The sequence below is a fragment of the Rutidosis leptorrhynchoides genome, chromosome 8 (assembly GCF_046630445.1).
Source record: "Rutidosis leptorrhynchoides isolate AG116_Rl617_1_P2 chromosome 8, CSIRO_AGI_Rlap_v1, whole genome shotgun sequence".
NCBI lineage: Eukaryota > Viridiplantae > Streptophyta > Magnoliopsida > Asterales > Asteraceae > Rutidosis > Rutidosis leptorrhynchoides.
The window spans coordinates 260,902,902-260,974,990 of record NC_092340.1 but is presented as its reverse complement, the minus strand read 5'-3'; the positions used below and the strand labels follow the sequence as shown (position 1 = coordinate 260,974,990).

At 34.2% G+C, this 72,089-nt stretch overlaps 2 protein-coding genes across 2 annotated transcripts in view; both read right to left on the bottom strand.

Moving 5' to 3' along the window:
* Nucleotides 1–6,971, bottom strand: part of LOC139862027 (subtilisin-like protease SBT2.2) — an 11,269-nt gene extending 4,298 nt beyond the window's left edge. The window contains exons 1-9 of the mRNA XM_071850573.1: nucleotides 6,620–6,971; nucleotides 5,851–6,010; nucleotides 4,680–5,077; nucleotides 3,742–3,837; nucleotides 3,433–3,505; nucleotides 2,553–2,835; nucleotides 2,047–2,369; nucleotides 1,186–1,456; nucleotides 293–574 (exon numbers count right to left, since the gene is read on the bottom strand). Coding sequence (XP_071706674.1) covers nucleotides 293–574; nucleotides 1,186–1,456; nucleotides 2,047–2,369; nucleotides 2,553–2,835; nucleotides 3,433–3,505; nucleotides 3,742–3,837; nucleotides 4,680–5,077; nucleotides 5,851–6,010; nucleotides 6,620–6,852 — 2,119 coding nt within the window. The 5' untranslated portion in view covers nucleotides 6,853–6,971. The remainder of the gene's footprint in view (nucleotides 1–292; nucleotides 575–1,185; nucleotides 1,457–2,046; nucleotides 2,370–2,552; nucleotides 2,836–3,432; nucleotides 3,506–3,741; nucleotides 3,838–4,679; nucleotides 5,078–5,850; nucleotides 6,011–6,619) is intronic.
* A 19,671-nt stretch (nucleotides 6,972–26,642) lies between these two features.
* On the bottom strand, nucleotides 26,643–30,084 carry LOC139864158 (probable ADP-ribosylation factor GTPase-activating protein AGD11). Its single transcript, XM_071852745.1, has 9 exons — nucleotides 29,814–30,084; nucleotides 29,224–29,313; nucleotides 28,990–29,074; nucleotides 28,769–28,844; nucleotides 28,474–28,637; nucleotides 28,153–28,378; nucleotides 27,410–27,526; nucleotides 27,196–27,291; nucleotides 26,643–26,927 (listed from the first exon to the last, which is right to left on the bottom strand). Exons 1-9 carry the CDS (start codon nucleotides 30,082–30,084, stop codon nucleotides 26,643–26,645), a joined length of 1,410 nt encoding a protein of 469 aa, XP_071708846.1.
* Between the last annotated feature and the right edge of the window lie 42,005 nt (nucleotides 30,085–72,089).

The window sequence follows — 72,089 nt, the reverse complement described above, 5'->3', positions numbered from 1 at the left end:
CATGATAATTGTTATATATTACTTCTTCGAGCGTTTTTCCGTCAAAATAAAAACATTTATCACAAAGTGTCTATACTAAATGTTCATATTTTCATCCCATCTATAATGTTCGTGAACAAGGTTTTTTCAAAAAACGAAAAAAAAAAAAAAAGTTTTTGCTTCCCCCCGATTGGTTACTTCCCTCTTGATCCTACCACTATATATATATATATATATATATATATATATATATATATATATATATATATATATATTAGATTTCTGTGTAGCAGTTTAGAGGAAGTAAACATACCCAAATCAAGAATTAGTCCTGGATCTAATGCTGCAGTTGCATTTACAAAACCACTCCCCATGTCAAAAGGTGTTGCTGGAGACTGGTTTAAATCAGGATTAGCGTAAGCCCGTTGGGCCATTATGGGCCCCCCATCTTTATCATGAAGAGAAGCAGTTGTTGACAATGCAGATCCGATTGCCGAAGGACTAAAAGACGGGAATTTTTGTTTAATTAATGCTGCAAGACCAGCAACATGAGGAGCTGCCATACTCGTTCCCGACATCATTGCAAAATCTTCACCTAAAACACATCAAGAATGTAGAATCAGATAACGTGGCAGCTTCAGGCCGTGCGTTTTAAAATGGGATCGATTTGTATGTATTTATATTTTCAACAGATCATACAGAGAATTTCAGAACTCGCTAAAAAGAAACGAGTCAGTGTTCTCAAATGTCTAAAATATCCTAAATTGCTTTATTTAACAATTACTCCTTTTAACAATGTAGTAATATAAAAGTTCTAACAATACATTATCAAACCCAGCCTGACCCATTATCAAACCCGCCCAGCCTGTCCATTTTACAACCTAAAACAAATATTCATTGCACTACAACCAAACAAGGTTGCAAAAATCGCCCTCGGTCGGGACTTTTTGGGGATCACTCGGCAACTCGAGTACTCGGATGTTGACCAATTTTGACTTTGACTAACTGTGATCTAGTTTTGACCGATTTTTCGATAAATCTCGAGTTTTGACTGATTTTTGAACGATTTTCCAGTTTTGGCAGAGTTTGACCGAGTACTCCCCGAGTTGCAAAAACCGAGTACTCGCTGAGTAATTCGAGTTCTGCAACAGTGCAACCAAAAAGACTTTAATGTGTGACACAAATTCTTAGAAACATATTTATTACCAAGAAATTCGACTGAATCTGTGCCACCAGAGCTCCAAGCTGCCCAAATAAAATTTCCAGGTGCAACAAGATTAGGTTTCATTATATCTGCATTTTGAAGATTATTGTCTTGTGGATCGGGTCCTCTCGCTGAATAATACATTATCTTAGGAGCACTGTTACTGAAGTTTGCTTCTACTCCACCTACAATGCATGCGACTGCACCAAATTTGATAATCTTGTTTGAAACTGGATCTCTCATTAACGAAGAATTGTAGTACTGAAGTAAGATCTGCAAAGATAAAATCAAGCCATCGGTGAATACCATTTTATAAATAAACTCACACATAAACACAGTGGTAAATTCTGTTCAAAAATTAAATAATTGGTTGCAGATACTAAAAGAAAGCTAACGATTATGTCATTATGTCTGTTAAAAGTAGCGTTCAACTATGTAAATCTTTATAAAGCACATACCTGGCAAACGGGTCGGGTTGGGTCGAGACCTGAACGGGTTTGGGTTGAAAAGGGCCATGGGTTGAATGGGTCAGATTAGCAGATGGGTCAAACAGGTCGGGTCTAAATGGTTCGGGTCAAGTTGGGTCGATACCCGTTTGTCAAAGTTTCTTATACTCATAACACTTCTAGATAATAAAATTTTGAAAATCTCGTAAAGACCCATTAAGGACCCGTTGGACCCTATATATATTTGTTAGGCTTCATATGGGTCTAAAGTGGACCCGTTCTTTAACTTTTTTGGACCCAATTTGTAAAAAACACCTAACCCTATGGACCCATTTATCAAGCTATGGGTCTCAATTGCCGGATAAAATAAAAAATTAATTATAAAAGGGGGTGACTCTCTCAAATAACACTACTCACCTTGGAATCATTAGAAGAAGGAATTATTATACCGGGTAAACTCATTGGTACGGGATTAAGTTGAAAGCCAATGATAAAAGGATCCATAGAAAACACAACTCCAATTGCACTCAGATTCTTAGCCGTTTGTATAGCATTACTTATAGTCGATTGCCCGAGCACAAATTTTATCGAATAGCTACAGATTAAGATGTTTCCTTGAACGATTGTCTGATTCAGACTACCAGAGTCTTGACATTCATTTATATATTCGTCATTCGGCGTTTCTGAATCATTCAATGCATCCGTTGCAGAAACCAAAGTGTAATCTTGATCTGTCCCGGCTGCAAAAAAAAAATAAAAAAATAAAAAATAAAAAATAAAAAATAAACAAGATTATATGCTACAAACCATATAAAAGGATAAGGGTATGTTATATTCTTGTTATTGTATTACATCTTTATAAATTCTAAATTTTGCTTTCTTTGAGGTATGTATCATGCATAGAATTTAATAAGATGACATACGTGCAAGTCCAACTCCTGAAATGGTGACGTTGTTTCCAAGCATAATAGAGTTGCTATACTTCCGATCGTGTGCGGCTGCACCCACCGTAAAGATCCATGGACTGAAGGAAGAAACACTCTTAGGTGATGGTCCAGTGTTACCCGCAGCTTGTACAACAAAAATACCCATTTTAAATGCCGATAATAAGGCCATGTCTATGGGATTAAAGTAAGTCGCAATTCCAGGAGGACGTCTATTAGGCGTGATTGATAAGCTTATTACATCTACTCCATCTTGAGCTGCCTGCAAAAGTCAATAACAAAATTGGATACCGCATATTTTAGAAGTGACAATACGGTTCGGACACAAATGGGTCGATTTACGTACAGGTTAAAACAGGCCAGGGCAATTTCAGTTGACCAGAAAAATCTTTTTTGGTCCATTTTAACAACTTATATATAGTGAAAGGATCCCGAGAGAACTGAACAATGTAGAGAACCGAGAGAACCAAAGACCAACTGACTAACTAACGACTAACAACAAATTTTTAAAACCCAAAAATGTGGAAAAGTAAAGAAAACCCAGAATTTTTTTCACTTAAATCGTATTTGATGGCAAAAGGTGTACGTTTGACTTAAATCGTTTTAGCCTTTAGGGTTAGGGTTAAAGGTTTAGATTTTAAGGTTTAGGTTTAGCATTAAAGATTTAAGATTTAGGGTTTAGAGTTTAGGGATCTAAAAAGTCAATCAAAGTCGGTCAAAGTCGTTCTGCATCTGTCTGAGTCGGGTCTGAGTAGGTCAAAGTCAAGTTTGGTCAAAATTAGTAAACAATGAAATAGTCAGAGGGTTATAGGGTAAATTGCAATTCATGTGTATCTAATACTCTTATCCAGCATCATACCTGGTCAATGGCAGCAACAACATCAGCAGCAAAGCCACCAAAGCTTTTGTACAACGCCTTGTAAACAGCAATGCTGAAAAGTGCACAGGCTTTTAATACACAAGGCATAAAATACAGATATTGCTAAATATTAGTATAAGATTGAACATTATTATTTAACAAATTGTATAATTCCGTGATAACGGTTTAACGTTGCTTGCAACATGACTGTAAAAAATTAGTGATAATCACGTTTGATCAAAAAACACCTTTTTTAAAATAAAAAAAGTCAGATGTAAAAAAACAGTAGAAGAAAGCAATTTTACTCACTGTGAACGAGGGGCCATTCCACTTGCGTTTCCAAAGTGATGCCCAGCTACTATAACTGGAATACCATGGTTTCCGGCAGCAATAGAAGCTGTGTGCCTGAAACATATTTATAGTATATATTTTTTAGTATTATTAGTGAAACTAAAAATTACATTTAGAAGTGGCTGGCAGATTAGCATTTTTAGTATGAGCACTTGTGTATTAATCACGTTACAAATATATAAATATTCACCTCCTACCTCCTCTATAATTGCAAGACATATGTTATATTTCATGCACATAACGATCTCATAGTATCTTAACCAGCTATACATCTAAATTTGCATACCGTACCTAATATCCACATTCCTATATAGACGACTCATTAGCATTCATGAAACGAGAACTCTTCACAATAACCAATAACCAAAAAATAATAAATGAATGACATATAGTCATAGTTGTTAACTTTGACTCGAAATCTTGATTTTTAACTCCCAACTTGTGATTCAAACTCGTAAGAGACGGTGATTTACAGTAGATATAAATATAATTAAGTATATTATAGTTTTAAGATTTTGTTCTTAAGAGAAGTAAAACATGGAGAGGCAATCAACACAAAGGGCTTATTTTAAAATAGACTATGGTTATTTTTTTTTCTCCCTATTTTGTCCTTTTCTTTTTGTATTACGTTACACCAAAATTAAGTCTGATTTTCAGACTCATAAGAGTCGCAATGGACTTGGAGCAGTCAGTAACAACTCGTAAGAGTCTAAGTCATTTGAGAGTCGAGGTTTAAGTCGCCTTTTTTCGGATTTTTGACTCGACTCGTGACTTGTAAGAATCTAACAACTATGCTTATAGTACCTAGATCCGAAGCTATATATATATAATATAAAGTATAGACCAAAACATTTACTACCAAATCTTGTGCATATAAACTCAAGAAAAATACTCACGTCCCATGGCCGTCACCATCAAACGGCGAAGCATAATCTTGAGAAGCATTGAAAATTCCCCGTGTAATAGCAGACGCTGCAAAATGACGGGCCCCCACAAGTTTTCGGTTGCAGGACCCTGACGGGAAATCTCTAGTGACCTCGCAAACGCCCGTGAAATGCTCCGGAACTGGATAACTATTTTCAGAGAGACGGTCCGCAAAGCTTATATGACCCGGGTCAATTCCGGTGTCGATTAGCCCGATTACGACACCTTCTCCGGCAGTCTCGAACCCACCCGTTTGGACCCAAGCCCCTTGAGGTAAACCCAAGAACTGCGGTGTGTGTGTAGTTGCAGTTCTAACAGAGAAATCGGCTACCACATTTGCAACCTCTTTTCGGCCCAATAACTTTTGTGCCTTCAAATTTTCCAAAAGAAATTAAAAAAGTAAGACATAAATCATAAACAAAGACACATGTACTATTAAAGCAATGAATGAACAGGTCAACAGAGTTTAATTTGAAGGTTAGATAAAACAGAAACTGGTGGAACGTGCCAAACAGACCCATTTTGACCCGAACAACCCAACCCACCAGTTGAACTTCTTTTATCATAAATGTAAATCAAATAATTTCAATGAATAATTGCCAAGGAACACGTATTTGTCTGGAAAGTAATAGGCTGCAGTGTTGTAAACGGCAGCAGTCTCGGCAAGTCAGTTTGGTGACTAGCCTGTCCCGTTTTGCCCAAAAAAGTCTAATTAGTTGGTCAACACGAAAATTCAGGTGAAGTCAGTCAAAGTCGGTAATCAAAATTTTATCTTTTTTTACTCCATATGTTGAAATATTTAAGTTAAGTATTTATTTTTGATATATTTATGTGTAATATTTATATGTTAAATATATATATAGTGCTAAAAGTCAACATTAGTCAACGCCTGACTCGACCAAACTCGACCGACTAGTCGATTCAAAGTCAAATCCCGACCGACTCATCTCCGTCTCACAACAATTCCAACCTTGCTTGGTTGGGAAAGAAAGGTACTAAAATATATTTCCATTTTCGACTAGAGAAGGTACTTCATACTTGTTTTAAAACAACTGAATCGTCAAAACGTCTACAATATTAATAGTAATATTAATACGATAGATGGAAAAAGATTATAAATAATAGTACATATAGAAAGTATACCTGTTGAGGAGTAACAAGAACAGCAAATCCATTTATTAAGTAATGATAACTGTATAGTTTCATATATTTTTCCCCTTTTAGAACCCGTCTCAGTAGTGAATCATGAACTCTAGCAATACGCGAACCATAATTGTTGTGTTTTCTCGTGATGTTACTGAAACTAAATTAGGAAAAAGAAGTTAAGCCAAAAACATTAGTGTATATTTGGAGTTAACTGAAAATTATATTTGGACGGGATAAATGCGTAAACAGTCGAACATTGTTAGAATTGTTATATCTTATGGGTATTGATTAAGTTTATCCTAATTATATTACAGAATTATTATAGCCTTCACATGAAACAAAGTTCACAATCAACAGTACTGTTGTAGTTAAAAAAAACAGTTAAAAAACAATCACTTTAATCCCAAAATCAAAGTGCATACCAATTCATCATCACCCTACTTTTATCAATTGACATAATCACTATCACAACACTAATATACTATTTACTCATCATAATTAGATGGTAGCTAAAGTAGAAAGCACCGAAAAGCTACTACCTAAAGCTGCCTAATAGAATTTGTACTGAAGAACCTAAAGATATTTTATGCTGCTGGTCACAAGGTCTAAAAGTTCTTGGAATTAAAAAAGGCATACATCTAAATTGAACTTCAACAAAACCTAATCAAGTTGAAAACTGTATACAAACTAATAACAAACATGACAAAACCCATATCAAATTCATCACAAAAATCACAAAAAAAAGTTTAAAAATGTTAAATTTCACCTTGGGTTTTCAAGTGTAGTTGCTCCACCAGAAGTAGAATGAAGAAATTCAAAAGCTTTAGAATTGTTCTTCACTCTATTTGGTTTATAATTGTGTAAAGCAAAAGCAGAAGGGGCTGTTTTCAAAGTAACCATATATACACCTGCATAAGATGTATCTATATCTTCTTGACATCCAACTAACCCAATTAAAACCCCAAACACTATCATCACCATAATGCCCTCCATTCCCATTTCTCTATTTTTCCAACTTTTGAACCCCAAAAAAATTCAATCTTTTTTACTCAAGAACTGCAAACAAGCTGCAATTTAGCTTATTTTTGAAGAATTGAGCAAACCCATTTTGAGAACACTGAAGAGGGAGTGAAATTGGGACAATGGGAATGAAAATTGCAAGGAAAGAAACAAACTTTTTTTTATGAGTAAAAGAATCTTGAAAATAAAAGTTAAAAAGAGTCTGGGGTGGTGTGCACATGAACGTTTTTAATTTGAGTTATTTATTTATTGTAAAGAATTTTGGTATGTAAAGTAGAACGGGATTAAATCATTAACGTTTTGCTTTTGTTTGTTTTTTGACTATTGGATTTGAAGCCCTACACCGCCCCTTTCTTCCCACTAGTGTTTATATTTTCAAGTGTATACAAGAATCCAATACCAATGTGTGACTTGTTTTTGTATTATTTGTGCAAAAGTTTGTTTGGATTTACTAGTAAAAGTAGTTTTAGTAATTTGAAATTGTGGATATTGACTCTATGATAAGTAGTTATGTGGATGTGGATGTGGATGTGGATGGTTTGATTGAAATTACTTCCTATGTATTTTGTATAACTTATCTAAAAAAAATAAGGTATTTTAATATTTACCACATGCCATTAGTTTTATCTCTATTGAAGTCATTTAAGTTCCGCCACGGGTCTCATAGATACCGAATAGTCTATGACATAACTAATACATAAGTTTTTAAATACAAAATGTAATAATTACATGAAAAAAGTTAGTATTAGATTATACTTATGTATTTCTAATTAACAAAGGATTGTAAACTCATTGTAGGCTGATATATATATATATATATATATATATATATATATATATATATATATATATATATATATATATATATATATATATATATATATATATATATATATATATATATATTGGTAATTTCTCACTGAATATCTGTTATATTTTTGAAAGTGTTTAGAGACTATGATTATTGAATATAATCACTATTTATAAAGAGTTTTGTTAATATGTTTTCTTATGATCATCTAAATAAGTCATCTAGATACCCAAGGTGATTCACGGAACATTGGAACAAAAAGGAGCAATTTCGAAGGAGGATTTGATAACAAGTCTTGTCTCATTTATTGTTATCTAGCCGGAAAGACTCGATAAAAGGTGATTTTGAAACATGAAAGAGCAATCTTAAGGGGCTAATTTCATATTAGTTGTACTGAACGTAAAAGATCAGTGTTTATGCGTTTCGATTGTAACACTTTTGTAATCTTTTTGCTTTGCACACTTCTTCGGTGCCTTAATAAAATTAGATTTTAAAATAAAAGTTGAGCACTACTTTTGTAATTAATACATGAATAATAAAAATACGGCGTATTTTGATAGTAACTAGTCCGGGTTAGGCCCGCGCGATGCGGCGGGGGCTTTCGACCTGCGTATTCGTATTTAAAGTAGCTTTATGTATTTACAGAAGGGAAAACGGGTCATGTGTTAAGCGCCGTTGTAGGTGTCGTCGTCTTTAGTGTTTTTTTAAAATCTGTCCGGTTCGAACGTAGTTAGTTTCGTTTTGTTGATAAAATTATTTCGAGTCTAACGGTGCTGCCGGAAAAATTTAACTCTCGGCGAGGAGGAAGATACAGGCTGTCGTTGTGTTTAGCGTTTTTTAAAAAGTGTCCGTTTCGAACGGACTTTTTTTCGTTTTGTTCATATAATTATTTCTAGTATGACGCTGATGTCGAAAAAATTTAACTCGCGGCGAGCGGGAAGATATGGGTTGTCGTTGTGTTTAGTGTTTTTTAAAAAGTGTTCGTTTCGAATGTTGTTAGTTTCGTTTTGTTCATAAAAATATTTCGAGTTTAACGGTGTGGTCAGTGAAATTTAACTCGGAGCGAGGAGGAATATACGGGCTGTCGAAGTGTTTGGGTGGAGTTTTTATTTTAGTAGAGAAAATATACGTTTTACCCCCCTGAAGTTTAGTGTATTTTTTGTAACTTGGTTATAGTTGAGGAGAAAAAAGAAAAACACAAGTGTGAAAGGGGCTGATTACTGTTGTGATTTTCCCTTTGAGGGAACGACACAAAACCCCAGGGGGTATATATATATATTTGGCTAAAATAACGATTACCATTAAAATTAGGAAACCTTCATCAATAAATGAAGGAACCTTTAAACCGATACATCCAACCTACCAAACGGCTCGCTAACAGTGACATGCTAGAACCAAAACAGAAGAAAACCTAGCTAACTCTAACCGAGCCACACCGGAAGCAAAAACGATGAAACCTAGCAACAAACAAGACCATCGAAATAAAACAAGAAAAATAAACACCAACTAACAAACAACCTATTTACAACATAAAACACCAAAGAAGTCAACTTAGCCGGCTTTGGATCTACCTTTGTGGTTCCTTTCATCCGGCCGTGAAATCATCCCATCTAACTTATCGATGCGAACACCTTTGCCTTGCCGATTTGGAAAAGAATACGTCAATACGTTGGAAGATTTGTCGCTAATAAGAGTACCCGATTGTTTTTTTTTTTTTTTTTTAACGGCAAGAAAGTATATATTATATATATCAACATGAAACTTACAATAGTGAAAATTACAAAAACGAGACTACATTTAGGAAATTCAAAACGACGGCCTTTATAAACGAGATGGTAATACTCCAGTAGTTTGCAGGAAAACGCCTTAGTCCGTTCATTATCATTAAGGCCAAGATTGGACTTGAGAAGAATTAATTAAACAAGCTGGAGTGGGGACGGAGCACAGTGTTGGCAATTCAACGACAAAGCACCCCGATCCACCCCAAATTCTCTCGACCAAAACGACTACTCCAGGAGTGGGGCAAAAACCTGCTTGGAGGATAACAAATTAACCAATCCCAGTTCTCCTAGAAGATAAAACTAACGAATCGTATACTCGTGGATTTGCTAGCCAGACATCCCATTCGATATTGATACCTTTAATCCTATTAGAGAACCATTCAAAACATTTAAGTTGGATGTCTTTGAAGACCATTACACACGTCGGTTTTGTCTTTGTGAAAATGAAAGCGTTTCTACTTTTCCAAATCATGTAACCCGTGACCCATTCCGTGGCTTGCCACAATAGTTTACCCAAGTCGGAGGTAAAGGTAAACCCGTTCCCAAGAAAGGACTCGTTTATGCTCAAGTTCGTAAAAGGGCCAAGCTTCCACCACTCATAAACACGATTCCAAATGTCAAGAGCGAACGTGCATAGGATGATAGAGTGCTCAACTGATTCTAAACCATTATCACAAACCGGACAACGTACAGTACCCAAGTCCAAGCCTCTCTTGTCAAGTTCAACCCTTGTAGGTAACCTTTTGTGTCGAGTACGCCAAATAAATAATTCAACTTTGAGGGGGACTAGATTGTTACGGATTGTATTTAAGCCAACGGATGAGATGTTTGGGCTGCTCCGAACCAGGATATCTGTAAGCTTATGAACCGAAAACGAGCAATCATTACTCCAAGACCATGACCATTTGTGATGACCCGAAAATTTCTGACCAAATTTAAACTTAATCTTTGTATGAGTAACATTTTTGACACGATAAACAAAGTCTGTAAAACTGAATCTCAAAATTTTTGAACTATTTTCATATATTCAAATACCTTTCGGTTGTTCTCGACGATTCGCGAACAATTATATATATATATATATATATATATATATATATATATATATATATATATATATATACTATAACTTGAAAACGTAACAATGTATTAATTTTTTTGATACCGTACATTAAACTTATTGGTTTAAATATTTAATTGAATATATATGATAAGTTGAAATATTAATTGTATGAATAACTTACGACGTATATTTAAAACGTGTTTATGAATGTTGAAAATATATATTAACTTGGTCATAAAACGATTTGTTATTATATATATATATATGTTAACAAATAGCGAGATAATGATTTATAGAAGTAAATGACCAAAACACTCGAAAGTTTAAGGTACACTTTGAATGATATAGTTTATTGATAATTTAAGACTATATTTTGACAAAAGTACGAGTTACAAAACGTAAATTGCGAGTTTTCTAAGCGTACGAAAATGCGTTCGAGAAACCAAAACCGGGACATAAGTCGAGTGACAACGTACGAGTCATCGGAACGAATATTACAAGTCAACTATGCACATGAATTTAATATAATATATAATTAATTATTTAAATTATATATATTATATTTAATTATGTCGACAAACAAGAAAACAAAAAATATGTGAGCTGGATCTGACGGCCATGCGATCGCATGAGAAATAGGCATAAAACCCATGCGATCGCATGGGCATCAGAATCAGGAATTATGGCAATAAATACCAGGTTTCTTGCGCATGTTTTTTTACACATATTACTCCCAAGTATTTATTTATTATTATTATTATTATTATTATTATTATTATTATATTATTATTATTAAGATTATTATTATTATTAATCTTAATATTTTTAGTAATATTATACATAAAATATTACGACGAGGTCATGAGCGTGTCACTTTCAAAACAAGCTTCAAACGGGATAGAACTAAAGAAATTATGGGTTATAGCTATGGAGGTTATGGGTAATGTTCATGGGTATTGTTCGCAAGTCAAACCTAGTATTTATCATCTCTGTTGCGTCTACGTACTTTCCTGCAATATTGAATCTCAATATTGATACGTGAGCACTCATATCATATCTTATCTTTTATATATTAATAGTGTATACATGTCTAGTGCTCGAGTATATATTTATACATGCTTGTATGCTAAATTTCGTCGTTAAATAGTTTATAATGAATCACGAATTAAATACATATATGACTGGTAAAAGGTATATGATATACATGTTTTCGGAAAGCTGGCGAAAAATCAATAACTTTTCATTTAGAAATCGCGTAATTTCGATGAACGAATCAAAAGATATGGTCAACTGAATTATAATTGACGTTAATTGGAATTGCTTTTGAATCTGCAATTAATATTTAAACAACCTGTTTATGAGATTGATAAAATACTACTAGCCAAGCAAATGAATCCTTATATAAGGCACGTCTCGTTTTGTTGAACAATTGTCAAAATTGACTTTTTGAAATGACTTTTGATAACTTTTGTATGTCGATCTCGAGCATTAGGATTGTGATACACTATAACCCAACCTAGTTTATTAGACATGTATTGACCAACATATGTTCTCTAGGTTGAGATCTACGGTTAATCTTGCATTCCGAGTTACGGTCACTTTTTGATGAATGACTTTATGTGCTGCTAAGGTGAGTTTATAGATCCCTTTTTTTTTTAATTGCTTTTGCAATCTATATTTTTTGGATGAGAATACATGCACTTTATTTTAAACGCAATGGATACAAGTACATACTAAATTCTACACTGAGTTTGAACCGAAAATCCCTTAGCTTTGGTAACTAGTAACTGCCAGTTATAAGAACTGGTGGGCGCGAGTAGTAGTATATGGATCCATAGGGCTTGATATCCCCGTCTGAGCTAGAGCACTAGCCTTTTAACGGACGTATGCTATTTGAGAAGCGTACACGTTGGTTTGCGTGTATTATTAAGATGATTATACAAAGGGTATAAATTATATATACGTTAAGTTTAGTTACCAGGGTGCTCAATTTCGTAGAATATTTTGATAAACGTTTCGGATGAAACAACTGTAATCTTGTGATCCATCTTTATATACAGATTATGCGAAACACTAAAACTATGAACTCACCAGCCTTTGTGTTGACACTTGTTAGCATGTTTATTCTCAGGTTCCCTAGAAGTCTTCCGCTGTTTGCTTATATGTTAGACAAGCTATGTGCATGGAGCCTTACATGGCATATTTATCAAGGAAACGTTGCATTCACCAAATCATCACCATGTATCTTATTTTGACTGCATTGTCAACGGAATTACTATTGTAAACTATTATTTACGGTGATTGTCTATATGTAGAAATCATCAGATGTCGAAAACCTTTGATTTAAATATTCATTTATGGTGTGCCTTTTCAAAAGAATGCAATGTTTACAAAACGTATCATATAGAGGTCAAATACCTCGCAATGAAATCGATGAATGACGTGTTCGTCCATATGGATTTGGAGCGATCGTCACAGTTGGTATCAGAGTGTTGGTCCTAGTGAACCAGGTCTTGCATAAGTGTGTCTAACTGATAGTTGTTAGGATGCATTAGTAAGTCTGGACTTCGACTGTGTCTGCATGTCAAAAGTTTTGCTTATCATTTCTTGTCAGAAATTACCTGTCTATCATCTTAAGTCTAAACGCGTCTTATTGCATTAATTGTATAGATAGTGTATAGACAAAATTCATATCTTGGCATATCTATTACAGTAAACTTTGACTGCCATCTTCCGAAAATTTCTCCGTAATTTACGGGATTTTGGTATTATATATACATATGTAAATTATGTATTGAAGAGTAGCAATCAAATTCTATAATCTATTTCATATCAAAAATTATCTCTCTAATTATACAAGATAGATCCCGTATCTAGTTCAAATTCCTTAAATTCTGACAGCTATTCCGATATGGATATTCACCTGAACTCTGAAGAAAGTGTAAATGAAATGGATCAACCAATCAGCCATCACCTATTCTGGATGAATTGGGGATGGGTTCGTAGCCTACTTAGTCATTGGAGACAAGAAGAAGGTGATCCCTTCCATCCACCACATTCACCTCTTGGCGAAGAACCTGAAGCACTTACCGGCGAACCTATTCGTAATACTATTTTCTCTCTCATTTCCAGAGTATCTCATCATGATTATATACTATCCCATATTATAAATCTTATTTATCCGATCGTTCGAACCACCGATCATCCCGGTATAATAGAAGAAGTCAACGAGCTTCGTGCTCGGGTAGTGGCTTTGAAGAATATGGTGCAAGGATTATGAACACCAGCAGCAGCACCCGCAGCATAACCGGTACCACCATCATCCACACCAACAGGATCATTACCACCACCAACAACCACATCCGCATCACACGCCTCATCATCACAATTTGTACCTCGGTTATCAACATCATACGCACCATAGGTACCAAGAAGTACCAGCAACGACAAACGATGAAGTATGGATTCATAACTTCATCGGAGAAACATTCTACGGCGATTATGTAATTTCTAAAGTTTAGAGATTATCTATTCTAGCCTTAACCCTAAATCAGATAGAGTAGAGACCCTTATCCAAATGGTGTAAGATACAAGCTAGACTTGTTTTACCAACAGCATCAACAGTACCCTTAGCCTCACCAGCACAGTCAGTGCTGTCAACATCGTCAGAATCAGCAGCACCTCTAACATCACAAGCTCCGTCAGTTCAAGAAAGCACCGTGGACATCATTACGAGTCAACAACGAGTATATTGTATCAATGAGTTATGAAGTAATAACTCAATTCATCTAAAGAATTTATATGTATATCTTATATATATAAATTTTAAAACCATCATGAATCTTTTCGTACTAAGCTATTAAGTGTGAATTTTAAGGGGTAGATACTACTCGGTTAATTCATATTACTAATATGCTATGATGTACATCCTTCGTTAACAACTTAACCATCGTTAACTACAAATATCTGTTTCAACTCAATGAATTCCATTTCATAATGAACTTAGTGTATTAATAAATTACATGTTTGATTTTACACTTTTATCTTCGATGTACTCGAAACTTTCTAGAAAACATCATTTATATCTTATGAAGTTCAAAAGAATTTCACGCGCATCAACATCCTTCACCGAGGAATAAGAATAAATAATAAAGTATTGATTTCATTAGTGAAATACTCCACGAAGATTATGTAATCCTTAATGTTTTAGAGATTATTCATTCAATTCAAAAATCAAATGAGCTTAATATGATATTAACTCATCAAATCTGTATTACATCTGAAGAAAATATACATACATATATTTTCATAAAGACGGTAATAAAAAAAAATTCTTTTGTACAAAGTATTAATTGTGAAATCTTTAACGGGTAGGTAATACTCGGGAAATATATAAGTTCACAATTAATATGTTATACTGTACATTCTTTAACTTTGATTCAAAAATTATTAACTATGCTCACAGCGATATACAATCGTTTCCAAACAAATTCAATTACATATTCTGATTTTGAAAAATCAGAATCCAAGCCAAGATTTAACAGAAAACATCACTCTTAGATTCTTACATCTTTCAAATGCTATACTTTGAATTCAAAACTGTGCTAGAACATCACTTCTATTCATAAACCCAAAAAAAAAAGAAAAAAAAATTGTATCGTTCAAAATTCTAGAACATCATATGTATCTTGACAATTACAATCTTCATGCAAACCCTTCAAACTTTTGAAAACACCTCGGATTGATAACCAACGATTCGGTTATGATAACTTTGAATGCTGATGAAGCAGTAAAAACTGTAAACGACCTTAACAGCCAAAAGTTTGATGATAAAGAATAGTGTGTTGGCAAAGCTCAGAAAAAGAGAAGGTTTGGAACTGGAAAACGGATTGAGCAAAGTATGAAGGAGGTTGTGGATAAACCACAAAGACTAAACCTGCCTTCAAAGAATCCAAATTATTCAGTATCTGCTGAAGCCATTAACGAATACCTTGCTTCCGAATCTAAACCCTTGCGGACAATATTCTTCATCATCCTCTGATATTAGAAATTCTAAGATATCATCGTATCTTTCATTATAAATATCCTCCATATTTCTGGAGATAATTCCATAACCATTCTCATCGGAAATCAATTTTCTCCTTGCGATATCTGTGTAACATCATAAAAGAAACTATTTTAGTTTCTAAATTCTGAAACCTTCGAGTTTAAAATATGAATATTTTTGAAGTGGTGTTGGGAACTGAAGCATGAGTTAGTATAATATAATGACACTTGATCAACGTGATTATATTACAGTAAGTCATGCTGAGTTTCTAATGGAATGTGATAAAGTTTCACATATCATACCCTCATTATAAACCATGTTACATAACTCTTTCATTCTATTTAACCTCTAAACTATCAAGAAAATATTTTCTTAATGATTCGGTCTTTTTCGAGGTATTCTGGTAATTTGACAAGTCAGATTGTGCTATTACCCTTTTTTTAGAATATTAATTATGTTCATTTCGAAATTCATACCTACGAATTCTGGACCATTATTCGCTTGATTTAAAGTCGGGAAGATAAAACAAAAGCATGAAGCTTCAAAATATCAATGGGAGTATATATAAATCACAGTAAATTGGAGAGAATATTAACTGTGGATGTCAATGATTATGGAAAGACAGAAGCAGAGACATCGAAATATAAGGGAAGATATAAAACCCAACAACCACCCAGAAATTACAAACCGTGTATATCAATGCGTATAGCAATATAAAGACACGGGAGAATGAAAAACACTATAATCCCAAGGTAATGGTAGAAGAAAATAACTTCCTCCGGTGGTAGATGAAAAAGAAGAATGACATATATGAAAGTTAGGAGTATATCAAGAATCAGAACTGGATGAAGCATTTTTACAATCTTTTAAAAATAGGAAATGAGGAAGAAGATGTAAGAGCGATGAAAATAATGAAACGGAAGAGGTCAATTTTCAATTTATAGCGAAATATCAAACATAGCAATCGAGGAAAATTACGCATTTAATCAAAAGAAATCTTAATTTCCTTAAATTCCGAAGAATCAAATCTTATTTAGATTATGAAGATTTTCTATTCCTTAAATTACGAAAATCAATCGTTAATACGTCAAGAGTTAAGACGAATCTCTATTCTCCATTTCACTCTTTTACGATAACTTCTCTCATACGCTTCGAATAATCAGATTGTTTTATCTATATTATTCAACGGTGATAAAACTCTATTTATCAACAAATATACGGCATGAAAACATTTTTATTGTTAGTCATGACGACCTCACTCAAATTTCGGGACGAAATTTCTTTAACGGGTAGGTACTGTGATGACCCGGAAATTTCTGACCAAATTTAAACTTAATCTTTGTATGAGTAACATTTTCAACACGATAAACAAAGTCTGTAAAACTGAATCTCAAAATTTTTGAACTATTTTCATATATTCAAATACCTTTCGGTTGTTCTCGACGATTCGCGAACAATTATATGTATATAGATACATATATATATACTATAACTTGAAAATGTAACAATGTATTAATTTTTTTGATACCGTACATTAAACTTATTGGTTTAAATATTTAATTGAATATATATGATAAGTTGGAATATTAATTGTATGAATAACTTACGACGTATATTTAAAACGTGTTTATGAATGTTGAAAATATATATTAACTTGGTCATAAAACAATTTGTTATTATATATATATATATTAAAAAATAGCGAGACAATGATTTATAGAAGTAAATGACCAAAACACTCGAAAGTTTAAGATACACTTTGAATGATATAGTTTATTGATAATTTAAGACTATATTTTGACAAAAGTACGAGTCACAAAACGTAAATTACGAGTTTTCTAAGGGTACGAAAATGCGTTCGAGAAACCGGAACCGGGACATAAGTCGAGTGACAACGTACGAGTCATCGGAACGAAAATTACAAGTCAACTATGCACATGAATTTAATATAATATATAATTAATTATTTAAATTATATATATTATATTTAATTATGTCGACAAACAAGAAAACAAAAAATATGTGAGCTGGATCTGACGGCCATGCGATCGCATGAGAAATAGGCATAAAACCCATGCGATCGCATGGGCATCAGAATCAGGAATTATGGCTATAAATACCAGGTTTCTTGCGCATGTTTTTAACACATATTACTCCTAAGTATTTATTTATTATTATTATTATTATTATTATTATTATTATTACTATTATTATTATTATTATTATTATTATTAATCTTAATATTTTTAGTAATATTATACATAAAATTTTACGACGAGGTCATGAGCGTGTCACTTTCAAAACAAGCTTCAAACGGGATAGAACTAAGGAAATTATGGGTTATAGCTATGGAGGTTATGGGTAATGTTCATGGGTATTGTTCGCAAGTCAAACCTAGTATTTATCATCTCTGTTGCGTCTACGTACTTTCCTGCAATATTGAATCTCAATATTGATACGTGAGCACTCATATATTATCTTTTATATATTAATAGTGTATACATGTCTAGTGCTCGAGTATATATTTATACATGATTGTATGCTAAATTTCGTCGTTAAACAGTTTATAATGAATCACGAATTAAATACATATATTACTGGTAAACGGTATATGATATACATGTTTTCGGAAAGCTGGCGAAAAATCAATAACTTTTCATTTAGAAATCGCGTAATTTCGATGAACGAATAAAAAGATATGGTCAACTAATTATAATTGACGTTAATTGGAATTGCTTTTGAATCTGCAATTAATATTTAAACAACCTGTTTATGAGATTGATAAAATACTACTAGTCAAGAAAATGAATCCTTATATAAGACACGTCTCGTTTTGTTGAACAATTGTCAAAATTGACTTTTTGAAATGACTTTTGATAACTTTTGTATGTCGATCTCGAGCATTAGGATTGTGATACACTATAACCCAACCTAGTTTTAGACATGTATTGACCAACATATGTTCTCTAGGTTGAGATCTACGGTTAATCTTGCATTCCGAGTTACGGTCACTTTTTGATGAATGACCTTATGTGCTGCTAAGGTGAGTTTATAGATCCTTTTTTTTTTAATTGCTTTTGCAATCTATATTTTTGGGCTGAGAATACATGCACTTTATTTTAAACGCAATGGATACAAGTACATACTAAATTCTACACTGAGTTTGAACCGAAAATCCCTTAGCTTTGGTAACTAGTAACTGCCAGTTATAAGAACTGGTGGGCGCGAGTAGTAGTATATGGATCCATAGGGCTTGATATCCCCGTCTGAGCTAGAGCACTAGCCTTTTAACGGACGTATGCTATTTGAGAAGCGTACACGTTGGTTTGCGTGTATTATTAAGATGATTATACAAAGGGTATAAATTATATATACGTTAAGTTTAGTTACCAGGGTGCTCAATTTCGTAGAATATTTTGATAAACGTTTCGGATGAAACAACTGTAATCTTGTGATCCACCTTTATATACAGATTATGCGAAACACTAAAACTATGAACTCACCAACCTTTGTGTTGACACTTGTTTGCATGTTTATTCTCAGGTTCTCTAGAAGTCTTCCGCTGTTTGCTTATATGTTAGACAAGCTATGTGCATGGAGTCTTACATGGCATATTTATCAAGGAAACGTTGCATTCACCAAATCATCACCATGTATCTTATTTTGACTGCATTGTCAACAGAATTACTATTGTAAACTATTATTTACGGTGATTGTCTATATGTAGAAATCATCAGATGTCGAAAACCTTTGATTTAAATATTCATTTATGGTGTGCCTTTTCAAAAGAATGCAATGTTTACAAAACGTATCATATAGAGGTCAAATACCTCACAATGAAATCGATGAATGACGTGTTCATCCATATGGATTTGGAGCGATCGTCACACCATTCTTCTCGACCTGAGCTACACGAGACAAAACTTGATAAAAGATTAGTGAGGGTGGTGAGGTCCCCGACCAATCTCCCCGAGATATTGCGGGACCAACGCCAAGATGTAAGAAAATCCCCACCCCCCCAACGGGCCCGATCAAGAACCAAGGCCAATTTGTTTGTCTCAAGCCTATAAAGTCTATTAAATCTGTCTTTAAAAGTCGTCTCCCCAAGCCAAATATCCTCCCAAAAACGTGTAATAGACCCGTCAACAATTCTTTTTTTGAAGGAATTAGCGAAAGCGGCGTTGTTATTTGAAATATTTTTACCCACCTTAAGGATACCCGCCCATGTGGAAGAAGCACATGAGGAAGGGGTAGAAAATGAAGCACTAAAACCCCCATCTTCGCCATAGATATTTTTAATAATTGACACCCAAAGCGAATCGCTTTCACGTTTGAAACGCCACCACCATTTTGCAAGTAGTGCACGATTTTTAAGAGCAAGAGGGGCAATATCTAACCCACCATAATCACGAGGCTTAAGGCAAGTCTCCCATTTAACCCATGCCATTTTTGAGACTTCGGAGGACTCGCCCAAAAAAAAACGACGTCTTAAACCCTCAAGTTTTTCATTTACACAAGAAGGGGATACGTATAGCGAAAAGAAATAGAGAGGTAGACTAGATAATACCGATTTAATTAATGTGAGTCTACCGCCATATGAGAGGGATCTAGCTTTCCAATCCGCCAGCCTTTTGCCAAACTTGTCGAACACCGGATCCCAAGACTTCGAAAGTTTCATCGACGACCCGAGAGGAAGCCCAAGGTAGGTAATAGGGAGTGTACCTGCTACGCACCCAAGCCAGACTGCCATATTTCCCGTTTCTACTTTTGAGACCCCAAGTCCATAAACGCAACTTTTGTGAAAGTTAATTTTTAATCCCGATGTCGCTTCAAAGCACTTAAGAATTTTAGTAAGATTTTGCACGTTACGTCTATTCCATTCACCAAAAAATAGCGTGTCATCCGCATATTGCAAGTGCGTGACCTGTAAATCCCCCGCCCGATTGGGATCCCTGAAAATCAGTTGTGAAGTGCAGCTGATTTAATTAGGTGGTTTAACCCTTCGGCGACCATGATAAATAGGTAAGGGGAAAGGGGATCCCCTTGCCGCACTCCTTTCTGAAGAGGAAATTCTTTAGTAGGGGAACCATTGACCAAAATCGAGATCTAAGCGGATGAGAGACATGCAAAAATCCATTTTCTCCATCGATGACCAAAACCCATCAACTCCATAATTTCCATAAGAAAGTCCCAACTAATGCTGTCAAAAGCCTTCTCAAAGTCGACTTTAAATAAGAAGCTTTTTCTTTTGGTAACTTTTATATCATGAAGAACTTCATTCGCAATTAGCACACTATCAAGAATGTATCGATTTTTAATGTATGCACTTTGTTCAAAGCCGATGACCGAAGAAATAACCCTTTGTAGCCTTTTGGTTAAAACTTTTGACAGAATTTTATATAGGCTCCCGATTAAGCTGATAGGACGGTAGTCACCAAAACCTTGTGGATCATTTTTTTCGGGATTAATGCAACAAAAGAAGAATTATAACCTTTAGAAATTTCGCCAACCTCCCAAAAACGAGTGAAAACCGCAAGAAGTTCATCTTTAACAACATCCCAATATTTTGAAAAAAAATTCATGTTAAAACCGTCAGGTCCCGGGGCCTTTTCACCACCACAGTCCAATATAGCATCGTGAATTTCGGGTAGAGTGAAGGGGATTTCGAGGCTCGACGCGTCATGAGTACCTAGCCGTTTGTTCAATGGACCACGTATTTTAAAGGTGCGAGAGTTGTTTTCACTAAAACGATTTTTGAAGTATGTAAAAGCTGCTGTTTTAATATCATCCGGTTCTCGATCCATAAACCATTTGAGTTAACACCCCTGATGTTGTTTTTATTTTGCCTCCTTTTAATACACGAATGAAAAAATTTACTATTTTCATCACCGTCCGTTACCCATTTGATTCTAGCTTTTTGTTTCAGTATATCAGCTTTCTCTTTATCTTTTTGAAACCACTTTTTTCGCATCTAACTAAGTGGCAATTTCAGCATCCGAAAGATCACGAGTGCCAATGATGTTTTCCCAATTAGAAATGTCTTTGTGAAGTGTGTCGATTTCGACATTTAGAGAGTTATAGTTAGGATTACATTTTTCCTTCAACACCCCTTTAACTTTCTTTAGCTTATCACGAAATAAACAGTCGACCCTAGGGTTCCGAATGGTATCTTTCCACGCTTCTTTAATCAATTCATCACTTTTTTCATCGTCGAACCAATTGTTGAAAATTCTAGTAGGTTACGGCCCGAAGTCATTATTTGAATCCTTCAAAATAATTGGGCAATGGTCAGAATAATCCCTATCAAGCGTACATGCTATAATTCCATCCCATGATGTATAGCACGCTTCTGAGACCAAAAATCTATTGAGTTTACTATACTTTAATCCGTCATCACTAATTCTAGTAAACTTCATCCCCCCCCAATGGAATTTCAATGAGATTTGCCTTGTCAATGAAATCGTTGAACATCTTTGCTCTACTTTTGATAAATTCGCAATTTTTCCTTTCCGATCTTCGCCTAACTTCATTGAAATCGCCACAAATAACCCAATTTTCAATATCCATCTGCATAATATTTTCGAGACTTTCCCAAAATTTTTGTTTCAAGTGATCATTATGTGGACCATAGACATTAATTATAATAGAGTCGGCTGTTTTGCCCACCCAACGACCGCGTATTCCCAAGAAAAATTCTCTTTCAACCGCCCCGAAAACACAAAATCTAGTAGGGTCCCATATTAAAATTAACCCGCCTGATAGCCCCACCGAAGGTTTAAAGATGTATTCAAAATTTTTATTACCCCATAACAACTCAATGATAAAGTCAGTAACACGTTTTCTTTTAGATTCTTGAATAGCAAAAATGTCCGGGTTATGAAAACGAATTAGTTTTTTAACCCAATTAAATTTTTCTTTTTCAAATTTCCCGAGCCCACGTACATTTAACGATATTATCTTCATTTAAAAAAATTATAAAATAAGAAAACAAATTAGAAAACAAATCTACTTCCCTATCGGGGCCCCGATCCACTCAAGTCCAATATCCGAGCCGAATTCTTTTAAACCCGAGCTACAATTTGATAGCGATTGCTCGTTGCTAGAAGTAGGATTGCTTGGAGCCTTGATTTTTGCAGCTTTACGTTCCGTCTTTTAAATCTTTAAATCGGTTTTAATTGAGCACACATTCGCATTAACAGAATCGTTTGGCAAAGGCATAGCAGGTGGGAGAGTAGCATCAGTTGGGTGATTGGTGTCGCTAACTATATTGGTGGCGGTATCTGCGTTATTATTGTCGCCTTCTTTGTTCCTATTTACCGGGAGCCCATTGTGAATTTCATGCGTAAAACGCGGAGTTGGTAAAAAGCCCGGAGGAACATCACCTTCATCTATATTACCCGTAGAATTATGAGGGAAAGAATCTTTTTTATCACCGTAAGGCACATATGGTATATCCGGTGTGAATTTAGGGACAGGAGGAGGCCCATCATGTTGATCAGGCTCATTTGGATCATTGGGCTGGACGGTACCATTTTTGCCACTTCCATTTGGCTCAACATTTGGCTCGACAATTATTTGCTCCAGCAAAAAAAATTTATTTTCGGTATCTTTTATAGGAAACGATTTGGACAGTCCACCGTCGGGGATCTCAGCAGCCGATTGGGTCTGTCCATTGGCGCTCTTTTTTTGGTCCACTTCAAAAATTTTATCATTATCGGAATCGTTCTCTTTTGATCTAGTTTTATTAACGGAGGATGTACCTTTAAACTTTTCATTATTATGAGCATCGAATGAACTCTCAGCCACCCAACATTTTGAGGAGTTGTCTCCCGGTACATCCCTATTAGTTTCTTGATTCAGATTAAGCCCGTAGAGATCATCAGAGAATTTGTTTTTGGCTTCATCATCAATATTTGCATATTCATCGTTACCCGGTAACTCAGATTCCGATATCCCATCACTGCCATCACTATCCTCATGATCTGGTTTAACGTTAACTTCGAAAAACCCATTTGTTTCTTCCATTACATAAGCAAAGAAGAGGGAGTTATCAGATGTGACACGCACAATATCATGCACCAAGTGTGCATCTCGTAGTTTAACTAACACTTTTCTCACCACAAGATTTTGATTACCTATTAAAGAGCAGTTTGAGAAGTCGAGAGGCTCACCCCACCAATTTGCAATAGACCTAAAAGTGTCTTCATTCCAAAACTGGACAGGGATACCAGTGATGTTTAGCCATGAAATTCGACCTTGGTATGAATGTTGCTCATCTCATTTGCGGATGTTGGACATCCATTTGTGAATACAGTGATGCTTCGCATTAAGAATAGATGAAACTTGATCTTCGAAATCAAAGATGAACATGACATCCATACCACCTAGATACTTTACCTGAACATTATCCAAATTCTCCATTTAACACAAAAATAATATATGTTCAAGGTATTCAAGTTTAAGGATGGTACCAATAATAGCTTTGTTAAGAAGTTCAATGTCGTTATGTTTATCCTTAACGGAGATTTCTCTGAATTTACCATTGCAATCCCAACGATTAAACCATCCAATGCTAGTCAATTCTTTCGTGATATCGCTAGTATAACCTTCCATATTCCCGACTACTTTATTAAATAAGCGTCCATCAGTGTATCCCTGATTTGGGATGTTATGGTGTGTAGGGTATGTCGATGCAGCAGGTTTAGTAACAGCGGGTTGTTTCGGTTTTACATTCGATTCAGATGCTTTGCGATCAAAAGCCTTATAAGCCTTAAGCCACCCATTACCAAGATAAATAGAATTCAATCGTTTAAGCAAAAAGTTAAGGTCGCTAACTTCAATGAATTTAACAAAGGCGAATTTGTTACCATTTCTAAGTCTTTTCGTAAAGGGTATGAATATGTCATGAACGGTTCCGTACCTGCTAATGAAGCAGCGAAGGTCAATCTTGTTCCATGAATCTGGAAAGCCGAATACCATAATAGATGTGATAGTGGCTGACACCAGGTCTGTTTTTGGGATAAAAGGTACATGATCACGAGGTCGTTGGTTAAGAGGGATGTTGTTGGGAAAGGTGGCTGCACTTACAGTGTTTGTGGATTTGGTTGCACTTACAGTGTTCGATCGCACCCATATTTTTTTGTGAACCGGTTGATGTGCTACAGAATTACCAAAACGATGAATAATATTTCTTGCATACGATTGAAATTTAGTAGGTTTAGAATTGCCTTTTCGTCTCCTGTCGACCAGATTCCACCCATCGTCAACCCTAGGTTTAGGAAAAGTTTGTTGGGGATTATGGTTGTTGTGGTACTGGTGTTGGCGAGACGACTGCGCTGGTGGTGGATTTGGGCGACGACGGCGGCCATTGGTGGCCGGAGTGAAAGGTGAGGTTGGAAGATCAAACAGCATGGTGGAAGGATATGAATGAATTGAGGAAAAAGATTTTGATAAAAGAAAAATTATTACCGATGAGAAGAAATAACGTAGGATTGATTGAAAATTAAATAGGTTTTAGATTAATTGATAGGTGTTACCGGAGATTTAGCGGAGTCATCATTTGAATTCGCCGGAAATCGCCGTCATTGAAAACGCATGGCCGGAGGTACTCACATAGATATCATGTTAATACCACCTATTCATACTTAACACCCTGAATAAAGTTAGGAAACTACCTGATACAACAGCACCAACACCAACACCAACGGATCGATTATATTGGAATATCTTATCGATTTTTTATTTTTTTTTCAAGATCTGCAAAAGTAGCCAATCAGAATGGATTTTGAGTTACGAAGGGCGAGAGAGAAATTGGAAAAGGATTGGACACAGTTTCATATATTTTTAGAGTACCCGATTGTTGGGAATCAATCCCTGATCCGCCAAATTTTGAAAAAAAACCTCTATGATTTAAACTCGAAGAACCCACCACTGGCTCGGCTCGCATCGGCTGAACATCCTTGAATATCTTCACATTATTCTTTTCCTTTTTGGCTCTTGAATGCCTTGCTCCATTAATAACAGTAGGAACATCCACCTCAACAACAAGTGTCATAATGATGCTAAAGCCCAATTTGATCATCTACAAACACATGTGTTTAACTTTGGTAACTAAATGAGTTAACATAAAGTAAAAAAAAGTTAACATAACAAAGTGGCGGAAGATAAGCATGCCCACAAGGGTGACCACCGCCCTTAAATTTAAAGTACTTGCAATTGATTAGTGTAACATCTATAATATTTAGGGGCAAACAAAATTTTATATGCTACTCGTCTCTTCAAAATTACAAATCATATATCATGTTCTTTCGAACTCAATGAATTAATTATACTACCCTTATTTGGTATACTCAATTCTAGTGTCTAGTGAATGAATTTTGTATCATGACACGACTAGTGAATGAATTTTGTATCATGACACGAGTTTAATTAAAAACTCCAATCTAACCCAACCCCAATCAAATTAGTAATTTCTATAGGTCTAATGTTATTGTTTTTGTCCCTATAAAAGTTTCAAGTTCCGTGACCACCAATCATTGCCCATATATTACTCCTTATTTACTCATCTTCAGTGAAATTACACATCACCTATTTAAAGTTCACCTTTTTGACTGAAGTAGCATGCATGAGGTAAATTCACTTTTTACCAAAGAATTGAAGTTAACCTTTTTGACACTATAATGATTGAAGAAACACAAAAATTGTTCCTTTTTCTGTATGCTTTCCCTAAATACGAGGGGAAATGTTTTTTTTTTTTTTTTTTTTTTTTTTTTTTTTTTCTCTTTTATATACACTTTTACTCATAGGTTCATGTTTGTTTATCAATCCATTAGTACTAAATGTACCACAAAATTATGAAGGTATAACGATTCAAGTACTACAAGTAGTCGAAAATGTTGTTTCAGAAACCTGCAAACATAACTACATTAAACATAACTGTGTAATCATGATACAAACATAACAACCTATAGCACAATATTGATCACACTACACTGAACCATGAACTCTTCACACAAAAAAGCACATTGTAATTTTCAATTTGAAGTCGGACCATACTTTGTTATCGTACTATTGCGTAAGAGGAACACATTCGAGCTCAATTTGAAGCACACCTTTTTCGACGTTTTCTAATTTAAGAGCGATTTCTTGCTTCACAATCCCTTTTTCCATTGTGATAACACCATCTTTAACTTGAGTGTTGTTTTTGTTTCCTACCAATTTTCGTAATTGCGTTGATGACTCATCGTTATCTGGATTTTCAGATGCTCTGGCTGCAGATACTAACGGTTGGATATCGATCTCAGCATCACCCATAAAATCATCAGCTTTAAATGTATCTCTATCATAAACAATCTGCAGTATGATACCTCATTTTATCATACATGAAACTTACATAAACAAGTTACAGTTAACAAAATTACGCGATTGGTCCCCGTGTTTGTACCATATTGCAGAGGTGCCCCTAAATTTTTTTTTTTTTTTTTGACTTACTTGGTCACTGTGGTTTACGCGATGATTTTAGTGTAAACCACGGTGAGTAAAAAAAAAAAAGTTTAGCGGCATCGCTGCAATATGTGTAATTTTGTCTATTTAAGAGGCAAATTTAAAACATTTGACTTACCACTTTTAAAGGAGGAATGTAGTTAGGAATTGATAACATTAGCTTTTCGTTCCAGACGGGATTAAGGTTGCTTTTTATAACTCGTGTCTTCACTGACTGCGTAATAAGTAGGGAAGTTTTTTTAGTTTTACATCATTTTGTTACGTTTAAATTATCTTTAGATCGAGTTTAATTATGTTATGACATAATGGGTTTTATTAGGTGTGACACTTACTTGGGTTCCTAACGATAGGATAACATATGGATCACTGGTCATCATGTCTCGGACAGCTAAGTTTGTGCCTTTGACCACGTTGACTTTTATCAGACCAATAAATTCAACCATACCTGCCTACACAGGAAACATCATATGTACAGATACAGTTATAATGTGAAACTTGCATGTATTTTGACTATCGTAGTCTAACAAACAGATGGTCACATTTAGCATAACCTTGTTAAAGATGGTATGATATCCATTTGATCCTGAATAAAACTTTTCAAGTTTTGGAATTTGCAAAGGAAAATGTATATATCAGAGGTGCTAAAATGGGTGCAGGTTGGGTAGTGGGTATGGCTTCGGGTCAAACGGGTAACCAATTGGCACGGGCCAACCCCTTCAACCCATTTGGACCTTCCATATAGCTAAATTACTGTATTTGACCAATTACTTATATAATTACCTTATAACCTGTTACTAATTGATTGGGCGGAGATTACCACCTTTAGTATATATCATTAGTCTTCCGATGTTACAACCCTACATCTATCTATAATTTCATTAAAGAGCAGTTGATTACATTTAGAGGTGGTAATTTCAACCCAAATACTTATTACGAGTCAAAAGTGTTTGCTGTTTGAGTTAACTCTTATTATGACTCATTATTTAACCTGACAGATGGCAACAGTTGAACGAATTACCATCGAGTTACTCTTTTTAGTAACAACATTGGCGGCAGGAGTAGGAGCATTTACAACAGCAGCAGCAGCAGCACTAGGCGCCCTGTTGTTTTCAGTAGTATCTTTTTTACGCCAGCTGTTACGAAACGCATGGCCGATACTATGCATACGAACGTTGTTTGAGTTCTTCTTGTCCATAATTGCACCAATGAAATTCGTTTGCAACGATGATGCAGATGGAGATGGTTGAAGACATATCTGTTGTTTATGCAACTCCAAAAATTCTTTCATTTCATATTTTCTCCTGTCCGGTTTTAAATTAAACAATTTATTAATTAAATATGAAGATTAATCAAATGAGACAATTATTATTAGTTCATTAGATTTGATGATCTTTACCTGATAAAGTCTTGACGATCTTCTATCGAAGAATCTGGTTTTGGTTTTCTGCAGTTTTCGGGAATTGAAGCTTCGTATTTAGAATTCACCATAGCGTTTCCGCCACATTTTATAACCGTATTCACTTCTTCGCGTGTCCATTCATCTAAATTCACCGATAACACCTGTATGCAAAAAAGAAATAAAAAAAAAAATACTTAACCACCATATTGACTAATCGATTTTTTTTCTAAATAAATACACAATATTGATGATGATTTGAGATTGTAAGTTGAGACAAAATTGATTACCATACTTTTGATATGTGAACACCAAGGCCTCTATGTACTCCTGAACACTTGATGCAGATAAATGCACCAAAGTTTACAGATCTGGTAGCCCAAACCAAAAAAGCAAATTTAATTACCTTACCTTACCATATATTATATATTATATATATTATATTATACAGTATTAAGGAATTAATGATAAAGATAACAAAATGCATTAGGTAACCAAAAAGTAACAACAACTTACATCCATTTTGGATCTGGTGTTCCACAATCTGCACAGACCATACTGCCCGATTCTGAGATAAAAGCGGCCAGCAATTCTTGCGGGCCTAATCAGCAAAGATCATGTTGCATTAATAACAACCAACAGTGTAACTAAAATCCAATCAGTACATAAACTGTAAAATCAACAAGACATCTGATTCAAAACAAAAAGGTATCAACGCAGTATATAGTTCAACCAAGGGTGAATTCATACTGTCATAATATGGAGTTTGTGCTTGTCCATAAAAGCAGCTCCAGTTTTCTTTATTTTCTAAACATAAGAGGTCATAGAGTGATGATGATCCTGAGATGATAATCAGTAGTATAACATTTAGTCTCACATAACGATCATAACGTTTCCACTCCCATTTTTTCTTATATCACCCATAACATGACTAGAAAACGATGAATGATCACTAAACAGATAGCCATAATTTTCAGGTTAAAACACATCAATCACAAAACAAAACTTCTTAGAATTGTATAACATCTCAAACACTAATACGAACACATAATTCAAAACTCTACTTTCTAAGACATTTTTTACGGGATTAGTGCAGGGGAATGTATTCAACTATGGAACGATATCTATTGTGTGTACCCAACTTTATTTTAGTCTATAGTGTGTAGCGAACTTTCAATACACGCTAAAGACCAAAATGAAGTTTCGTACACACAATAGAAATCATGCAATAGTTGGATACATTCCCGTACACTAATCTAATTATTAAATAGCATGTTTTGAAATGATATATAATTTAAATCATAATCTACAAAACAACAAATACACTTACAAATTATTACCTGATACATTTTCAGCTACAGCATTGGTGATCTTATCCCTCGTAGTATCAGTTTTGTTGTCCCTTGTGGTATCGTTTTTCTTGTCCCTCATCGTATCGTTTTTCTTTTCCCTCGTCATATCATTTATCTTATTATCCTTCGTAGCATCGGTTTTGTTATCCCTCGAGGAATCACTTATCTTATCCTTTGTAGCATCACTTTTCTTATCCCTCGAAGTATCGTTTATCTTATCCCTCGTGGTATTCGTTTTCTTATCCTTCGTTGTAGACATTTGAGCTTCAGAATTCAAAATGCACCAACGAATTAATAAACATTTAATGCAGTTTCAAAGTAATAGTTTTTTTTATAATAATAATGATAAATAAATGATAAATAGCTGATTAACATAACATGAAATAAAAATTATAAATATGAGAAGAAAAGACATGTAGAATGACATGATCGATCATTACCTGATACATATTCTGAATTGATCTTCTTGTGTGTTGTAGTAGACATTTATGTTTCAGAGATTGAGAATTTGCAGCAATTGACTTATTATATTTTCATCATTTAAAATTAAAATACATCAAATCCAATTGTTTCATATATTTGTTATTGTTGTTGGGCATATCGTTGTAATTGTGAGAGAAAGAGGCAGGGGTTCTTTGTGGATTTTAATCAAACAAGAAAACAATGAACATATAACAAAGTTAACGATATTATTGAGTCCATAAATTAAGTTGAGATCTAAGGGACCAATGAGAGCGCGACATGTGTTGCGAAAATCACGTGTGATTGAAAAAAAAATTCAAACATTTTTTTTCGAAAATTTTTATTTTTTTTTTTTCCGAAATTTTTTTTAAAAATTTTTTTAATTTTTTTTTTTTTTACAATCACATGTGATTTACCTGCACAATCACATGTGATTGAATTGTACAATCACATGTGATTGGATTTGCCATGCATAATCACATGTGATTGAGTTTATAATCACATGTGATTGACATGCATAATCACATGATTAAAAAAAAAAATTCGAAAAAAAATTTTCAAAAAAAAATTTCAAAAAAAAAAAAATTTCGATTTTTTTTTTTTACAATCACATGTGATTTTCGCGCTACATGTCGCGTTCTCATTGGTCCCTTTGTTTTCAAGCAAATTTATGGATGCAAGTGATTACAACTCAATAACAGGTGATAATGATTCCCTTAATTTATTACAAATGGCTACTTTGGTCTTTATATAAGAATCTTTATATTTTGTAAGCTGATCATCACACTGTTATGACAATTTGCCTAGCGCAACCACACCAGCGGAAACGAGGATATAATTTATTTGAGACAAACTTGAGAGAAATAATAGAAAGCAAATAAGGTAACTGATAACACGACGATTTAACGTGGTTCGGCAAAACCCTGCCTACGTCCACCCCAAGAGTCTCCTTTATTCTTATAATATAAAAGAACCCGGTACAAGAAAAAGTACACTATGAGTTAAACCCAAACCCAAACCCAAGCCCCTTAGATTTTAGTATAAAATATAAGTTTCACGTACACTCTTTTACACTCCTTACAAGAATAAAACTCTCTACCTCACAAATACACACTCTCCGTTGATATTATTGATCAACTGTGTTTTTCCTTTGTGATCTTATTTTGTGGATGCCTTATGCTCTTCTCAGCTCCATCTATTTATAGTAATTCTTTGACATGTGAAAACACATGTATGAAAACAATCTTAGCATAACTATTCCTTCTTTGACTTGATAATTTGATCAAGCACAAAATGTGAGTCACCCATTGTGGGCCACCGTCCAACAATCTCCACCTTGACGAACATTTATCTTCGTCACCGAAAATACTAACACCAAGTACTTTCACCGTTGGCATCTGATGTGTGCAGCGGGGTGTACGAAATAGTATTAATTTTTACTACAAAATGCGACGAAATATTACACAAGTTTTATTTATTTATTTATCGAGTGGATATACCTAAACCTTGCCACAACACTTATAGGCAGTGTACCTAATCGTAGAGTAGTGTAGTTTTTAGTAAGTCCGGTTCGTTCCACAGGGAGCTGGTGAAGTTAACGCTATATTATTAAGTTTATTTGTAAAAATATATATATAAATAAGTAGTAGTATTATTATAAAATGGGGGTTTTACCGTTTAATGACCGGTTTGTCGATTTTAAGCGTAAAAATAAATGACAAAAATTAAAGTGCGTAAAATAAATTGCGATAAATAAAATGACAGAAAATAAAATGACAGAAAATAAAAGTGCGATGAAAAATACAATAAAACAATTATGCTTATTTAAACTTCCGTAATCATGATGTTTAACGTTTTGATTTTAATTAATTGTTACTCGGGTTAATTGTCCTTTGTCATGGTTTATTTGATACCTATCTGGTTTTTATCCATAATAGTCCATCGGTTATAAATATAAAGTGCGAGTGTCCTCGTCAAATTACCCTTATACCCGAAGTCAAATATTCCAACTAATTAAGGATTTAAACTGTGACGCAGTTATCACTTCTGTCAACAATTACACCAGTTATCACTGTATGTAATCTACCCCTGTTTTGATTAGATATGAATATTAATTTACCCACTTGATCAGTTTGAATAATCAATTACCCAACCCGAATAATTAATTAAATGATTATAATAGATTCCATATGAACGTCACTAAATAGGACAACCATAATCATTATTAATTATTAGGATAATTAATTTGAAGATAGGTTCGACAGACTCCAATGAGTTGTCACTCAATTAGACAATACCCCCCATCTATTAATAGTCAATAGTCCAATTTCCACAAGTGTCGGTCTTTTGCCCAAACCTTAATTATGGTACAAAATCCAATAACCCCGTCTTAATATTTAGTCAAACATCACGATTACTTCGGCTTAAATAAGCATAATAATAACTTAGTTACGAGACATTAATTTAAAAAGGAAGAACATAACTTACAGTGATTATTAATCGCGTAGCGTTACACGGACAGAGTTCCTACTTTAAAACCCGTAAAACATTTCTTACAATAACCCAATTATTATTAATCTTAAATTAAACTTAATATTATAAATATAAATATAAATTACATAAGAAAGAAAGAAGATTGGAAAAAGGTGTCTCTAAATCATCGATTTAGATGGCCTTTTATAGGCAAATGATAAATTGAAATTTTCACTTATGACCCCTGAACTATGCTCAATTAACAACTTTTTAATATTTAATATTATTCTTATTATGAATTATTTAAATATTATATTATATTCTTATGCATAGTTGACTTGTACTTTCAGCTCCGTTGCGTCGAGCGTTGAAAGTTGGTTCATGTGTCGGTTCCGGATTTTCGAACGTCCTTTCGCACAATTTTATATCGTGTACTTTGCGTTTTGTAACTTGTACTCTTGTCGTTTTTAGACGTTCCTCATCAATAATTTGAACCTTTTTTATTGTATCTTGTACTTTTTAGCTTTTTGGACCTTTGCGTCTTCAATTCGTCATTTTCGCCTTTTGTCTTCGCACTTATTAAATATAAACGAATATTACTTGAAAATGGAACAATTGCAACTAAAATCTTGTCTTTCTTGGGGAATAATGCTATGAAATATATGTTTCTTTTTAGCCTTATCAATATCCCCACACTTGAGCGTTGCTTGTCCTCAAGCAATACAGTCTTGAAATAAGATAATACAAATCACACGAATCACTTCTTTATTCTTCACACTTTGTACATCAGCGATTTTGATAGAGCGGTATAAACAATGATAGTAACGATAGAACCATGGTTAAAGGTGGGTGTGTCATCCACAGTTGCCTTGGGTTTAGGTCAACGACACTTGCAATCAAATAGCCGATTTACTTTCGGTTTCCAAAGCAAAGTGCACATTTGAAAGGCGGTTTACAGTCCCACATGACTATAAAAATGTAGATCCTTTAGGAAATTGGATCTTTATGAAAACATTTGATCTTTTGAAAATTCAATCTAGATTTTACCCTAGATAAGTTTTCTGATTTGACCCACCATTCGTTGTTGCAAAATATATTTGTGGATCAATATTTTGGCTAAAAACATTTAGGTTCGTGTAATCCACTGCTATCCCTGTATCGAAAAGCACACATCCAATTTACTTGTTCCGTATATTACCTTTCGGTAAACTACCGTCCTGTTGTAAAGGAAAGCGATGAACAAGAAACTGTTAAGGCAATGTCCCATGACATGCAGATGATTATGGTCTTTTGACGTGTCGGATGCTAGTACTATCCTTGGTAGGAGCAATAGTAAAGATCATCCTATGATTTTTCGGTCTGGCACAAGGTCCTGTCTCCGACCATGCTATGCAACCACCGTTCTTACGGTTGACACCCGATTTGGTTCAGGTGACCTAATGAATTCTGTTGAATTTCTAGGATTTTACGTTCAATGGTAATGAACGCAATGAAAATGGATTTTCAGAAAACAAATCGGTTTGTATTTTTGATCAAAATATTTTCTCGTTCAAGCCCGAGTTTATATATCATTGAATTCCATGAGTTTGAATTCTCAATCTTTAAGGTCAATCTCAAGGATTGAGTAATATCAGTCTTAAAAGCTGATTTTTAATCTTTAAGGAGATTATCCTTTCTGGGGATCTGATTCATTAGTCTTATCAAACTAATTTGCACGGTGCCCCCCCATTGTACGAGATAAATCCTTCTCATGGTTAGGATAAATCTGACCACTTGGCGACCCTGTTTGATGCTGAGGTCCGTGGATTTCCTGCTGATTTTAGAGATGACTTTTCTAGATTTTTCGTCAACCTACAGCTGGTCTGGACGACAACTTCTTGACCTAAATCAAGAAGCGCGTGTCTTTTTCGGAAGACTTTACTTCCTTTTAATGATGGAATTGATTCATCGTGTAGATCCATCTTTCTTTCAAATGTATTACAGTAAACCGGGTAAAACTGATTAGTATCGTCCAAAGCAAAAGTACCTGCAATAATCTTGTACAAAAATATGTGATATATGTTTTAAATTGAATAACTTGGTACATTCTTCCCACACTTAGTTTCTTTCTTTGCCTTTTTATTTTCTTCTATTTCATTTTAAATGAATTCAAGCGTTTTAGGGTGTTTCTCAATTTATGTCCTTTTCGAGGTAACGATAATTTCGGTATTATCACCTAGTTTTCATCGTTCATAAATATGTATAAACATGATTTTGAGTTCATTTAATTGAAAATTTTTCAAATTTTCACAAAATTTGGCAAATAAACTAAGTGTAAACCCGAGAGAATTTATAACCCTTCCCCACACTTGAGATCATGCAATGCCCTCATTTGCATGAAATCAGACTATAATTATAAATTCATGAGGGTGATTAGTGTAGAAAAGTGATTAAAAATACCCAGTTTGTAAGCATATTATTTTACATCACATTTGATATTTTGCGCCTTGTCATCAAAATTAGTAGCTTTTTGTTGAACTTAATGACAGTCTTTGAAAGTGCGCTGTTTTACCCTGTTGTGTACATAACATAAAATACAAACATATATACATATTTTTGAAGTTTGGTATATAACCCCTACGTTCAAAAATTAATATAATATTTTTTTTTTTTTTTGCATACTTTAGATCAATAAAATTAATTGATAACAAAATTTGTTGCCCCGCCCTCGGGTAAAGCAATTTCGGCTCAACGACCTAGTCTTTAACTCACGACGAATTTTAGAAATCATTTTTTAAACTTAATGAATTAAAGTAAATTTTGTTTTTAAATTCACACAAAACTTAAATTTAAAAAGCATATTAATTTCATATAAAACCTACAAAATAAAAAAAAATCAGAATGGGGGGAGAAAACTAGTTCTTTAGTGTCTGCTAGCGGAAAAGACCAATCGGATTCCATTCTCGGAACTACACGAGAACAGAACAACTAACTCCAAACAGCATTTTCTTTTTAGAATATTTGAATCTCCTCACACTTAGGTAGCCGTGGTGTCAAAATTGTGATTAACTTCATCGTTAATTTCTCTTGGTCCATAATCAACTTGCATATCCGTGACTTTTTCTTTAAGCCATTGGTCGGATTCATGTGTTATATCCACAATTTCAACTAGCTTCGCCTTTTCTTTAGGCGACAGATTGGATACTAATCGGTTACATAACTTAAAGTTCCCCTTGGTTCTAGCATTGCGAATCCGTTTAATAAGTTTCTTCATTGAACTATTAATAACGGGATTATCTAATTTCGTATCAACAACGGGGTTCTTTGTTATCATGTCATCATTAGGTGTTACTTCATCTTCCCCACACTTAGGCGTTTTATTATTGCTAAGCACTACCGTTGGAGTTGGTAAAACAACATGGTTCTTACCAATCGTTTTTGCTGATTCAACGGTTTTGGTTGGTGGAGATTTAGACTTTCGAATCATAAAGGTGATAGATTTGTCACCACTACTAGGTGTCATTCTTCCATTTCCTACATCAAATAACGCCCCGGTGGACGCAAAGAATGGTCGACCTAAAATTAGAGGAATGTTTGGGTCCTCTTCTATGTCAATGACAATGAATTCGACTAGAAAGGTTAAATTGCCTACTTGAATGGGTAGGTTGTCAGCAATTCCAACTGGGTGCTTAATGGTTTGATCAAAGAGTCGAACACTCATATCCGTTGGACTTAACTTACCTACACCTAATCTTTTATATAATGAAAGAGGCATAACACTCACACTTGCACCTAAATCTGCCAGTGCATCATACATGACACAATCACTAAGTAGACAAGGAACAATAAATTCACCCGGATCACCTACCCTAGGTGGAGGATTTGGTGGAACTGTCTTCACCGGGTTTACTTCTACTATTTTTGTTTCTTGCACTTTTTTATTCTTCTTCTTCTTCTTTCCAGAGGTATCACAATCTTTATTACCTATTACTTGCTCATACTCAACTCCTTTTCTTGGAAACGGGAGGGGTGGTTTGTATGGTGTCACCACTGGCTTTACATACTCGGGTGGTGGTGGTGGTGGTGTAACTTCTTCATTGTTACTCACATCTAAAATCTTCCCATCTTCTGGTGCTGGTTTTTCAGAATTTGTTGACACCATATTAACATTCTCATTCCGAGGATTTACTTCAGTATTACTCGGTAGCTTTCCTTGTTCCCTCTCACTCATCATGCTAGCAAGAGTACCTACGTGTTTTTCTAGATTCAAAATGGAAGCTTGTTGAGTTCTTAATGACTGATCAAACCTCTCATTCGTTTGAGTTTGAGTTTCAATAAATTGTGTTTGAGATTCAACTAGCTTAAATACCACTTCTTCCAGATTTGACTTTTTCTCTTCGGTTTGTTGTGGTGGTTTATACAAGCCAGGTCTTTGTTGATTGAAAGTGTTGTTTTGAGTTGGTTGGTTATTCGGACCTTGTTGGTTATACGAGTTATTGTCGGGTCCTTTTGGATTGTAAAGAATGTTTTGATTTCGATTGAAGTTTGGCCTTGGCGGTTGATAATTATTCTGATAACTATTTTCCAGCCTTTGGTTCATGTAGACAACATTCTCACGTTGTTCCATCGTTTGTTCAATATGACAGTCTTTCATTAAGTGTGGTCCACCGCATTGCTCACAACTAATTCGTATTGCGTGAATATCTTTATTCATCTTTTCCATTCGTCTCTCGAAAGCATCTATTTTTGCGGAAACGGAATCAAAGTTATGGCTAGAATCGGCTCTAGCCGCTTTAGATGAACGATATATATCTTTCTCTTGGTGCCACTCATGAGAGTGGGAGGCTGTGTTATCAATAATTTTGTAAGCTTCAGTTGCGGTTTTCTTCATAATGGAACCACCAGCTGTTATGTCGATGTCTTTTCGTGTAGCAACGTTGACACCTTGGTAGAATATTTGTACTATTTGATAAGTGTCTAAACCGTGTTGAGGACATCCTCTCAACATCCTTCCGAATCTTGTCCACGCCTCATATAATGTTTCATTTGGCTTTTGCGCGAACGTAACAATTTCTCCTTGAAGTCTCACGGCTTTAGATGCCGGAAAGAATCTTTGAAGAAAATTTTCAACTAAGACATCCCATGTGTCAATCGCCCCTTCAGGTAACGATTCTAACCAATCTTTGGCTTCTCCCTTTAAAGTCCAGGGAAACAACATGAGATATATCTGTTCATCCTCCACTTCTCGGATTTTGAATAGTGTACAGATCCTATTAAAGGTACGAAGATGTTCGTTGGGATCTTCTTTTGGCGTACCACTATATTGGCACTGATTAGTTACCATATGTAGAATTTGTCCTTTGATTTCATAATCTGGAGCATTAACTTCTGGCTTAATAATGGCGTGACCTTGGCCCGTGCGTTTAGCTCTCATTCGATCTTCCATACTTAGAGGTTCCGTTACTTCCATAATTGAATTCGTTGAATCGGTATCACTAGATGATTCTGATTTAATGGTTCGTTCCTCAACAATCTCTGTTTGAATGATTGGTGGCTCCGGAGGAAAGTTTAGTGGTTCAGGATCTACGAACCGTTCCTGAATATTCTCTGGATTCTCAATTGTGAGGTTGGGTTCAAAAAATGGATTATCGGAAATTTGAACTGAAGTACTTGGTCGACTGGATGACGATTCTAAAGAAAAATCAACGGCAGTTATATTTGCTAAATGTCTTGATCTAGTTACAGGTGGTGAACGTACAAAAGGTGGTGAACGTCTTGCTCGGTGCATTCACTGAATATCCTATTAGTTTTTAAAAGGAAAGAAAAATTATAATAAGTTATCCAATCAATAGACTTTTCTGATTTTGCCCACGTTTCGAATAGCCAAAAGATGCAGCAGAGGGGCAGGATTCGTTTGGTCTCAATATAATTGAGTACTGTTTGGCTCCAATAACCCGGTCCACGTACAAATCCAACTATTACTACGAACCAGAAAATTTTGATGTCTATCAATTTAACCACTTAAAATAAATTTTCGTAATTTTAAGAAATTTAGATAAGAAGTAGAATAAAAATCTTATCCTAAAACTAGAATAGCGAGAAATAAGAAAGAAAAAAAAAAAAACGCGTCGAAAAAGGTCGAAAAATAAAAGGTCGAAAAATAGGCGTCGAAAAATAAAAATAAGAAAGTAGCGCGAAAAATGGCGTCGCAAAATTCTAAAGCACATAAATCTTAGTCTAAGGAATAAGCACTTAAGGGATTTTACGGCAAACCTAAAAATTCTAGAAATAAAAATAACTATGGCAAAACTAAACTTAATACTAAAAATTGTAACTAGAGTCTAAAAATCTAAAGGTAATAAAAAAAAAAAAAAAAACTTTTTTTTTTTAAATTTTTTTTTTTTTTTTATTTTTAAAAAAACGATTTTTTTCTTAAAAAAAAACGATTTTTTTTACACAATTTTTTTTTTTTTTAATTTTTTTTTTTTTTAAAACGAATTTTTTTCTAAAAAAAAACGTTTTTTTTTTACAATTTTTTTTTTTTTTAAAAAAAATGATTTTTTTTACAAATTAATAATTTTTTTATAATTATAATTTTTTTTTTCAAAACTTTTTTTTTTAATTCATTACTATTCATGAATAGTAAATGAAAATAAATTAATTAATTTACTATTCACATGAAAGCGACATGATAGAAATTATTAATTATAAGTTACATAATATACCCCTGAAGTATTTAATAAATACGACTTTTTAAAATTTACGTATCAAATTTTGATTCTTAAATATTATTATATTATTATATTCTATTTCAATATTATTATATTATTATATTCTATTTCAATATTATTATATTATTATATTTTATTTCAATATTATTATAATTAAAAATATAGCGTTTTAGCGCTCCCCGGCAGCGGCGCCAAAAACTTGATGTGTGCAGCGGGGTGTACGAAATAGTATTAATTTTTACTACAAAATGCGACGAAATATTACACAAGTTTTATTTATTTATTTATCGAGTGGATATACCTAAACCTTGCCACAACACTTATAGGCAGTGTACCTAATCGTAGAGTAGTGTAGTTTTTAGTAAGTCCGGTTCGTTCCACAGGGAGCTGGTGAAGTTAACGCTATATTATTAAGTTTATTTGTAAAAATATATATATAAATAAGTAGTAGTATTATTATAAAATGGGGGTTTTACCGTTTAATGACCGGTTTGTCGATTTTAAGCGTAAAAATAAATGACAAAAATTAAAGTGCGTAAAATAAATTGCGATAAATAAAATGACAGAAAATAAAATGACAGAAAATAAAAGTGCGATGAAAAATACAATAAAACAATTATTCTTATTTAAACTTCCGTAATCATGATGTTTAACGTTTTGATTTTAATTAATTGTTACTCGGGTTAATTGTCCTTTGTCATGGTTTATTTGATACCTATCTGGTTTTTATCCATAATAGTCCATCGGTCATAAATATAAAGTGCGAGTGTCCTCGTCAAATTACCCTTATACCCGAAGTCAAATATTCCAACTAATTAAGGATTTAAACTGTGACGCAGTTATCACTTCTGTCAACAATTACACCAGTTATCACTGTATGTAATCTACCCCTGTTTTGATTAGATATGAATATTAATTTACCCACTTGATCAGTTTGAATAATCAATTACCCAACCCGAATAATTAATTAAATGATTATAATAGATTCCATATGAACGTCACTAAATAGGACAACCATAATCATTATTAATTATTAGGATAATTAATTTGAAGATAGGTTCGACAGACTCCAATGAGTTGTCACTCAATTAGACAATACCCCCCATCTATTAATAGTCAATAGTCCAATTTCCACAAGTGTCGGTCTTTTGCCCAAACCTTAATTATGGTACAAAATCCAATAACCCCGTCTTAATATTTAGTCAAACATCACGATTACTTCGGCTTAAATAAGCATAATAATAACTTAGTTACGAGACATTAATTTAAAAAGGAAGAACATAACTTACAGTGATTATTAATCGCGTAGCGTTACACGGACAGAGTTCCTACTTTAAAACCCGTAAAACATTTCTTACAATAACCCAATTATTATTAATCTTAAATTAAACTTAATATTATAAATATAAATATAAATTACATAAGAAAGAAAGAAGATTGGAAAAAGGTGTCTCTAAATCATCGATTTAGATGGCCTTTTATAGGCAAATGATAAATTGAAATTTTCACTTATGACCCCTGAACTATGCTCAATTAACAACTTTTTAATATTTAATATTATTCTTATTATGAATTATTTAAATATTATATTATATTCTTATGCATAGTTGACTTGTACTTTCAGCTCCGTTGCGTCGAGCGTTGAAAGTTGGTTCATGTGTCGGTTCCGGATTTTCGAACGTCCTTTCGCACAATTTTATATCGTGTACTTTGCGTTTTGTAACTTGTACTCTTGTCGTTTTTAGACGTTCCTCATCAATAATTTGAACCTTTTTTTATTGTATCTTGTACTTTTTAGCTTTTTGGACCTTTGCGTCTTCAATTCGTCATTTTCGCCTTTTGTCTTCGCACTTATTAAATATAAACGAATATTACTTGAAAATGGAACAATTGCAACTGATGAAGTGCGAGGTGTATATAAAATAGTTTATATTTTACTAGGAAAAATACTATTAAATACGATACAATTTTACACAAGATATTTATTTATTTATAGAATGGATATACTTAAACCTTGCTACAACACTTATAGGCAGTGTACCTAATCGTACAGTAGTGTAGTTTTTAGTAAGTCCGGTTCGTTCCACAGGGAAATCTTTAAACAAAGCTCAACGCTATATTAGTTTATTTTTATAAAAATACAAATATATATATAGGTAATATTATTATTATAAAGGGGGGTTTTTACCGTTTAATGACCGGTTTGTCGATTTTAAAACTTTAGTCGCAGTTAAAACCTAATGTAAAATATAAAATAAATACAAGACTTTAAATTAAAGCGTAAAGTAAATAACGATAATGAAATTGCGAATAATAAAAATGCAATAAAATTAAATTGCGATAATTAAAAAGTACGATAATTAAAAGTGCGATTAAATAAAATAACAATAAATAAAAATGCGATAATTAGAAGTGCAATTAAATATAAAATAAAGGAAATAAAATATGATATAAAAGAATTATGCTTATTTAAACTTCCGTAATCATGATGTTTGACGTGTTGATTTTAGTTTTATGCCCATGGGTTAATTGTCCTTTGTCCTGGATTATTCAATATGTCCGTCTGGTTTTTGTCCATAACAGTCCATCAGTCATAAATATAAATTGCAAGTGTCCTTGACAAATTATTATTATACCCGAAGTTAAATATTCCAACTAATTGGGGATTCGAATTGTAACAAGGTTTTAATACTTTGTTTAATGAATACACCAGGTTATCGACTGCGTGTAAACCAAGGTTTTACTACTTTGTTAACAATTACACCAATTACCCTTGAATGTAATTTCACCCCTGTTTTAATTATTCTAGTGGCTATTAATCCATTCCCGTGTCCGGTTAAATGAACGATTATTCGTACATATAAATACCCCGCCCATCGTGTCCGATCGAGTGTATATGGTAATTTATAGGGACGCCCAATTGTAAATCTTTATATTAACATTAACAAACTTTCATTTAGTTAAACAAATATAAAGCCCATTAATAGCCCATAGCCTAGTTTCCACAAGTGTCGTTCTTTTGTCCAAACCCCAATTATGGTACAAAGCCCAATTACCCAATTTTAGTAATTAGCCCAACATCATGATTACTTCGTTTTAAATAAGCATAATAATAACTTAGCTACGAGACATTAATATAAAAAGGTTGAACATAACTTACAATGATTAAAAATAGCGTAGCGTTACACGGACAGAATTTCGACTTACACCCTTACAACATTCGCTAACATACCCTTATTATTAGAATTATAATTAAAATTAAAATATAAATTATAAATATAAATATATTTACGTTGAAGAGGAAGAGAAAAAGGATGTTCATAACTCGGCAGAAAACTGACTTTTTATAGGACCTGACCAGCAATCTCACACCATGCGACTCGCATGGTTTTGTGCCTCTGGCCATGCGAGTCGCATGGCCACCCTGGATTCAGCCAACTGCTTTTGTTTTCTTCTTTGTCGACGTAATATAATAATAATAATATATATAATATATAATTATATATAATTATATATATATTTTATTATATTCTTGTGCATAGTAGACTAGATATTTTTGGTCCGTTGCGTCGGGCGTTTCTTCTTGGCTCAGGTCCCGGTTCCGGATTTTCGGACGTCCTCCGTATTATTTTAAATCGCGTACTTTGTGTTCCGCAACTTGTACTCTTGTCATTTTGAGACGTTCCTCATCAATATTTTGAACCTTTTTAGTTGTATCTTGTACTTTTTAGCTCTTTGGACCTTTTTGTCTTCAATTTGTCGAATCTGTCTTTTGTCTTCACCTTTTATTATTTAAACGAATATCACTTGTAAATAGAACAATTGCAACTAAAAGCTTGTCTTTCTTGAGGAATAATGCTATGAAATATATGTTCGTTTTTAGCATTATCAAATATTCCCACACTTGAGCGTTGCTTGTCCTCAAGCAATATTGTCTTGAAATACTAGAATCACTTCTTTATTCTTCACACTTTGTACATCACTGATTTCTATACGGCGGTATAAACAATGGTAGTAACGATATGGTTTACAGTCCCACATGACTATAAAAATTTAGATCCATTAAGGAAATTGGATTTTTATGAAAACATTTGATCTTTCGAAATCTAGTTTTTACCCTAGATAAGTTTTCCGGAATAACCCTTTACCGGTGTTTGCAAAATATTTTTGTGGGTTTGGTGGGTTTCAGATTTGAAAATTTTAGCTCAAAACTTGCGGTTTTGTGTCACCCACTTGCTAACCTTGTATTAGGAAAGCAACACGTCCAGTTTACTTGTCCCGTATATTACCTTTCGGCAAACTACCGTCCGGTTGTAAAGGAAAGCGTTGAACAAGCAACTGTTAAGGCAATGTCCCGTGACATGCTTTTGATTATGGTCTATAACGTGTCGGACGCAATTACTATCCTTGGTAGGAGCAATAGTAAAGCTCACCCTTATAATTTTTTCGGTCTGGCACAAGGTCCTGTCTTTGACCATGCTATGCAACCACCGTTCTTACGGTTGACACCCGATTTAGTTCAGGTGACCTAATGAATTCCAGGTGAATTCCTAGGATTTTACGTTCAATGGCAATGAACGCATTGAAAATAGGGTTTTCAGAAAACAAATCGGTTTATAATTTTGATCAAAATATTTTCTCGTTTAAGCTCGAGTTTAGATATCATTGAATTCCATGAGTTTGTAATTCTCAATCTTTAAGGTCAATCTCAAGGATTGAGTAATATCAGGCTTAAAAGCTGATTTTTGATCTTTAAGGAGATTATCCTTTCTGGGGATCTGATTCATTAGTCTTATCCAGCTAATTTGCATGGTGCCCCCCCATTGTACGAGATAAATCCTTCTCATGGTTAGGATAAATCTGACCACTTGGCGACCCTGTTTGATGCTGAGGTCCGTGGATTTCCTGCTGATTTTAGTGATGACTTTTCTAGATTTTTCGTCAACCTACAGCTGGTCTGGACGACAACTTCATGACCTAAATCAAGAAGCGCGTTTCTTTTTCGGAAGACTTTACTTCCTTTTAATGATGGAATTGATTCATCGTGTAGATCCATCTCTTCTTTTCTTTCATCGGGTAAAACAGTTTAGTTTAGTCCAAAGCAAAAGTATTTTCAGTTATTTGTTACAGATATATGTGACATATGTTTAAAATAACTTGGTAAATTTTCCCACACTTGGCTTTTTATTTTTCTTTTTATCGTCCTCTATTCCATTTTAAATGAATTTTAACATTTTAGTTTGTTTCTCAATTTATGTCCTTTCCGAGGTAACAATAATTTCGGTGTTAAAACCTAGTTTTATCGTTCATAAATATGTATAAACATGATTTGAATTCATTTAATTGCAAATTTTGAAAAATTTTACTAGAATTGGGTAGTCAGTATATAAGACTAGGGCTGTTCTTTTTTTATCAGAGAGCACTAGATTCTAATACAACTACTGCTTTACTAGTATTTTAATGGTAACCAAGTGTTTAATATAAAAATTTTTAAAATCCGAAAGAATTTAACCCCTTCCCACACTTAAGATCTTGCAATGCCCTCATTTGCAAGAAATCAGTAACAATTTAAATTATTGAGGGTGATTTGTGTGAAAATGATTAAATTTTTACCAAAGTTTCCAAATATATTGGCGTTTGTTTGCTGAATGATAAATGGTGCACGTCATTTGTTCATTCCGTCTTGATGTTATTTCACATATATTTTGCATCATTGTCGTCAAAATTACTTGCTTTTGCTGAACTTAATGCCAGTCTTTGAAAACGCGTTGTTTTACCCTGTTTTGTACATAAAAGAGAATACATACAATACAAATATAATCATACATGCAATTTGAAATGGAACTTTGGCATCCCACTTTCAAACTATAAGAAAAATATTAGTACACAATAATAATAAAATATCAAACATTACATAAACATAATAAAATGTTAAGTGTTTAAAATAAAAATAGAAATTACCACTTATCTCTACTGATCAGGAGGTGGGTTAGGAGGAAAATTAGGATATGGATCCCAATTCATGTTCGCGTCCGGGTTCCATGGCTGATTATAGGTGTACTGGTATGCTGCATCATAATCATATGAATCATAGGGTGGTCTCATCTCTGGCTGATGTGCGGGATAGTATGCGGGTCGGGTCGGATAATACATCTCGCCAGGCTGCAACTGGCTTATAATTTGGCGCTGATGATAATCCCATCGGCCATGCTCTCGTTGCCGGGAATGCTCGTAGTCATTCCGGCGTTGCCATGCCTCATACTGCATATGCCTATCATAGTTCGTCATGTATTCATCCTCCATACGAACGCCTAAATCAAGAGCAGTCTCCCGAACAACTCCTATAATGTTGTTCGCCTCCTCCATCTCGTCATCCGAACCTCTCTCTACCTGTCGCTGAGGTCCCTCGTATCGATGTACCCGACCACGTCTCATCAATAATACCCTTGCACCGTGATAAAGGTTTGAACTTATAGTTTCACCTCCGTCCTCTATTTCGTTCATTGGACCCCCTTGGTGCTTATCTACACCTAAATACTCTCCAATGAGAGTAATGAAAATACCACCACCTATAATACTCCCCGATTTCATCCCCGAAACTACATTAGCGAGATAATAACCAACACAATAGGGAATGTTAACGAAACTCCTCGGGTCTCTAATACACTTGAGGTAGAACAAATCGTTTACGGTCAATTTCTCCTTATTCCTACCCCTTTGTGTAATTGTGTTTGCTAAGAATCTATGAATCACCCGGAGTTCAGCTCTGTCTATATCTAAGTATGTATGATTTCCACTGGCGTGAAATTCATTAAAGTGGGACATACGCCTCCAGACAGCGTTAACATCAAATTCCCTATCTACCCTTTCTCCTTGGGCAATCAGGCTATTACAGTCGGGGCTCAAAAGTTCAGTAGGGGTGTAAATCTGTAAGGCCCTGGCTAAATCTATCATGGACATTCTGTACATGCGTCCACCTAACAGAAATCTAATAAAGCTTCTATCATCTATCCTCCTAACATTACTGTTTAACTTAATAGTACTAAGTAATTCTATACACCATTCCCTATATATGGTTCTACGAATGGAAAATAGGCGCATCCAATCGTTAAACTGAGAATTACCATACCTTTGCACCAATAATTCCCGAATCGGTTCGGCAAGGTCAACTGTTTCCAAAGGTACCCAGTCAATTGCCCTTGGCATTTCAACAACCTTAAAGTAGAGAATGTGCATGTTCTTTTGATAATCTGGATACTCTATCCAACATCGATCAAATCTTAGATTTGGGTGTAACTGATCTTCATTAATGTCTAAGCTCAGAATCCTTTGATGTGGAGCGAATTGACGAAACTGATTCATGAATAACTGATCTTGATCGTGATATGGAATATGTTGCTCCTCCTGTTCTTCTTCTTCTTGTTGCATATGCTGTTCTTGTTCATGAAACATTTCCGGTTCGGGCTCTGGTTGCCTGGATGATGATGCTCCTGAACCTCCAGTATCGGCTTTCTGCAAAACACATTAAACACAAAATTTGTGCATCCAAATATGCATTAGTGTTAGCAAAATAATAACTTGAAACAATTATGATGACATGTTCAATTCATAACACATTTTATACACATTTTCTTAACAATAACAATTCTACACTTTTACATACGAAAATGTGTACAATGTTTTATCACATTTAAACTCTTAAACATGTCAACAATAATTATTATAACAATTAAACACTTGTTACATGGCATTCAAATCAAACTAGTGCTCATTTTCATATTTTTGTCAAGTCTACACTTTGTCAAATAAGCATATACGAAAAATGTACATCAAGTTCATAAGCATTTATCTCAAATAACATGCCAAAATAATCACTTTTAGCAATGAGACAAGTTTCAAATGGCCTTTATATCAAATTATCCAAGTTCATGAATTTTTAGACTTAAAAAGTCTACTTTAATTCTCAAAAACATGTTTAGGCTCAAAGTTTGGATCAATTAACTACCTAAACATGTTACACTACTTAATTTAGCAACAATTCATGACAAAAATCGGCCATAACCTGTTTATATCAAAAAGCCCCAAATTGCTCAAGAACACAAAAATTCGAATTTAAAGAGATTAGGGGTGAAATCTTTACCTTTCTCCTGAAGGGGTTGAGACTACTGAATCTAGGCATGATTATTGTGAAGTTTTGCAAGAAATTTGGTAAAAAATGGCGGATTTTTGAGAGGATTTGGGAGAGTTTTCGTGTATATGTGTGTGTTTGTGAGAGAAAGAGCAGCTCGCTGAGCTTTTGATCCTGTCCAGTTTTTAACAGCCATGCGAGTCGCATGGCTTAAGCCTTTCCCCCATGCGACTCGCATGGGGGTCAATTCCAGGTTTTTTTTTTTTTTTTTTTTTTTGGCATACTTTAAATCAAAAAGATTAAAAATAATGATAATAAAAGTTCTCGTCCCTCCCTCGGGTAAAGCAATTTCGGTTCAAAGACCTAGTCTTCAACTTACGAAGAATTTTAAAAATCATATTCTTAACTTAATGAGATAAAGTAAATTTTTGTTTTTAAATTCACACAACTTAAATATAAAATTAAAAATTAATATTAAAAATTCACACCAAACTTAAAATTTGAAATGCATAAAATTAAAATTTCATATTTTAAAAATTAAAAATTCAAACCAAACTTAATTTAAAAATTCATATTATAAATTCACACCAAACTTATATTAATTTTTCAAATATTTACAATTTTAAAAATATTGTTTTTACAAAGTTTACAATATTAATTTAAGATTTAAATATTAATTTTAAAAACATGGTAAAAATAAATTTAAAAATCTTTTTGTATTTTTATCCCACTTTAATCAATCAAATATTATCAAAAATATGCGCCCCTCTTTTCGGTAAAGTAATTTCGGTTCCAAGACCTAATTTAACTCATGACGAATTTTTGAAATATTTTGGGTTGATTGATTAAAGATATTTATACCTTAAGAATAAACGTTAAATTTCGCAGTGATGTAATAAATTTTTGAATGATATCAATAATTTCGGTCGCCAAACCTAATTTTATTTAATACCAATTTAATACTTTTTAGCGAACAAATTAGCGTTTATTATCAAAAGGTTAAAAATAAAAATAAAAATAAAAACTGTACAGACATACCTGTGAAATAGATTTCTTAGTTATATGATCTATTATATTCATAAGATAGTCGGTTTAATTGGTCTTCCATGGCTGCATAGGCGTAACCTCGAGCATTCATTGTCTTTTCTTCTAAACATATGAACGGTCCGTCTCTGCATAAAGTAACAAATTCGGTATTTGAATAGGTTTGATTATTTGAACATTTACCTCCATGTGACCATTTTCCGCATTTGTGACATTTTTCTAGGTGTCGTGCTCTTCTTTTTGCTGCGGATTTTGATATTCCTTTACCAAATTGTAACTTATTATCTTCGCATCTGGATCCTTTTCTAACTCCGTCCATTCTTTCTCTGATTACTGATACTATTTCACTCGGGAGTATGTCATTATTACGTTTAGTGATCAAAGCGTGTAGCATTAGACCATGGTTTAGTTCACAGGCAGTCTTCATTTTGTAAAAACCTAAAAAAAATAAAAATTCAGAATGGGGGGAGAAGACTAGTTCTTTAGGGTCTGCTAGGGAAAGACCATACGTGTTCCATTTTCGAGAACTACACGAAAACAGACAATCTAACTCTAACAGAAATACATATTATCCTTTAAAGACCTGATTCTCCCCACACTCAGTTAGCTGTGGTGTCGAAATTGTGATTAACTTCGTTGTCGACTTCCATCGGACCATGTATGTAATGTTTAACTCTGTAACCATTAACTTTAAATTCAATCCCATTTGAATTTATTAATTTTATCGTTCCGTATGGGAAAACTCTTTTGACTATGAATGGTCCAGACCATCTTGATTTCAATTTTCCAGGAAATAGCTTGAATCGTGAATTGAAAAGAAGAACTCTGTCTCCTTCTTTAAATTCTTTTGATCTTCTGATTCTTTTATCATGCCATTTCTTCGTTCTTTCTTTATAGATTAACGAATTTTCGTATGCTTCATGTCTTAATTCTTCTAATTCGTTTAGTTGACTTAATCGTAGACGTCCGGCTTCATGTAAATCAAGATTACATGTCTTCAAAGCCCAAAATGCTTTGTGTTCAATTTCTACTGGAAGATGACATGCTTTTCCATAAACAAGTCTAAAAGGTGTGGTTCCAATTGGAGTTTTGTAGGCTGTTCTAAAAGCCCAGAGTGCATCCTCCAATTTAATGGACCATTCCTTCGGATTTGATCCTACGGTTTTCTCTAGAATACGTTTTAAAGCTCGGTTTGTATTTTCAACTTGTCCACTTGTTTGTGGATGATATGCGGTGGAGATTTTATGAGTTACTCCATATCTTTTAAGAACTTTCTCAAGTTGATTATTACAGAAATGAGTACCCCGATCACTTATTAAAGCTTTCGGTGTTCCAAACCTTGCAAAAAGACGTTTTAAAAAGTTTACTACAACTCGTGCATTGTTAGTTGGGAGAGCTTGTGCTTCCGCCCATTTAGATACATAATCAATGGCTACGAGTATATATAGATTATTATGAGATTTTGGAAATGGACCCATAAAGTCAATACCCCAAATGTCAAATACTTCACATACTTGGATGACATTTTGTGGCATTTCATCACGTTGACTTATTTTTCCGGCCCTTTGACATGCATCACAGGATTTGCAAAGAAGGTGTGAGTCTTTGTAAATTGTAGGCCAATAGAATCCAGCTTCATAAACTTTTCTTGCTGTTAGTTGAGGCCCATAATGCCCTCCTGTTGGTCCTGTGTGACAATGGTTTAAAATTTTACTAGCTTCATCTCCAAATACACATCGGCGTATTATTCCATCGGGACAACTTTTAAACAGATGTGGATCTTCCCAGAAATAGTGTTTTATATCACTGAAGAATTTCTTTCGTCTTTGGTACGATAATCCTTTTTCAAGGAATCCACAAACTAAGTAGTTTGCATAGTCTGCAAACCATGGGATTTCTTTATAATCTATCTTCAATAGATATTCATCAGGAAAGTTGTCTTGTATGGCCGATTCATTTAGAACTTCTAATTCGGGATTTTCAAGACGAGAAAGATGATCAGCGGCGAGATTTTCTGCTCCTTTTTTATCTCGGATTTCAATATCAAACTCTTGTAAGAGTAAGATCCAACGGATTAATCTTGGTTTAGCATCTTGTTTTGAAAATAGGTATCTAAGAGCAGAATGGTCGGTATAGACCACCGTTTTTGCTAGAACGAGATATGATCGAAATTTGTCAAAAGCAAAGACAATAGCAAGGAGTTCTTTTTCAGTAGTTGTATAGTTCGTTTGTGCTCCTTGTAATGTCTTACTAGCATAATATATAGGTTGAAATCGTTTTTCAATCCTTTGTCCTAAAACGGCTCCCATTGCAAAATCACTTGCATCGCACATTAGTTCAAATGGTAGATTCCAATTTGGTGTTATCATGATTGGTGCATTAGTGAGTTTTTCTTTAAGAATATTAAAAGATTTGATACATTCATCTGAAAAGATGAATGGCGCATCCTTTTCTAGGAGTTTATTCATAGGAGTGGCAATTTTAGAAAAATCTTTTATAAAACGTCGGTAAAAACCGGCATGCCCTAGAAAACTCCTAACTCCTCTAACATTTGTGGGATGTGGAAGTTTAGCAATTACATCTACTTTAGCTCTATCCACTTTAATTCCTTCTTTTGAAATTTTATGTCCAAGAACGATGCCTTCTTTAACCATGAAATGGCATTTCTCCCAATTAAGTACTAGATTTGATTTTTCGCATCTAATTAGCATTCGTTCCAGATTAACTAGACATGATTTAAATGTATCACCGAAGACTGAAAAGTCATCCATGAATACTTCCATGCATTCTTCTATCATGTCGTGAAAAATCGCCATCATACACCTTTGAAAGGTTGCAGGGGCGTTGCAAAGTCCAAATGGCATGCGTTTGTAAGCAAAAGTACCATAAGGGCACATGAATGTGGTTTTCTCTTGGTCCTCGGGTGCTATTGGAATTTGAAAATATCCGGAAAATCCATCTAGAAAACAATAGTAACTATTTCCGGCTAATCTTTCCAACATTTGATCTATGAAAGGTAAGGGAAAGTGATCTTTTCTGGTGGCGTCATTTAATTTTCTATAATCAATACATACACGCCATCCTGTTACAGTCCTAGTAGGAATAAGCTCATTTTTCTCATTTGTAATGACAGTCATGCCACCCTTCTTAGGTACGCATTGAACTGGGCTTACCCATGGACTATCAGAAATTGGATATATCAAACCTGCATCTAGCAGCTTAATAATCTCTTTCTTAACTACATCTTGCATATTAGGATTTAGTCTTCGTTGGCGTTGCACATACGTTTTATGACCTTCTTCCATAAGGATTTTATGTGTGCAATACGAAGGACTTATTCCTTTAATATCATGAATCTTCCATGCAATGGCTGGTTTATGAGCTTTCAACACAGAAATGAGTTGTGATTTCTCATTTTCAGTAAGAGAAGACGATATTATTACAGGTAATTCAGATTCACCATGTAAATAAGCGTATTCCAAATGGTTTGGAAGTGGCTTTAATTCTAATTTCGGAGGTTCTTCTATCGATGATTTATATCGATATCTGTCTTCTTCTTTTAGCATTTGAATTTCTTCTGTTGTTAGTTCATATCCATTAGCTATAAGTGTAGCTAACATTTCAGCTTCATCAATTGGTTCATTTCCTTCTCCTAAAGAACATTCTCCTGTTCCTTGTAATTCTGGAAATTCTTCTAATAATTCTGCATGTGCATCTATAGTTTGAATATAATAACATGTATCATCTGCAGATTGTGGTTGTTGCATTGCTCTATCAACTGAAAAGGTAACACTCTCATCCTCTATACTTAGGGTCAGTTTCTTACCGAACACGTCTATCATTGCTTTAGCCGTGTTTAAGAATGGTCTTCCTAATATGAGAGGAACTTGAGAATCTTCTTCCATGTCCAAAACAACAAAATCTACTGGGAATACTAAAGTACCAACTTTAACTAGCATGTTCTCCATTATCCCTCTAGGATATTTTATTGATCTATCGGCTAGTTGTATGCTTATTCTGGTTGGTTTTAATTCTCCAAGGTCTAGTTTAGCGTATAGTGAATACGGCATTAGATTTATACTAGCACCTAAATCAGCCAATGCTTCTATTGAACTAAGGCTACCCAGAAAACATGGAATTGTGAAACTTCCTGGATCAGATAGTTTTTCTGGTATCTTATTCAACAGCACTGCTGAACAATTAGCATTCATAGTAACAGCCGAGAGTTCTTCCATTTTCTTTCTATTCGTGATTAGATCTTTCAAGAATTTAGCATACCTTGGCATTCCTGAAATTACGTCAATGAAAGGAAGATTTACATTTATCTGTTTAAACATATCCAAGAATTTGGATTGCTCGGCTTCAAGTTTTTCTTTCTTCATTTTACTTGGGTAAGGAAGTGGTGGTTGGTATGGTTTAACATAAGGTTTATCCTTAACTGTGTTATCTTCATTAACCTTTTCAACTACCGGTTCTTTTTCCTTATCTTGATCTGGTTGTGGTTCTTGTGGAGTAGGAATAGTTTCATCAGAAGTTACAGGTATTTTAGGTGGTTTAAGTGTTGTACCACTTCTTGTGGTAATAGCTTTAGCTGTTTCATTCCGGGGGTTAGCGTTTGTATCGCTCGGTAGACTTCCCGGTTTTCTTTCACCTATTAACCTTGCTAGGTTACTTACTTCTTGTTCCAGATTTTGAATAGAAGCTTGTTGATTTCTAAATGCTTGAGCATTTTGTTCATTGGTTTGTTTTTGAGATGTGAAAAACTGCGTTTGAGTTTCAACTAGCTTCGTCATCATATCTTCTAAATTCGGCTTTTTATCATCGGTTTGTTGTGGTGGTTTGTTCTGAAAATTCGGTCTTTGCTGATTATAAGTATTATTGGATAATTGTTGATTGCTAGGACCTTGTTGGTTGTTGTATGGAATATTTCGGTTATAATTCTGGTTTTGATTGTAAATCGGTCTTGGCGGTTGATAATTATTCTGATAATTATTTCCAGGCCTTTGGTTTATGTATGAAATATTCTCTCTTTGTTCCATTGTTAATTCAATACTGAGACAATCTTTTGTCAAATGTGGTCCTCCACACTGCTCACAACTAATTCGTATAGCATGAATATCTTTAGTCATCTTTTCCATTCGTCTCTCGAAAGCATCTATCTTTGCGGAAATGGAATCTAAGTCATGGCTAGAATCGGCTCTAGCTGCTTTAGATGATCTAATGATGTCTTTTTCTTGGTGCCACTCATGTGAGTGGGAAGCAGTGTTATCAATAATTTTGTAAGCATCAGTTTCGGTTTTCTTCATAATAGAACCACCAGCTGCTATATCTATGTCTTTTCTTGTAGTGATGTCGCATCCTTGGTAGAATATTTGTACTATTTGACAGGTGTCTAAACCATGTTGCGGACATCCTCTTAACAACTTTCCATATCTTGTCCACGCCTCATATAGAGTTTCATTTGGCTTCTGTGTGAACGTAACAATTTCTGCTTGAAGTCTTACGGCTTTAGATGCAGGAAAGAATTGTTTAAGAAATTTGTCAATTAAAACGTCCCATGTATCGATCGCCCCTTCAGGTAACGATTCCAACCAATCTTTGGCTTCTCCCTTTAAAGTCCAGGGAAATAACATGAGATATATCTGTTCATCCTCCACTTCTCGTATTTTAAATAGTGTGCAGATCCTATTAAAGGTACGTAGATGTTCATTTGGATCTTCCTTCGGCGCACCACTAAATTGGCATTGATTAGTCACCATGTGTAGAATTTGTCCTTTGATTTCATAATCTGGCGCATTAATGTCTGGATGAGTAATTGCGTGACCTTGGCCAGTGCGTTTAGCTCTCATTCGGTCTTCCATACTTAAAGGTTCCAGATTCTCCATAATTGAATTTGTTGAATCAGTATCACTAGATGATTCTGATTTAATGGTTCGTTCCTCAACAATCTCTGTTTGAATGATTGGTGGCTCCGGAGGAAAGTTTAGTGGTTCAGGATCTATGAACCGTTCCTGAATATTTTCTGGATTCTCAATTGTGAGGTCGGGTTCAAAAAATGGATTATCGGAAATTTGAACTGAAGTACTTGGTCGACTGGATGACGATTCTAAAGAAAAATCAACGACGGTTATATTTGTTAAACGATGTCTTGATCGAGTTACAGGTGGTGAACGTACAAAAGGTGGTGAACGTCTTGCTCGGTGCATTCACTGAATATCTTATTAGTTTTAAAAAGGAAAGAAAAATTATAATAAGTTATCCAATTAATAGACTTTTCTGATTTTGCCCACGTTTCGAATAGCCAAAAGATGCAGCAGAGGGGCAGGATTCGTTTGGTCTCAATATAATTGAGGACTGTTTGGCTCCAATAACCCGGTCCACGTACAAATCCAACTATTACTACGAACCAGAAAATTTTGATGTCTATCAATTTAACCACTTAAAATAAATTTTCGTAATTTTAAGAAATTTAGATAAGAAGTAGAAAAAATTCTAAGTCCTAAAAACTAGAATGGCGAGAAATAAGAAAGAAAAAGAGTTCGTCGAAAAAGGTCGAAAAAGAAAAAATGGTTGAAAAATAAAAGGTGACGGATAAAAGAAACTTAAAAATACTTAAAAATACTTAACTAACCTAACCTTATTACTACAACTAACTTAAAATTATAATCACAAATTGAAATTACTAATTGGAATGATAATTGATACATAGTAAAAGGTCTAAAAATATTAAAGCTTACAAGGAAAAACTAAATCCCAAATGGAAATAACTTAAAAAGAAACTAAAACTTAAAAAGGCGTCGCAAAATTCTAAAGTACCTAAATTTTAGTCTAAAGAAAAAGCGCTTAAGGGATTCTACGGCAAAGCCTAAAAATCTAGGAGTAAAAATAACTATAGCAAAAACTAAGTTTAAAATTAAAAATGAGCTAAAAATACAAATATTACGCTACAACGATTAAAAAGGGACAAAATATTAAAAGTTATAAAAAGTTATAAAAATATTAGATTTTATAAAAATATTATTTTCATATTTTATAATAAAAGTATTAAGTAAATAAATAATAAAACTAAATAAAAGTAAAAATAACTAAATAAATTAAACTTAATTATAATAATAATAATAGAATTAGGGTTTAGTTATAATAATAATATAATATACTCCGTAATAAATGCGAAATTAGGGTTGGATGTGGCCCTGTCAGACCCCTCATGCGAGTCGCATGATTTAAGCCGGGGGGTCATGCGAGTCGCATGACTGAACTGGACCGGTTCAATTGACAGGTTCAATTTGACAGGTCACGTATATTTAATATTTATTTTCTTTTTTTCTGTTTTATATTTAAAATATAAATATATATATATAATTAAAATAAAACTTAATTTTTAAAACTAAAAATAAACTTAAAATACTTTATAATTTTGTAAAAATAAAAGAAAAACTTTTAAAAAAATATATTTAAAATACTTTTTTTTTTTTCGATTTTAAAAGCTTTTTTTTTTTTTTTTTTTTTAATTTTTAAACAAAAATATAAATTTTACAAAAACTAATTATAACTTAAAAATTAAAAATATGACGTTTCGCTTCGGCGAATGTTCCCCGGCAGCGGCGCCAAAAATACTTGATGAAGTGCGAGGTGTATATAAAATAGTTTATATTTTACTAGGAAAAATACTATTAAATACGATACAATTTTACACAAGATATTTATTTATTTATAGAATGGATATACTTAAACCTTGCTACAACACTTATAGGCAGTGTACCTAATCGTACAGTAGTGTAGTTTTTAGTAAGTCCGGTTCGTTCCACAGGGAAATCTTTAAACAAAGCTCAACGCTATATTAGTTTATTTTTATAAAAATACAAATATATATATAGGTAATATTATTATTATAAAGGGGGGTTTTTACCGTTTAATGACCGGTTTGTCGATTTTAAAACTTTAGTCGCAGTTAAAACCTAATGTAAAATATAAAATAAATACAAGACTTTAAATTAAAGCGTAAAGTAAATAACGATAATGAAATTGCGAATAATAAAAATGCGATAAAATTAAATTGCGATAATTAAAAAGTACGATAATTAAAAGTGCGATTAAATAAAATAACAATAAATAAAAATGCGATAATTAGAAGTGCAATTAAATATAAAATAAAGGAAATAAAATATGATATAAAAGAATTATGCTTATTTAAACTTCCGTAATCATGATGTTTGACGTGTTGATTTTAGTTTTATGCCCATGGGTTAATTGTCCTTTGTCCTGGATTATTCAATATGTCCGTCTGGTTTTTGTCCATAACAGTCCATCAGTCATAAATATAAATTGCAAGTGTCCTTGACAAATTATTATTATACCCGAAGTTAAATATTCCAACTAATTGGGGATTCGAATTGTAACAAGGTTTTAATACTTTGTTTAATGAATACACCAGGTTATCGACTGCGTGTAAACCAAGGTTTTACTACTTTGTTAACAATTACACCAATTACCCTTGAATGTAATTTCACCCCTGTTTTAATTATTCTAGTGGCTATTAATCCATTCCCGTGTCCGGTTAAATGAACGATTATTCGTACATATAAATACCCCGCCCATCGTGTCCGATCGAGTGTATATGGTAATTTATAGGGACGCCCAATTGTAAATCTTTATATTAACATTAACAAACTTTCATTTAGTTAAACAAATATAAAGCCCATTAATAGCCCATAGCCTAGTTTCCACAAGTGTCGTTCTTTTGTCCAAACCCCAATTATGGTACAAAGCCCAATTACCCAATTTTAGTAATTAGCCCAACATCATGATTACTTCGTTTTAAATAAGCATAATAATAACTTAGCTACGAGACATTAATATAAAAAGGTTGAACATAACTTACAATGATTAAAAATAGCGTAGCGTTACACGGACAGAATTTCGACTTACACCCTTACAACATTCGCTAACATACCCTTATTATTAGAATTATAATTAAAATTAAAATATAAATTATAAATATAAATATATTTACGTTGAAGAGGAAGAGAAAAAGGATGTTCATAACTCGGCAGAAAACTGGCTTTTTATAGGACCTGACCAGCAATCTCACACCATGCGACTCGCATGGTTTTGTGCCTCTGGCCATGCGAGTCGCATGGCCACCCTGGATTCAGCCAACTGCTTTTGTTTTCTTCTTTGTCGACGTAATATAATAATAATAATATATATAATATATAATTATATATAATTATATATATATTTTATTATATTCTTGTGCATAGTAGACTAGATATTTTTGGTCCGTTGCGTCGGGCGTTTCTTCTTGGCTCAGGTCCCGGTTCCGGATTTTAGGACGTCCTCGCGTATTATTTTAAATCGCGTACTTTGTGTTCCGCAACTTGTACTCTTGTCATTTTGAGACGTTCCTCATCAATATTTTGAACCTTTTTAGTTGTATCTTGTACTTTTTAGCTCTTTGGACCTTTTTGTCTTCAATTTGTCGAATCTGTCTTTTGTCTTCACCTTTTATTATTTAAACGAATATCACTTGTAAATAGAACAATTGCAACTAAAAGCTTGTCTTTCTTGAGGAATAATGCTATGAAATATATGTTCGTTTTTAGCATTATCGCCAAAAATACTTGATGAAGTGCGAGGTGTATATAAAATAGTTTATATTTTACTAGGAAAAATACTATTAAATACGATACAATTTTACACAAGATATTTATTTATTTATAGAATGGATATACTTAAACCTTGCTACAACACTTATAGGCAGTGTACCTAATCGTACAGTAGTGTAGTTTTTAGTAAGTCCGGTTCGTTCCACAGGGAAATCTTTAAACAAAGCTCAACGCTATATTAGTTTATTTTTATAAAAATACAAATATATATATAGGTAATATTATTATTATAAAGGGGGGTTTTTACCGTTTAATGACCGGTTTGTCGATTTTAAAACTTTAGTCGCAGTTAAAACCTAATGTAAAATATAAAATAAATACAAGACTTTAAATTAAAGCGTAAAGTAAATAACGATAATGAAATTGCGAATAATAAAAATGCGATAAAATTAAATTGCGATAATTAAAAAGTACGATAATTAAAAGTGCGATTAAATAAAATAACAATAAATAAAAATGCGATAATTAGAAGTGCAATTAAATATAAAATAAAGGAAATAAAATATGATATAAAAGAATTATGCTTATTTAAACTTCCGTAATCATGATGTTTGACGTGTTGATTTTAGTTTTATGCCCATGGGTTAATTGTCCTTTGTCCTGGATTATTCAATATGTCCGTCTGGTTTTTGTCCATAACAGTCCATCAGTCATAAATATAAATTGCAAGTGTCCTTGACAAATTATTATTATACCCGAAGTTAAATATTCCAACTAATTGGGGATTCGAATTGTAACAAGGTTTTAATACTTTGTTTAATGAATACACCAGGTTATCGACTGCGTGTAAACCAAGGTTTTACTACTTTGTTAACAATTACACCAATTACCCTTGAATGTAATTTCACCCCTGTTTTAATTATTCTAGTGGCTATTAATCCATTCCCGTGTCCGGTTAAATGAACGATTATTCGTACATATAAATACCCCGCCCATCGTGTCCGATCGAGTGTATATGGTAATTTATAGGGACGCCCAATTGTAAATCTTTATATTAACATTAACAAACTTTCATTTAGTTAAACAAATATAAAGCCCATTAATAGCCCATAGCCTAGTTTCCACAAGTGTCGTTCTTTTGTCCAAACCCCAATTATGGTACAAAGCCCAATTACCCAATTTTAGTAATTAGCCCAACATCATGATTACTTCGTTTTAAATAAGCATAATAATAACTTAGCTACGAGACATTAATATAAAAAGGTTGAACATAACTTACAATGATTAAAAATAGCGTAGCGTTACACGGACAGAATTTCGACTTACACCCTTACAACATTCGCTAACATACCCTTATTATTAGAATTATAATTAAAATTAAAATATAAATTATAAATATAAATATATTTACGTTGAAGAGGAAGAGAAAAAGGATGTTCATAACTCGGCAGAAAACTGGCTTTTTATAGGACCTGACCAGCAATCTCACACCATGCGACTCGCATGGTTTTGTGCCTCTGGCCATGCGAGTCGCATGGCCACCCTGGATTCAGCCAACTGCTTTTGTTTTCTTCTTTGTCGACGTAATATAATAATAATAATATATATAATATATAATTATATATAATTATATATATATTTTATTATATTCTTGTGCATAGTAGACTAGATATTTTTGGTCCGTTGCGTCGGGCGTTTCTTCTTGGCTCAGGTCCCGGTTCCGGATTTTCGGACGTCCTCGCGTATTATTTTAAATCGCGTACTTTGTGTTCCGCAACTTGTACTCTTGTCATTTTGAGACGTTCCTCATCAATATTTTGAACCTTTTTAGTTGTATCTTGTACTTTTTAGCTCTTTGGACCTTTTTGTCTTCAATTTGTCAAATCTGTCTTTTGTCTTCACCTTTTATTATTTAAACGAATATCACTTGTAAATAGAACAATTGCAACTAAAAGCTTGTCTTTCTTGAGGAATAATGCTATGAAATATATGTTCGTTTTTAGCATTATCAGCAACTAAAATCTTGTCTTTCTTGGGGAATAATGCTATGAAATATATGTTCCTTTTTAGCCTTATCAGCATCCGTTATCACCACTGCACACACCTTGAATCACCTCGGTCCTGAACTTGATTCAAATGAAACGGCCAATAATCATGTGCAGCTGGCCCTGTCAACTTACCTAGTTGACACTAGAGAGGAGTCTCGAATCACCTCTCCCTTAGTAGGATTTTTCTTCTCACCATCGTCTAACTTGATCAAACATGTCGCCACATGTTCCCGATCAATTTCCCGTGTGCACACTTTCCAAACCTTCGAGACACGAGTACATTTGGTACTCGCCACCAGATGATATAAACCCTCATACATCTCTCCCTTCATCAGGACCTTCCTGCCACATGTGATTTTCATAACTCCACCTACGGCGGAATAGCCGTATCCTTGAGAATCCAACTGGCTTAAGGAAATTAGATTCTTACACATCTTTGGTGAGTACGCCACACCACCAAAAGTGTAAGCAGCTCCGTGAAACAATTTTATTTTCACCATGCCAACACCCTCAACATCACATGTTGAACCATCACCTAAAGTCAGCACCCCCGCTTTCTTTAATATTAGCTAATCAAAATAAGCTTTCTTGGAACACACATGCATCGTACAACCAGAATCTAAAATCCATTCATCTTGAGCAGAAGTAATTTTGGAGACTGTGAGAACATCTCCCAAATTAACCGATTCATTAACTGCTACCGCAGCCGATGAACCCCCAGATTTATCTTCACCATTCTTCCAGAGTGGACAATCCTTCTTGTAGTGACCCCACTCTTGACATTTGAAGCACTGGATACCCTTCATGCCGTCTCCTGATCTAGACCTACTTTTATCACTAAATCTCTTCGCGGCAAACCTTCCCCTTCCAGGACCAACCATAGCAAACTCATGCTCAAAGCGGTCATCAGATCTTCGTCTCTTATCCTGAGATAAGAGTGCCGGTACTACCTCCTCCATCTTTACAGTAGCTTTTCCGTAAAGAACAGTAGTAATCAAAGTATCATACGAACTGGGAAGAGAGGTAAGAAGAATAAGGGCCTTATCCTCTTCCTCAATATTAACCTCAACTTTTGCATGTTGATCCACCAGACCATTAAACACGTTCATGTGTTCAATGATATTCCCTCCTTCCTCCATCTTCAACCGATAAAGATCACACTTCAAGTTCAGCTTTGTGGTCATATTCTTCCCGAGATATAACTTCTCGAGGGCCACCCACAACCCTGTCGCGGTTGTCTCGCCACTGACATTATTGATGATCTTATCACTGATGGAAAGGTGAATGGTACTGACACATCTTTCCTCGATGTCATTCCAATCGTCATCTGTCATCTTTTCTGGCTTGCCGTCCTTTTTACCCTTCAACGGCTTTGCCAAGCCCTGCTGAACCAGGACATCCTTCACCCTTGCTTGCCACAAGGTGAAATTCCCGGTTTCATCAAATGGCTCCACCTTAAACTGCATACTGCTATTTCCTGCCATCTCTAAACGCAAAAATATCCGATAAACCTGGATACGCTCTGATACCACTTGTTATAACAATTTGCCTAGCGCAACCACACCAGCGGAAGTGAGGATATAATTTGTTTGAGACAAACTTGAGAGAAATAATAGAAAGCAAATAAGGTAACTGATAACACGACGATTTAACGTGGTTCGACAAAACCCTGCCTACGTCCACCCCAAGAGTCTTCTTTATTCTTATAATATAAAAGAACCCGGTACAAGAAAAAGTACACTATGAGTTAAACCCAAGCCCCTTAGATTTTAGTATAAAATCTAAGTTTCTCGTACACTCTTTTACACTCCTTACAAGAATAAAACTCTCAACCTCACAAATACACACTCTCCGTTGATATTATTGATCAACTGTGTTTTTCCTTCATGATCTTATTTTGTGGATGCCTTATGCTCTTCTCAGCTCCATCTATTTATAGTAATTCTTTGACATGTGAAAACACATGTATGAAAACAATCTTACAAATATAGCCTAACTATTCCTTCTTTGACTTGTTAATTTGATCATGCACAAAATGTGAGTCACCCATTGTGGGCTACCGTCCAACACACAATTTTTTAATTCATGTATATCTAATTACCTATTATACCCTTAATTATACTTAAAATAATAATATAAGTTCAACTTCCTAAATTAATCTAAGGGTATAATTGTGAGTTTATGAGGATCACTTTCATTTTTAATGTCAATATGTCATTTACGTCCTTTTTTGTCGTGGGGTCCGAGCAACAAGTTTAAATCAGATAATTTGGTCAACTTCGGCAAAATGTTTAAATCGATAGAAACACTAAAATTTTGTGTTTTCTTTGAAAACTCATCAAATTTAACCAGTAAGAGTCGGTTCCATGTGAAACACTTTTCCCAAATACACTCATGTGGCAGTATCGAACATCATCACACTTTATCAAATGTTGTAAATGCTTATCAGAAAAGAGACTCGAACCTATATACATTTTAACAAAGACTTTCACTAATAATACATCATGAACCGATTTTAAAACCAAAAGTTGAGTTGAATTCAAAATGGATTTTAAGATTTTTTGATTAAATTATAATTTTTTTGATTTTTCAGTTTTTACCGAAATCATATCATATTCAAATTCGATTTTCGGTTTGACTTCAATTTTAACATTTAAATTTAGTGTCGGTTCATTTTTCAGTTTTGCTCAAAAAAATTTCATTACTAAACAAACTGAATCGAAAAAACCGAGATAAACTTAATCGATAAAACCGAGATAAACTGAATCGATCTCCTTTTAACGAAATTGGTCGGGAAAAAACAAAAATCTTGTGAAAGAAGTTTGCCTACGGAATAATAGAGTTAGAATATTTAAGAATCAAATGTGAGCTTTTGTGGCTGTTCAAAAATATTCCATTCCATCCGTAGCAACTTGAAAATAGAGTAATAATTTCTAGAACGCATATCGAATAAAAAGCGTTTGTTATGAAATGTCCCATTCATATTGATTATAAACGTTCCATATTAATTGATTTCGTCGCGAGGTTTTGACCTCTATATGAGACGTTTTTCAAAGACTGCATTCATTGTTAAAACAAGCATAACCTTTATTTTATCGATAAAGGTTTAAAAAGCATTACGTAGATTATCAAATAATGATAATCTAAAATATACTGTTTACACACGACCATTACATAATGGTTTACAATAAGAATATATTACATCAAAAATAAGTTTCTTGAATGCAGTTTTTACACAATATCATACAAGCATGGACTCCAAATCTTGTCCTTATTTTAGTATGCAACAGCGGAAGCTCTTAATAATCACCGGAGAATAAACATGCGTAAAACGTCAAAAACAATGTTGGTGAGTTATAGGTTTAACCTATATATTATCAAATCATAATAATAGACCATAAGATTTCATATTCCAATACATCCCATACATAGAGATAAAAATCATTCATATGGTGAACACCTGGTAACCAACATTAACAAGATGCATATAGAATATCCCCATCATTCCGGGACACCCATTGGACATGATAATTTCGAAGTACTAAAGCATTCCAAATTCTAGAATGGGGCTTGTTGGGCCCGATAGATCTATCTTTAGGATTCGCGTCAATTTGGGGGTCTGTTCCCAAATTCTTAGGCTACCAAGCTAAAAACGGGCATATTCGGCTTCGATCATTCACCCATATAATGTAGTTTCATTTACTTGTGTCTATTTCGTAAAACATTTATAAAATTGCATGTATTCTCATCCCAAAATATTAGATTTTAAAAGTGGGACTATAACTCACTTTCACAGATTTTTACTTCGTCGGGAAGTAAGACTTGGCCACTGGTCGATTCACGAACCTATAACAAATATGTACATATATATCAAAGTATGTTCAAAATATATTTACAACATTTTTTAATACGTTTTAATGTTTTAAGCTTATTAAGTCAGCTGTCCTCGTTAATAACCTACAACTAGTTGTCCATAGTTAGATGTATAGAAATAAATCGATATATATTATCTTGGATCAATCCACGACCTAGTGTATACACATCTCAGGCTAGATCACAACTCAAAGCATATATATATTTGGAATCAACCTCAACCCTGTATAGCTAACTCCAATATTACTGCATATAGAGTGTCTATGGTTGTTCCAAATAATATATATACATGGGTCGATATGATATATCAAAACATTTGTATACGTGTCTATGGTATCCCAAGATTACATAATATATTAGAATACATATATAATACAATATAAGTTAGCTAGGATATGATTTATATAGAATTGTTACAATATTTCCCGTAGCTACAAGAATAAAAAAATATCCAATCTTATTTTACCCATAACTTTTTCGTTTTAAATCCGTTTTGAGTGAATCAAATTGCTATGGTTTCATATTGAACTCTATTTTATGAATCTAAACAGAAAAAGTATAGGTTTATAGTCGGAAATACAGGTTACAAGTCATTTTTGTAAAGGTAGTCATTTCAGTCGAAAGAACGACGTCTAGATGACCATTTTGGAAAACATACTTTCACTTTGAGTTTAACCATGATTTTTGGATATAATTTCATGTTCATAAGAAAAATCATTTTTCCAGAAGAAAAACTTTTAAATCAAAGTTTATCATAGTTTTTAATTAACTAACCCAAAACAGCCCGCGGTGTTACTACGACGGCGTATATCCAGTTTTACGGTGTTTTTCGTATTTTCAGGTTTTAAATCATTAAGTTAGCATATAATATAGATATAGAACATGTGTCTAGTTGATTTTAAAAGTCAAGTTAGAAGGATTAACTTTTGTTTGCGAACAAGCTTAGAATTGACTAAACTATGTTATAGTGATTTCAAGTTTAAACCTTCGAATAAGGTAGTTTTATATATATAAATCGAATGATGTTATGAACATCATTACTACCTCAAGTTTTGTGGATAAACCTACTGGAAATGAGAAAAATAGATCTAGCTTCAAAGAATCCTTGGATGGCTTGAAAGTTCTTGAAGCAGAATCATGACACGAAAATAAGTTCAAGTAAGATTTCCACTCGAAATAAGATTGTTATAGTTATAAAAATTGAATCAAAGTTTGAATATGAGTATTACCTTGTATTAGAAAGATATCTTACTGTAAATAAGAAAGATTTCTTGAGGTTGGATGATCACTTTACAAGATTGGAAGTAAGCTAACAAACTTGGAAGTATTCTTGATTTTATGAAACTAGAACTTATAGAATTTATGAAGAACACTTAGAACTTGAAGATTGAACTTGAGAGAGATTAATTAGATGAAGAAAATTGAAGAATGAAAGTGTTTGTAGGTGTTTTTGGTCGTTGGTATATGGATTAGATATAAAGGATGTGTAATTTTGTTTACATGTAAATAAGTCATTAATGATTACTAATATTTTTGTAATTTTATAAGATATTTCATGCTAGTTGCCAAATGATGGTTCCCACATGTGTTAGGTGACTCACATGGGCTGCTAAGAGCTGATCATTGGAGTGTATATACCAATAGTACATATATCTAAAAGTTGTGTATTGTACGAGTACGAATACGGGTGCATACGAGTAGAATTGTTGATGAAACTGAACGAGGATATAATTGTAAGCATTTTTGTTAAGTAGAAGTATTTTGATAAGTGTCTTGAAGTATTTCAAAAGTGTATGAATACATATTAAAACACTACATGTATATACATTTTAACTGAGTCGTTAAATCATCGTTAGTCGTTACATGTAAGTGTTGTTTTGGAACCTTTAGGTTAACGATCTTGTTAAATGTTGTTAACCCATTGTTTATTATATCAAATGAGATGTTAAATTATTACATTATCATGATATCATAATGTATTAATATATCTTAATATGATATATATACATTAAATGTCGTTACAACGATAATCGTTACATATATGTCTCGTTTCGAAATCATTAAATTAGTAGTCTTGTTTTTACATATGTAGTTCATTGTTAATATTCTTAATGATATGTTTACTTATCATAATACCATGTTAATTATATATATCCATATATATGACATCATATAGTTTTTACAAGTTTTAACGTTCGTGAATCACCGGTCAACTTGGGTGGTCAATTGTCTATATAAAATCTGTTTCAATTAATCAAGTCTTAACAAGTTTGATTGCTTAACATGTTGGAAACACTTAATCATATAAATATCAATTTCATTTAATATATATAAACATAGAAAAGTTCGGGTCACTACATGTTAGTTGGAGGGATGTATGTTTGCGAAGGGCCTTTCCTTTGTGGAAACCCATAGGAATATAAAAATATTTGAGATGATAAATAATACTCTAGAATTTACCCGATAACGCATTCCTTGTCCAAATAACGCCATTTACTTGATAACATATCTTCACCTCGAAACACCCGTAACTGTTATCGTTGAACTTGTCTGCTACGGTACCCCATAATGATGATCGTTTTTGAGAGTTTTCAGTAATCGGATCCTCAATCCAACATTATGCCAATCAAACTTCTTCGTCTGGTGTCCACACTTTTTTTGTCGGTGTGCGTGCCTTTTTGTGAAGCCCCGTACAAAATTAACGTATACGAATCATCAACAACAGGATCATTACAAGGTCAAACACTATATGATGTTTTAAAATAAGTTTGCATTCATAAGAAGGGGTGACGTCATAACCAACATCAAAAGTTTTACAAGCGATAGTAGGCTTCTACGAACAGAAGCAATTAACATAAGTACGAGACCTAATGGTCATTACAAATCATTGTTCAAAAGTAACATAGTTTGTGAATGCAAGGTAAACGGTTCATGCAGAGACATCTCTAACAAAAGCAGCGGGAGTCTACACAGCAAGACTACTACAGCGGAAGCATCAAACCTCTAAGCACCTGAGAAAACATGCTTAAAAACGTCAACACGAATATTGGTGAACTATAGTTTAAATGTAACAGTAATGTAAGGTAGGCCATGAGATTTTAGTATTTCAAAACAGTATGAAAAGTATATGCTCAACCGTGGGCACTTGGTAACTAACTTAACGTAATATCACCCCCTAAAAGTACACTTGGTGAGTGTGTAAGTTTACGAAGTATTAAACATCCGTTAAATGCTAGCGCGACTAGCCCGAGTGGGGATGTCAAACCCTATGGATCCATATCTAAGATTCGCGTTCACCGGTTCAAAAATCAATGACTAAACGTTACCGTGATAAGGGGAAAGTTTATGCCGTTATATAACCCACACATATATAAAGTTTAAGTACTCGTGTCTAGTATGTAAAATGTAAAAAGCGCATGTATTCTCAGTTCCCAAAATAGTTAAAGTAAAAAGGGATGCTATAACTCACAGTGAAAAGTAGTAAAGTCGATACGAGATAAGTAAGCAAGTAGTTGGTCCGAAAGGTCCTCAACCTAAGTCAAAAGTTACTAAGTCAGTAAATCGTTCCCAGAGGTTTAAAAGTATGTAAATTAGGTCTTAAGTATCATCATCATTCAACAACATAAGTAAAAAGTAAAGTAAGTTTTCAATCAAGAATAGAGATCGAAACAAAGGCTGACTTCGTTCAGCTGTAACGACCTCTATACAAACTTAAATGAGGTGAGACCAGTGGCCATGGCTCCGTATATGAGTCCTTTAACCACTGACCAAATTTCATAACCAAAATCATTTTCGTTTGACCGTGGCGACAGTTTAAGTTCGAGTAGGTCAGAAATTTCAGCACAACGTTAAAAGGGCGTAGTGACTTTCGGAAGGCTATAAATCCTAAACCGTAAATCGGATTAAGATGAGGCCTAAACGGAAAATCATCTACTCGAACCGAAATAACTGAAAATCAACTTTCCAGTAGCCCAGGGAGTTTGATCAGACCCAGAAAACAGTAAGTAAAGTGCTCCGGTGGGGTTCTTGGTGCTTGATGTTCATCACGGTTCTCATCCTTGATGCTTGTAGCTTCAAGTGTACAAATCGTTGATGTGTTTGCATCACCTTACCCAAGTTTTGACCATCATAACACTAGTGTATGTCTAAGATAAATAGCACAACTCATTTAAGGGTTGTAAGAAGGTTGATAAACCAAAGTTACATCAAGATCTTAGATCCGACACATACATGATTTCTAATAGTAATATTAAGCTATAAACTTGAATGTAAACTAAATAAACAAGATCTTAAGTTGTAGAACTTAAATCTTAGTTAGATCTTGAAGATCCTAGACTAAAAAGTCTAGATCTAGTATTCTTAAGTTAAACCCTAAGTTATAGAACTTGGATCTTCACTTTAATAAAATCATAAGTTACGAAACTTAGATTTTAATCTTGTAGAATGTATATAAGCTTATAAGCTTTTCTTTTAGACAAAATTGGAAGACCATAAGCTATAAAAACTTAGATCCAACATAAGCGTATAAAGTTATAACTATAAAGTTTAACTTCCATGTTCTTGAACTTACAAAGTTTAAACTTTAGTTCCAAGAAAAATGAGATCAAGTTTAACTAGTAATACTTGACCAATATTATACAATCACGAAATAAATAAATAAAATGAAGAAATAAACTAAAGTTACAAGTAACAAGTTCATGTTTGTTTCATACTTAAGGAGATTCAAGTCAAGGCTTGAATCTTAAGACAATAAACCTTAAGTTTCCAAAACATGAACACAAGTAAGATTTTAAAGCTTATGAACTTTAGATCTATATAACTTTTCAAGTGTAGAACCTTAAGCTAACAAGATTAGATCCTTGTTCTTGATTCCTCATCAAACAAAGGATGGAAGGAGCAAGATTCATGAAGATACAAACTAGAAAGTTTGATCTTTAACAACAAACAACAAACAAGAAAGATGGTGTTGATACTTGGCGTTTTTCAAAGGGAGAAAGAAGAAAGAAAGAAAAAGATTTTACTTACAATTTAGAGAGAAAGTTTTAGAGTAAGAAGTGGTGTAAGAAAGATATGTGTAAAATGAAGTAAAACTAGCATATATGTAACAATAAAGAAAAAGAAAATGGAACTCATCTCCCCATGACCCAAGGCCGACGGTTTGGCCTCCAAAAGGGGGTGGTCAATGTTCATCTTTCAAGTGTGGGAGGGTGGTGTATGCTAGGAAGGAGTATAAGTCAAATACATGGGAAAGAGGTGCATGCATGCTTGAGACATCTTTGTCTCCTACACCTTAATTAATCTTGTTTAATCTTAATGAATCACTAGCATAAAAATGGGCTCACTAATTAGTCTATTAAGTAATGTAGGGTGGGCCTTGATAGCCCAAGTCCAATAATAAAAGCCCATGTATAAGTATGCAACACATTAGTAAAAAGCCCAAGTAATTAACTACTTACATTAGTTAATTAGAAATAATTAATAATAATTAATTTTGAACGAAAATAATATTTGAAATATTATTCGTGAAAAGCACGTGTCGAAAAGACGAGTCGGGACATGGAAAGTCAGTTACGGTGACAAGGAAAATGTATAAGAATACATTTGTTAACAAGCAAGTATTAATAATAAATATTAATAATATAAGTTGGAAAAATTCAGGGTCGTTACATTACCCACCTGTTAAAGAAAATTTCATCTCGAAATGTTAAGCTGACGTAGATGGAGGAGTTAGGAAAAGGTGAGGATACTTCTGCATCATTTGATCCTCTCGTTCCCATGTAAACTCGGGTCCTCGTTTGGCATTCCATCGGACTCGGACGATCGGAATCTTGTTGCGTTTCAAAGTTTTGACCTCACGGTCCATAATTTCAATAGATTCTTCCACGAAGTGGAGTTTGTCATCAATCGTAAGTTCCTCCAGTGGTATGACAAGTTCCAATTCAGCAAGACACTTCTTCAAATTCGATACGTGGAAGGTATGATGAACTGAGCTCAATTGAGTCGGAAGATCCAGACGGTAAGCAACGGGTCCAACACGCCCCAAGATTTCGAAAGGACCAATGTATCGCGGGTTGAGCTTCCCACGTTTTCCAAAACGGATTACACCTTTCCAAGGTGCGACCTTCAACATTACACGGTCACCCACGTTGAATTCGAAGTCTTTACGTTTAAGGTCGGCATAACTCTTTTGGCGATCACGGGCCGTCTTGAGTCTCGCTTGAATTTGGACAATCTTCTCGGTTGTTTCATGGACTAACTCAGGTCCGGTGATTTGCTTTTCGCCTACTTCGGCCCAACAAATAGGAGAACGACATTTGTGGCCATACAATGCTTCGAAAGGTGCGGCATTAATACTCGAATGATAACTGTTGTTGTAAGAGAATTCGGCTAGCGGCAAATGCCTTTCCCAAGCCTTTCCGAAATCAATGACACAAGCACGCAACATGTCCTCCAAAGTCTGAATTGTTCGTTCGCTTTGTCCATCGGTTTGCGGGTGATACACAATTCTCATGTCGAGACGTGTCCCCAAGGCTTCTTGCAAAGAACGCCAAAATCTGGAAGCAAAACGGGTATCGCGATCTGAGATGATCGATAAGGGTACACCATGACGAGATACAATTTCCTTTATGTATAGTTGAGCGAGTTTTTCCATCGTATCCGTTTCTTTCATGGCTAAGAAGTGTGCAGATTTGGTAAGACGGTCAACGATAACCCAGATGGTATCGTATCCGCCCACCGTCTTTGGTAGTTTCGTAATGAAGTTCATTGTTATCCTTTCCCACTTCCATTGTGGGATTTTCGGTTGCTGAAGTAACCCAGAGGGCCTCTGATGTTCGGCCTTAACCTTCGAGCAAGTCAAACATTTCCCAACATAAGTTGCAACATCCTTCTTAAGATTTGGCCACCAATACTGTTCCTTGAGATAGTGGTACATTTTCCCGGCTCCTGAATGAATCGAATATCTTGACTTGTGGGCTTCGTCTAGAATGAGGCTTTACAAATCCCCATAACTAGGCACCCAAATTCTTCCAGCGAAGTATCGGAGTCCAGTCTCCTTAACCTCGAATCGAGAGACGAGAATGTTCAAGTGTTCATGAGAAATATTCTTCTCTTTGAAAGCCTCATCTTGGGCTACTCGGATTTGGCTATTGAGATTTGAATGAATGGTGATGTTCAGGGCGCGGACACGTAGAGGTGCCATCCTCTCCTTTCGGCTTAAAGCGTCGGCTACAACATTTGCCTTGCCAGGATGGTAACGAAGCTCACAATCATAGTCGTTCAACGTCTCGATCCATCGTCACTGTCTCATGTTCAGTTGTTTCTGATCGAATATGTGTTGGAGGCTTTTGTGGTCGGTGAAGATAGTACTTTTAGTTCCATAAAGATAGTGTCTCCACAATTTGAGCGCAAAAACAACGGCTCCAAGTTCGAGATCATGAGTAGTGTAGTTTCGCTCGTGAATCTTCAGTTGACGAGAAGCATAAGTAATGACCTTCGTTCTTTGCATCAATACGCAACCAAAACCATTTTTCGAGGCATCACAATATACGACGAAATCGTCTCTGCCTTCAGGAAGTGATAAGATAGGCGCGGTGGTTAACTTCTGCTTCAAGGTTTGAAATACTGATTCGTGTTCGGTTTCCCAAATGAACTTCTTCCCTTTGTGAGTCAGCGCGGTCAAAGGATGCGCAATTATAGAGAAACCTTCAATAAATTTTCGGTAGTAACCGGCGAGACCTAAAAATTGGCGAATATGAGTCGGAGTAGTGGGGGTTTCCCACTTGCTGATAGCTTCGATCTTTGTGGGATCAACTTTGATACCTCGATCGCTCACACTATGACCCAGGAATTGGACTTCCTTCAACCAAAACTCGCAGTTGGAGAATTTGGAATAAAGTTGCTCTTGTCTCAAGAGTTTA

Bases quoted from the DNA above. Each gene is read 5' to 3' on its own strand.
- LOC139864158 (XM_071852745.1), bottom strand. From the start codon at position 30,084: ATGTCTACAACGAAGGATAAGAAAACGAATACCACGAGGGATAAGATA. The intron at 28,638-28,768 runs GTATGGTAATCA...TTTTGCATACAG, and splicing joins TTGGTGTTCACATATCAAAA to GTGTTATCGGTGAATTTAGA. The intron at 28,379-28,473 runs GTAAAGATCATC...AAAACCGGACAG, and splicing joins GATCGTCAAGACTTTATCAG to GAGAAAATATGAAATGAAAG.